The sequence below is a fragment of the Helianthus annuus genome, chromosome 7 (assembly GCF_002127325.2).
Source record: "Helianthus annuus cultivar XRQ/B chromosome 7, HanXRQr2.0-SUNRISE, whole genome shotgun sequence".
In the NCBI taxonomy this organism is placed as follows: domain Eukaryota; kingdom Viridiplantae; phylum Streptophyta; class Magnoliopsida; order Asterales; family Asteraceae; genus Helianthus; species Helianthus annuus.
The window spans coordinates 6892242-6963800 of NC_035439.2; the positions used below are offsets into that span (position 1 = coordinate 6892242).

Here is a 71559-nt window from a genome sequence, read left to right on the forward strand (position 1 = left end):
ATTACTTCAAAAATCACATAATAGTTTGCAACTATGAATTTTTAAATAACTTCAGTTGAATTAGAAGTCATTCTTACCAATTAATCTTTAAGAATAACTAAACTGAATTCATAACAACTTGATAGACTTTTAAACACAAGCCACACGGGAACAATTTCATGACTATTTGTTACTATTTTTATATTGTTTAAAGTCAAAATCCAACGATTATTATAGCCGTATTTCACAATTCACATTACCTACAAAATTCTATTGATTAGTTTAATGGGTCATTTTAAATCTATTTTACTAACACCAATTACAAACTTTCATTTGGTCTTAATCCTAATTAACTATTCTCTTTCTATGGCTAGCTTTGTCAAAATGTACATTAGAATTGACCACTATATTAACTTAACTAGACATCAAATATTTTTGTAACTTGTGTTCAATAGTTGAACCGAAAATCACATGTGTGTATATATTTTTAGAATGATCTTGAATGATTAAGCCGCAGGTGATTAAAGTTGACAAAGAATAGTTCATCAGCAGAAGACTTTGGTCTAGCAATATCTAGGTGTATTTAAGGTGTCACTCTTCTAATGGTCCAAGGTTTAATTAAGCTCCATGATGTTTTTCAAATCCTTTTTTATATTAGGGGTTGTTTGGTAGCCTCTTAATGACCATTCAGATGCTACATCTTAATGGTTTAAAACCTCTGAATGAATAAGAGGTAACCTTAAGTCTGAATGGTTAAGAGGTAACATCTGAATGGTAAATCATCACATGTCACATTCTTCTACCTTCTCATTGGTAAAATTCTTAATGGTTTCATTAAGAGGTAGCCTCTTAATGACCATTCAGAGGCTACCAAACAGCCCCTTAGACAAATAAGTTTAGGTTAAATATTCTTTTATTGTTTGTGTATTTTTTTTGAACGGCTAACTACTTTCTACGTGTAAACCCACCTTTCGGAGCTATGTCCAGACGCCGACTACTCAACCACCGCTAGAAAACGTAGCACACCCCTGATGCGCGGAAACCCTGTGGAATGTGTAAACCCTCGCCCCCGTTGGACTCGAACCGGGGATGAATCCCGAGCCGAGCCTTCACCCGAATGTCTCACCTTACAGCACCCAGGCATCGAACCGACGCCTCCAATGGAGACAACCAACCAACCCACCAGCTGAGCTAGAGATTATTGACAATTGTTTGTGTGCTTAATTAAAAGCTTTACTAGCCCTACACATATCCTGCATAAAACATGGAAAAAAGTTGTTTTAATGCATTTGTCGCCAATTTTGAGAATAAGGATATGATTATGTCTCGCTTTATAAACCCATCATGATCAATCCAAAATTTTATTTGATGGTTTTTTTTTTGGGTCATCGTATTTTTATTTTAGTAGATAAACTCCAAGCTTGATTCTGAAGATATATGAGATAATAATAACATTAGGCACTGTTTTAGAGCAACAGACGTTTGAAAACATCATCGATTATTACGTTTGTAAAAGGCAAATATCTTGACAAATAAAAAACATGTAGAATCTAAGTTATCAAAGAAAATTAAATATACATGTTAACAAAAGGAAAAACATGTTGATTTTCTTTTTTTTTTTTTTTTTTTTTTTTTTTTTTTTTTGCAACGCAAAATCTATTTGTAAGCACAATATTAAACGTAATACAAAAACATACACATATATATACACATATATAGAGAGAGGAATGATTAGGTACAAATAGAAGTTAGAATACAAAGTATACGAAGAACTGACGTACTTTTTTAACTACACAAATTAATACATATATTACAGAAAAAAAAAAAACTAGCCTAATAATAATTATAGTAGTTTTAAATTTATTATATAGCTTAATAAATATATTTAAAGTAATTATGAAAATATCACCATGTGCCTTCTCACTTCGTATTGTTTGAAACTTAATTTGTATTTAATAAATTCAAACAACATATATGCTTTGTATTTAATAAATTCAAACAACATATATGTATTAAAGCACTACCAAGACGCATGTAAAGCATGAATTAGGTAGCGATTAACTATTTAAACCTATACACCACATTATTGGTCGTTTATCAATTAAAATATTACGTGTTTTGATGATTAAATATTATAAAGTTAAAACTTTGAAATTGGCATAGATTTAACATACCACACATATTGTATTTAATGTGCGAATTACGAAACGATAATCAAACAGCATATAGATTTAACATACCACACATATTGTATTTAATGTGCGAATTACGAAACGATAATCAAACAGCATCAAAGTGTTGTATTGATGTCCCTTTTTAAGTAATAAGGGTGTTTAGTCAAGGGCCGTTTGGCAACCTCTGAATGGGTAAGTGCTGAACCAGTAAGAGGTTTGAATGGGTAAGAGACTCTGAACCAGGAAGTGCTGAACCAAAAAGTGCTGCTTGGTTGGACCTCTGAATGACTATGCACAATGACTACTTTACCCCTCTGAACTTTTTATGCTGAATGAAATGTATCTGTTTGGTCAGTGCTCTGAATGACGGTTCTGAAAGATTAATAATAATAAAATAAAAACAAATAACATTATAGAAAATCCAAATTTCATATAAATCCTTCAAAATTCTTAAAAACATACTAAAATTCAACCAGAAATTCAAAATTTGCGTAGAATTTTAATTTTAAACATTTCAAATTAGTTGACTAGCTATCTGGTTACGCAAAGTAGTCATATACTCGATGTCTTGTGAACCCCATTCTATGTCGTGAACGAACTGCCCAACATTTTCTCCACCTTGTATTTCAGAAAACACAGTGTTCTCGCCATACTCCATAAATAATTGATCACAAATATTGCATTTCCTTATAAAGTTATGGACCGCGAAACAGGCGATCACTATGTCCCTTTGGATTGGAAAAGAAAAGGGAGCCATTTGCTTTAGGATTGGGAATCTCGCCTTCAAAACACCATATGAGCGCTCAATAACATTTCTGAGTTGTGCATGGGCATGATTGAATTTTTCTTCCTTAGTTAACGCACGTTGTCGTCGAAAATCGGCTAACCAATATCTCGTATTACGGTAGGGAGTCATAAAGACACGAGTGTTGGTGTATGCGGCGTCACAAAGATAATATTTATCTGTAAACACCAGTATCAAAACTGTTACATAAACAATAGGTAATTTATAAATAATTAAAGTTAAAATGATTAGAAACCTGGTGGGGGGAAGGAAAACCTGGAAGTCGGGTTAAATGCTACTTCTTTTAAAACTCGTGAATCATGTGCAATCCCCTCCCATCCGGCCCATACAAACGTGAATATCATATCAAAATCACAAATTGCTAAGACATTCTGAAAGCATTCACCCTTTCCTTTTCCCCTATAACGAGTCTGTTGATCAACAGGCACGACTGCATGTACAAGAGTTCCATCTAGCGCACCTATTGCTCCAGGGAATATTTGTTTTAGCTTTCTATGTCGTTCTGAGGTATTTGCGATTGCATTAGAAGATGTTGGATTTATAACATCTCTTGCAAAACTCATCATTGCATTTAGGACCTCATGAAAACATCTATGAATTGTTTCTGTTGAGTGCTGAAACCTTCGTTTAACCATTCGAAAACGTTCATTATGGCCTATGACTGTTAAAAACATAGTCAACTTTTCTTCAAAGCTTATTGACCTACTACTTTTCAACCAATTTTTTTCTTTAAAATGATTGCACAATAGTACAAATGCATCATGTGAAAGACGCATCAACTCATGACACTGTGTAGAAGATCCATGCAACAATTCTTGTGTGTATGCATGACTGGTCAATGCCGAATTCAGGTCTCTTATCTTTTCATTTCTTTTTCTTTTTGAGTCTAACCGTTTCCAATACCAACAAAGGAGAATGAAAACTATAATCTGATCGTCAGGATCCATAGGCTACCTGTCATAAACATTAAACAAAATTCAAGATGAACAAAAGATCCATATCGTAACATCAAAAAATATCCATAGCAAAATATTAAAAACCATCGATACATAAGATCCACAAAATTCAATCTAAACAAAAAACATCCTTGACATAATATCCACAGAATCATCTAAAAAAACATCCATAACAATTATCCACAGAATCATCTAAAAAAACATCCATAACAATTTGTGCAAAAAACCCTATGCATAAAACATCCATAACATGACACCCACAAAACCCTATTCGATCAATCCATACTTTGCTCCAGTATTCTAGACCCATAGCTCACAACTTTGCGGCTGAAGTCGTAACCACACTTTCCTAATATCAGCACTTTCACCAAAAAGCAAAAGTGTTGTTTGATATTTCACATCTAACTCTCCCCATCCCATTGTCTCCAACTTCTCCATGCATGCATCAATATCATTAGAAAGATTGTGTTTCTCTATCAAGATCTTTGCCACCTTAGTAATGCAATCCCCAACTTTATCTATTGTTGCCTTATCTTTTCGTTTCTCCTTTTTTTAGACCGACCGGATGCCTCCTCAGTAGCACCTTGAGTTGGGGGTTCCATTTGACCGCACTCGATATCCTCAATACCATTTAAATTGTGGTCAAACACTTCCTCAGAAGGATGAGGAAGTGTAGAAGATGGTCCCCAACTGTCAAAGCCGTTCGAAGTAGATCCCTCAAACAGTTGAACACAAAGCTCGGGGAAAGAAAGTGGCGCGCTTCTCAAAGCTTCTACGTATTTGTTTGACTGTGTAGAAAAATAATATAAAATAGTATAAGATAATTGAAATATAATAATAACTATTATTTAGAAAAACTAAATACCTTTATCTCTGGTTGCCATTCTTCTTCTGACAAGTTAAAGGTGTTTGTTACAGGATTATAAACGTTGCCGGTTTTGTTCTTAAGCTTTGACCAAGCAGCAAATTTTGATTTTAGATAATCATAGCGGTTCTTCATTTGTTTTTGATCCGCTATGAAATTGTGTTCAGTTTTCAACTTTTCCGCCACATTCTTCCATGAGCTTTGTTTAAGGCTGCTTCCTTCACGGCCATGGAGTGTTACTTCTACAATACATGCTTCAAGAAATGTTTTGTCAACACTCTCTTGCTTCCAACTAATCCTTCCCTTTTTATGTGCCATTTCTTTGAACATATCAAAACAAAATAAAAGCAAGATTCAATAACGTCAAACATCAAGTACCATACAAGCACATCAATAATTAAGCATATGGTTTTTATGTTCAGTTAAGGTATATGATGATTGGATATCAGTTATGACACGACACTAGCTCTTCACTTATAAGCAGGATAGTATCAGTTTTGTCAAGAATCTGTAAAACACAGAGATTATGTTGATAAAGTATACGTTCCTAATAACACAAATCGACATAAGAGAAAGAAGCACCAGCCAAAGTATACGTTTCTAACAGAAAAATACCTAAACAGAAAAAAGCCTTTTGGCGAACAATCGATCCACTGCAAAATCAAGCATCATCAGCAGCAATAATCCAAGTAAAAAAAGAAAGAAGGAGAATTCTGCTTCAGCCAAGGTGAAACTTCATAATCAGCCTAGCCTAGCTTTACTTATTTCTTTCTTTCTTTCAGTTTAAAATGTTTGTTGTTTATGGGTGGGTGGGTGGTAGGTTACAAACAAGTAAAATCTCAGATACAAAAACACAGGGTTAAAGTTTAGTCAACAAAAACATATATGAACACATCATATCTACAGAATTTAACAGTTTAGTCAACAAAAATCGAATCAATCTCCACCACACAAACACGCAAAACTTTAGGATAATCTACCAGACGACCGCGAATCAAACAGCTAATCAAATTCATCATATGTAAATAAAAGGTGAAATCGAGGCGATTCACTGATCATATCCGGAACTTGAACAATTATTATTAAAAAACTATAGGTCATCAATAAAAAAACATATGGACACATGTAAGAACAAGTGCAGATGCAGGCGATATTACCAGATGTCGAGATTTGCTTGGAATTGGGTAATCGAAGCCTTGATTTGCTTGGATGGTGGTGGTTTGCGTGATCGCCAGAAGAAGAGAAAGATGAGAGGAACGTGACGTGCGTGGGTATTTAGGTCAAGTTTTCATTCAGAGATGTCTTCAATCTGAATCAGTCAGAGGCCCACTTAATCATTTAGATGTGTCCACTAAGCAAACCAAACACCCTTAACTCTGACCCATTAAGATGTAGCCTCTTAATGTAATCATTAAGAGGCTACCAAACAGCCCCTAAGTGTCATTAGAGGTAAGTGGTTTAGATTTTAGTGGTAGGTGTAGTAAATGTGAGTTTATCATTAAAGAAAATGTATTGTGTGAATTATATTGCCAAATATTATGTTAACGGGTATGATGCCTGTGTGCGTTGCTTTACAAGCATCATGGTAAATACTAATAATACACGTTAAGATGACAAACGGTAAAAACTTAAAGGCACTAAATATTCGATTGAATGTATAATAGCATAAAACAAAATTACAATCAATTACGATTAGATTTCCTACCTAAAAAACTAACAGTACATAGTAAAAGCTAATCTAGTTTTTCTGTTTCCCGGTTCGCTTCATAACGTGCATATAACGCGTCAATTGCATCTTGCAGCTTTACCTGGGTCTGACGAATATATGCCATCTTTAATGCAAGTTCGTCTCATTTTTCGGTAATACATTGATCATATGCTACGACCTCGTCAACCAAATGTTGCAAACGTGCCAAAAGTTGTCTATCATTGAAGCTTGTCATATCCCCCACTATAAATATACCTAAAAAAACTTTTAGAAAAAGATTACAAAAGATACATTAATTTTTTGTAAAACACATGCGGCTCAGATAACATCATCGCCTACACGAATTCAATTTCAGATGTTACCCATACGATTAATCGAATCTCTAGCCAACGTAAGTAAGGATTCATATCGTTTTGGTGCCATTACACTATCAAATTACCATTGCTTCATTAGGAATTAATAATATGGCTCATCACATTCGTTTTGTTAACACAGTCTTCAGTCTAAAAATATGTACCAATAGAACAATCATAACCATTCACATTATTTGTTGCACACGGAACCCCCAGAAAAACAGTTATGTATTTAGGCAAAGCAAAAACATAAGCCGTAAAAACAATTTATATAATATCAATTATCAACCTTCATACACTTAAAGATTTTGTACCCTCAATGAGAATACTCGATAATTGTAAATATCAATTATCAAGTAAGCACATAAGAAAGATCAGTGATGACATAAGATAAGATATGATGTGTTGTAAAATACACATATTTATCCTGTGTAGAGTGTATAATTTATGTATAGTTTTTATTTAGTTTTAGTATTAAATTATATTATTTTGTATTTTGGCAGGTCCTGGTGCAAATGGAGCAAAAACTAGTAATAAGGAAATAACCAGCCAGTTGAGTAGAGTAGACCGCCAGTGACCGAAGGAAATTCGCCGCTATTTTCTATGAGTAGGCAGAGGCCACTATCTCTATTTTTTAAGTTAGAGGGCTGCTACAAGAAATATATATTTGGATCGAGAAAAAGGGCTAGGCCCACATCAATATACATTTTTATAATTTGAGTCCATTTAATTTATTGGTGTTGGGCTGCATAAGACTAACAGGCTATATATATTATATTTGTTGGAGGTGCTGCCAATAATTATTATTATTATTATTATTAATATTGAAAGGAGGCGGCTAATAGAGATCATCACAATCAGACGAAAAAGAAATCAAAGAAAAAAATGGGATAAAGCCCAACGGAATTATAAGTAGAATCATGATTTTTGGGCTTTGTGAACAATTATGTATATATTGTTTAGATAATACCTAAACTCTAAGGAACCTTGGACGCCACTTTTTTAATTGAGGATATATACATATATTCAAAAAGTAGACATCATTATTAGTGATACATAATCAACTTTATACGATCATACACCAGAGGGGACGCAATATAGTAAAAAACGGCGGGACATCAGACGAGCAGAGCTTGGGGGGAACGATTTTTAGAGGATTATTGGCAAGGGACAAGGCTCAAGAATTATTGGGATTGAAGATCAAGAAGCTTGGAAAACAAGGAATTATCGGGTTTTACTATTCGGGTTCTTTTATTTTCTAGTTTCTTTTATTCTTTGTCAATGAATTCATTATTTGAACCAGGTTTGCTTGTTTTTAAAACTGTGTTTCTTGGCTAATTTTCTATACTGATTGGATGATTGGTTTTGCAAAGTTTTGATTTTTATGATGGATAATTAGTTATTTATGGATTGTTTGCCAAAGTAGTTGACTCGATTATTATTTAAATGTATATGCATGCTTAAAAGTGTTTGAATATTGTTTATTGCTTCATGTGAATCTTGGTGACTGTCTATATCACATAACAGGTTCATGCTGGATTATGATTTTTAATTGTGATCTTTATGGTTAATTTGCCAATATACCTTAGAAGTGATATTCAGCAATCAAATAATTTTAAGTGTTCTACTAGTCTTAATAGCTGAGAGGTGCGAGGTTATTGTTAGATCTAAGTCATTAAATTGTTAGGTAGGAGCTTCGAGATGAGTCTGAACTAGTTGCTTTAGTGAGCGTTCTCTATCAAGTCTAATCAAGAACCCGAGTCTATCCTAGGTTTATGTCCTGAGAGTGAGTAAATCAAATTAGGGAACTTTCGTAAACCACTTAGATGTCTTGAGAGAGAGTCTATCCAACCGGTGTTTATAACAACCTTTAGAGTACCATAAGTGTCTTCCTGAGAAGGGTCGGGGGTCTTGTTCGGTATTTCGACAGGTTTAGTATTAGAAGATCCCGGTTCCATAATAACTAATATCCTTATAATATCTTTACTGATGCAAACCAAGATTCCAATCTAGGTAGTTGTCTTCCACCATCTGAGTAAAACCCAAGTTATTTTGTGATTATTTAATTTAGTATTTTATTTAATTGCAAATTTAGGATTTTTAGAAAACCCACCCTCAAACATAAAAACAGTTAGACTCTGTGTCAGTCTAAGTCTAGATAAAAGTTAGTAAACGTAATTAGAGAGTCTCGTGGGTTCGATACTCGGAGTTACTTAGGCTATACTTGTAACACCCCAATCGCGTAATACAACAACATGTGGCGGAAAACATTGGGGAGTCACGTTACAAATTGTTTCATAACACATGGTTCATAAAGTTTTGTTTTATTGAGTTTAACAGTTTACATTGTTTATTGCACAACAATTATCTTGTATGTTTTAAAGTCACTAAGGCCCAAGTCCGCCCTATGTGAAGCATGCTCATAGTCAAACGTAAACACCTGAAACATATGTGAAAATAGGTACGTTAGCATAAAAATGCCTATGAGTAACATAGGCTTTGTTGTTAGGATTCATGGCCTTGATTTTGTTAAAAGAAATGTTTAACTCAAAAGTAGCCATGAATCTTTGTAAAAAAATGATGTCTTTTGTAAAAAGATATCATGTCTTTGTGTAAAATGTGTCATGTCCTTGTATAAAAAGTATCATGTTCTTGTTCAAAATATGTTATATGTAAAACAATGCCTTGTGAAAAATGTGTCATGTCTCTGTATAAAATGTATCATGTCTCTGTCTTTGTCGAAGTGGTTTAAATAACGCTACGTTATGTAATATCATAAAAACACTTATATATAGGAAGTACCAGCGGTGCATCCACCATGCTTTTATCATATTACACACGCCTCGTTATTTAAATCACTTACTAAATAACCACCAAAAATGTCTTGTTTAAACAAATGTAAAAATGTTATGTGTAAATAATGTTCAATGTCAAGTGTAAACCATGTCTTGTATAATCAAATGTCTTGTATGGCAAGTAAAAAGTATTCCCTCAAACCATATGTATAATGTCAATATAACCAAATGTCATGTATGGTGAATAAAGAGTATTTACTCAAACCATATGTATAGTGTACAAAACAATGTCTTTGAATAAACCTAAGTTTAAATCAAAAGTTATGTTTTGAAAATAAATGCTTTTATCGATATGAACATTTATATGGTTTGTTAACGAATACATTCAAGCCTTGTCGTTTGTCAGATAAACCCTTATAAAGGCAAAGGTTTATCAATGTTCATCGGGTTCTGTCATTCCCCGGATGGATACTTCCAAACAAACTAGGAAGCGGGAATGAGGTTATCAAACCTATGGTAAACCATACATACTACCGGTCGGTGAGATAACGTTAATGAATGTATCTAGTCTCGTTTAACATACCAAATGTTGTAATCAATGAGAGCATGTCATGTAAGATGTCTTTGTAAACCATGTACTAAGTATGCTAAGTAAACATACCAAGTAGGAATGTTCATGAATTCAAGGCGCTAGATATGCTAAGTCAACATATGAAGCAAAATGGATCCTTGAAATCAATGTGTTAGTATGTTAAGTCAACATATGTAGCAAAACATAATTGAAATCATGTACTATATGTGTACTAGTTGAACATAGCAAGCATATGTCATGAAAAGCATGAAAACATGAAAGTAACAAGTAGGCACATGTGTATCAACCCAAAATATTTGAAAACGGTAAAAGAGGGGACTATGTACTCACTTGGGGTTGCTTAATAGTTTTGGAATAAAGACCAATTAAAGCTCGAGGAATCACGGAATCAACACGGCACCTAGTTTAGGTAACTGTGTTAATAATCGGATCCTAAACCGGAGGATAGGATAGAATGAAGTTCTATAAATCAAATGAGTATTGGAACTCATATGGCATGATTTAATAGACCTAACATTTTGATTAGAAAGTTATCCTAAGTGCTTTTGACCCGTTTCGACCCGTTAAGGTAGTTTAAGCTACTTTAACGTGTCGTTTGCGTAAATATAAGGTCAGATGGTTATTTATGTCATATGTTAAGTCTTACATGCCCAAACATGTTTAAAAATGCTATTAAATCAGTTTAGATGTCAAAAGTTTGATTACATATGTTAAAAATGAATTTATGCTCAATAAGGGCATTTTGGTCATTTTTAATGGGCATATAAACGACTTAACGAATAACTAACCAAACAAGGTGACCATAAGGTATAACCTCAGTAGGTTATTCCCTATATAACTATGGTCACAAAATATGTTTGGTCGGATCCTAATGATCGACCAAACGGGTCGGGTTCGAAAGTCTAAGCGGTTGTTTAGACCGCTTGACTTACGACCCTAAACAAGCACTAAACTAGTAGTGACAAGTTAAACATGTTAAAACATGTTTAACTAAGTTAGAAAACTGATTTGGTATCAAAACAAAGTGTTTTGATACCTAAAAATAGTTCCACGTAAAATGCACGTGAGTGCGCATTTTGACCGAAACTTTGACTCGTCACTGCAACTAGTCAACGTGGTAATCAGTAGGTATAATCGCTAAGGATTATAACTATCGTGATTACGATCACGTTGTAAAGTTCAATTGAACTTTGATTTGACCAATTCACGGTCAAAACCGAAAGTTAAACTGTTAGTCAAATTGTTTGACTTTCAGCTTTTAATTGCTGAAAATAATAACTAGCCATGAAAGAACACTTACAAAATGTTCTAAGGCTGGAAAGATGCACTAGAAAACTTAGGTAGGTGGCCTCCAATTGATGGTAGCCTCCACTTAGAGTTTGAGAGAAGAGAAATGAGGAATGAGCAATGAGTGCAAGGGAAATCAAGGCTATTTATACTTGTTGGATTCTTGTAGGATCATTACATGTGTATTTTGTATTGCCCAAGCATTAATCTTGACCCTACAAGTGTTATGGCCAGCTTGTAATTCCTTGGAGAAGTGTTAACTTGGTCCCCAAACAAAGAATATCATCAACAAGCCAAGAAGAAACAAGCTGCAGCTGAAAAACAACTATTCTGTCGACAGAGGGCTGTTGCGTGGCGCGACAGATGGCCCCCTTGGCCATCGCACGGCGCGAGCGCATCAACAGTTTCAAAAATTACATATTTAGTCCCTTCACGCACATACATGCATATTTGACGTATTTATCCTCCGTTAAGCCATTTTCAAGGCTCTACAAGGACGTCAAAGTATAAGGGACTTGAAATATGCTTGGAAATATCACGGATGTCGGTTCGTTTGGTCGTACGGTCACGTTATTCGGTTAATTACGGCGAAACTCAAACGGACGCGAAAACGATCCAAATTAAGCGACGAATGGTATTTTTGCATTCCTATCACTAAAATAAATCATTTTAGTGACTACAAAAATTTTTGGATGTCCGGATGTGGTCATAACGTAAGATATGCGCGTATATGCAAACTTACGCAGTTTTTGACGCTTTTAGTCCCTGTGATCAAATAAGCGCGTTTTCGCATACCGAACCCCTCAAAGCTTATTTCTAAGCTATGTTAAGGTTATTTATGGTATGTTTAGCTTATGATCATGTTCTGGAATGTACGTTACCATACGAAACCGCAGACTTTTGCAGTTTGACGCAAATAGTCCCTGTGATCGAATAAACTTTTTTTGCCATACCAAACCCCTTAAAAACTTATTTCTAAGTTATGTAAAGGTTATTTAAGGTATGTTGAGCTTATGTTTCTGTTCTGGAGTGTTTGTCACGTTAAACTGATTACGTTTACGCATCAGTTTGCGTATAACTTTCCAGAAAGCGTTTAAGGGTTTGAATTTGAACAAGGATTGATATGTGCAAATATCATAGATAATTACACAATCCACTAAATAAAACACAAGGTTTTATTGCTTACGAAATTGTTTAGGATTGGTTGGTGATAACTGTAGTCACCGTTGTCACAATACTAAATTGACCGGTACACTTGCCGGTTGTGTGGTCTAGATTAGATAGTCTTAGTTTTATAAATTTAAAATTTAGGTGACTAATTTAGGGTTAATCTAGTTTCATAACCCAGTGCCCATATTTGACGTTGGGCATTAAACGGGGAAAAAGTGTAAGGAGCTCTGAGTGACACATGTCCCAAAGCAGGTTTCTTTTATTATAGAGTTAACTGCCATTTTCGTCCCTGTGGTTTGGTCACTTTGGCCATTTCAGTCCATTTTTAAAAAATGCGCCATTTTCCTCCCCGACGTTCTGGAAAGGTGCCATTTCAGTCCAAAAATCATAACCCAGTTAAGTCGGTTTGTAAATAAGGACTGATTGTGTAAATTTGTAACATAAAGGACCATTTAAGTAAAATGTATAAATATTAATATAATTATATAATATAATATATATATATATATATATATAATGTATACATATATATATACAGATCAGACGAGAGAGGGAGAGGGTGAACCGGAGCCAGAACCGGAGCTCCGGTGGTCACCACCGCCGCCGCCGGAACCATCACCATCAACGTCATCATCGTCATCATCTGTTATCATCATCATCGATCATCATCGACCTTCATCATCATCGTGATCTTCATCATCATTATCATCAGACCTGCATTCTCACATTACCTGCATACTCACCACCGCCGCCGCCGCCTGCAACTCACCGGACCTTCATCATCAGACCTTCATCATCGACCTTCATCATCATCATCGCGATCTTCATCATCATCATCAGACCTTCATTACCACTGTCGCCGCCTGCAACTCACCGGAAAAACGGCACCCCCACCGTTGCCGGTTCTCTCTCTCGCCTCCTTCACTCTCTCTCTCTATCGTCGTTATCTCTCTCTCTCTCTCTCTCCGACTTTCTCCCTCTCTCGTCTGATGACGATGATGACGTTGATGGTGGTGGTTTCGGCGGCGGCGGTGGTGACCACCGGAGCTCCGGTTCACCCTCTCCCTCTCTCGTCTGATCTGTATATATATATATATATGTATACATTATATATATATATATTATATATTTTATAGTTATATTAATATTTATACATTTTACTTAAATGGTCCTTTATGTTACAAATTTACACAATCAGTCCTTATTAACAAACCGACTTAACTGGGTTATGATTTTTGGACTGAAATGGCACCTTTCCAGAACGTCGGGGAGGAAAATGGCGCATTTTTGAAAAATGGACTGAAATGGCCAAAGTGACCAAACCACAGGGACGAAAATGGCAGTTAACTCTTTATTATATTAGATAGATAGATAAGTTGTCGTGAATGGTGTAAAAAGGATATAATACTTGAATATCTTTATAGTTTATAAAAATAAAATTTAATTTTTTTAAAAGGATCAACTCAAATGGCTTTTAAACCCATTTTTAAAATCCATCTCTCAATATCTAGCAAAATAACATTAAACCACATTTAGTGTCCACTTTATGTCGTTAAAGATGAAACAATATTAGATGACAAAAGAAGAACTCATTCATTATTCTGGTGGGTGTGGTTTAAAGCCTATAGGGGCTTTATCACGCCATGTAAGCGTCACGTAGATTTTGTCACACCCTGACTTTTGCGGAAGCGTGATTATGGTGTGACTTTCTTAATATCATTGCATTCAATCATAACATCAACTATATGATAAAACATTTAGATGTTCATCCATTGATAAAGTTTGAAAACAACATAACATAATTGTCTGAGACGCTGACACCGAATTCAAATTACAAACCATAACATGTTTAAATGAGTTCACGAAGACTCAACAGAAAGACCTTAAACCAACCCGAGCTTAGAACCATGTATCTCGTCCAGGAGTAAGATACATCTCCTAAACTCTAAAGACTTGGATGACATCCCTTATTTATACGCAACTTGAAAAACATGCACACCTTCCAGATCCACTTAATTCCCTGAAATACATGTAATCTGAAAAATATCAACAAAAGTTGAGCGAGTTCATGTGTATGTGTATGAATAAACCTTTAAAGTATGTCTGTATGTATGTATGTCCCTGGTAGGTAGCAATAAGGAAAAACAGATCACCAATGGTTTGCAAGGCCAATGGTATGCGTGAAATGGTGCAGGAAAACTCAAACCTAGCAAATTTGTCTCCGGGAAGAAGACATAGTCACCACATGGGCCACCCTGGTCCGCATGGGTGTGGGCTCGCTACACCCAAATAGATCTATCACTCATATCCCTCGGTCCTACAACGAGGATTAATGGCCTTAAGTGTCATACCCACCACTCACATAATCAAGCAGTAACCCTCCTTAAGCTAATCATACCATGTATAAAACGTTTGTAAACAATTGTAACATGTATTTCACCCCCGAAGTTATAAAACTGAAAACAGTTAAAAGAAAAGGGGGAACATGAACTCACTGTTTTGCGTCTTCACAATCGTAACCCAATTCTCTTCAGCAAACGCGACTACCTAAAATGTGCTATGGTCTATTAGACGAACGGGTCGTGCCTTGGCTTAGAGTTTAACGTTTTTGAGTTACGTTCCTTTTATGTTCCCAATATTATTCCAAGTTATAATTTCTTGTTAACATAATAATTATTTTAACTTTACAATTATATTTAATTTTGGAATGATTGCCTAAACAATATTTTTGTATTAATACTTCTCAAGTATTTATTTTCGTATTTCCTTCCCAAGGATGGGGGTATCCCATATATGCATTTTCGTATTCTTGTATTTGTAGTTCCGAAATAATATATTTCCAAAACAATATATTTTCAAGTTTCACTTAGAGAGTATATATAAACTTATTTTGTCCAAAATAATGTATTTCAAGAAAATATATATTTTTCCCAAACATCATATATCTTCTGAATATACTAAGAAAATATATTTTAACTTCCCCAAAAATAATATATTTTCTCCTTTTATTTTAACTTCCCCAAAAATAATATATTTTCTCCTTGTCGAAATATGATATACCTTGTAATAATAATAAAAATCGTATTTTCGTTTCTTTCGTATCCAAAATAATATTTACCAAAAATATATTTATAACGGTATCTTCCGGAATATTTTGTAAGTTACATCCTTGCGTTCGATTTCACCATATTAAGTGTGTGACTTATATATGTATTCCTTGTGATTTTTGGTATTATTTGGATTGTAAATTCTTGGTATTTGTTAAGTTATATTACCTTAAATCCTAAAATAATATAACTATTACACCAAGTGTACAAATAATCACACAGTGTGTCTTTAATGTAAATATATATTCTAAATACATATTTATCCATTTTTATTTATAAAAACCAACCTCCGATACTTGTATTTTTTGTAACAGAATCTATGGCAACGTTTATATTGAAAACCATGGTTAAAACTCACTTGTAAATACTTGTTTAGAAAATATTTTTCTAAGTGTTTATGTTTTTAGAAAATTTCGCCATAGTTTCCTCTAAAAATGGAGGTGCCCATGCTATTAAAGCATATCATTTTCTTTTCAAAAATCATCATAAACAATCAACAATCAACCTACACTTACCAAGAGCTAAAACAAAGCTATCTACATAATGATCTTGAACTTGAGTTTTCGTAAAAAACTTGTAGTAACTTGGTAATATGTTTAGTAGACTTAGTTACCTTTTAGAGTGTGTTTATTTCTTTAAAAATCTCATTCTTAAAAGTTTTAAGTGTTTACAACTTACTAGATGATTTTTCCAAAAATCATTCTTTTCAATTTTTCTTGTAAACAAAGTGTTCTTATACTTGTTTCAACACTAGAAACATGATTGGTTTTCTTTAAAACAATGTTTATACAAATCTTGTTATTTAACTTGGTTCCTTTGGAAAACTATTTTAGAAATCATCCACTCACAAGACTTTTATCTTATTTATATCATCATTTTATGAAAACAACTTTTATCATTCAAGTTCATGTAACATGAAGCATGATGATCTTGGTCTTTCACAAGATCACCACTCTAACTTATTAGATCATGTGTTTAATCACAATCTAGTAGGTTACTTATGATGTTTAGCATCACTAACACTAATAATCCATCAACAAGAAGCAAAAAATCATAAATCAACATGATTTCATATGTTTATGAGCTTATGTTAGAGATTTATGATTATGTCTTTTATTGTTCATCATGTTTAACAATGTTCATCACTAATTAACCAACTATATATGAAAGATCAAGAGATCATAAGAGCCTTACTACCAGCACAAGGCTAGGGGAGAACACTAGATGTTGATGATGATAAAAGTGATGCATAAAAGCGATTGATGAAGGTCCTTCAAGATCCACAAGCACCAAGCTTCATTAAACACCTTCTAACACCATGTAGTGATCTTGGAATGGATGGAAGCAAAATGGAAATGATGATGGTGGTGTTGGGTGCTCACGGCCGAGAAGAAGGAAGAGAGAAGGAGAGTTGTGGTGTTGAGAAGTGTGGGTGATGAATGAGAACTCTTGCTTCTCTTATAACCATCTAAACCTTTTAACCATTGTATTATGTGTTGGTAATAGTACATGCATAATCTCAAATCAAATCTTACAAGATTTAAGGAAATCAAGCAAGATTATATAAATCTTGATGGTGGGCCACATAGGTGACCGTCCATAGGGGGGTATTAGTTTGATTTCAATGGTAAGTTAAATGTTTAGTTAGGATTCCAAGTATAATGGTTAGTGTTCAAGTGTATGTTGTGTTATTTAGTGTGTTAGGGTGTTCGCGGATGATAACTAGTCTAGAAACATTAAAACAATGTTTCTAGTATAATTTTGGTGTTTCGGGTAATGTCCGGTTGTTCGGTTAGATACCGGTTCGTTAAAGTGTCAAACTATTACGTTTAGTGATTTTTAGGTACCCTTTTGTGACACTTTTAATTCCCGACACTTAGGAAAGCATTCAGGACCATTTTGCCATATTTTTGCATGTTACTAGTTTATTAAAATGCTGAATTTTGCTTAAATGTGCTGAATTCGGCACTTTAAGTGGGTTTTAGGCACTTTCCGACACTTAAACTATCACCTAGTGAAGCAGTTTTATGGTCCTTACTTCCCTATACACCCTACTAGTGTAGTACCTTGTCTCTGGCCCATACAGGGTCTCAAAACACTGTCTGTCTATGTACTGGACATCGTCAGCATTTTTCTGAGTTATCCGCTAACTGTGCTAGTTGTGCTTTGTGCATCGTTTATGCCACTAAAGTTTGTATGCAAGAATGAGGTGACAATATGAAATGTGATGCACATGTATGTATGATACAAAAATCAGAAAGAAGTTTAAGTCATCAGTTGTAATTAAGCACAGTCATTAATCACTAATCAATATTAATTAATTGTACGGATACCTGGATTTTTGACGGTTGTCACATTCTCCCCCTGTTAAGAAAATTTCGTCCCGAAATTTGTACTACCTTAACTCCTTAGGGTTTCATTATGCGTGTATATATATGAATAATACGAGGGTAGAGAAAAATCGAATCTAATCTTATTCGCATCAGGTGGATTCTATGGATATATTTTAACAATAAGAGCCCAATGGTTACAAGACACGTGTTCTAGCATTTGATGTTAAAGGACACGAGACGTATAGTCTAGTGTAACTCAGTTAACAGGGGTTCCACAAAAGAGTTTTGACCAGTGGATTCTCAAACAATTGATCACAGTATGCAAACGAGTTTTCACAAACCATAGCATCCGCTATATGAACTCAAAATCAGCAACTTGAATATGAAAATGATCTGTCAACTTTCGAATAAATAAATGGTAAGGATTAGTGTGTTGACATTCTTGAATTGCGAAAATACACCGAATGAAATACAAGCGAATCTGGTGTATCATTGTCTTGATTCGTAGTTGCATCAGGAATGTTTAAATAACAAGTCAAACAAAAGTATATGTAGTTTTGTGTGAAACGATTGACCATGATTAGCACAAGCTACAAGTTGGAAGGACACCACAAGGTGTCGAATTCAACAAACGATTTAGTGGAGTCGTAGACCAGGCAAGTCTACTACATTTGCAAAAATATTTGAATATGATGCTCCCAATACATCATATGACACTTTAAATTGAATATGTGAAATGGATAAGTTCAAGCAATTGAACTTGGTTTCGACGTAGCCTGACAATAAACTTATGTATCAACAAGGGAATTTCCGCATGGTTACGAAGACAAACCATGAATGCAACTGGAAATAAAAGAAGACCCAAGAAAATGTGTTGGCTTGACAACAAAGGAGCCAACAATTACAAGAACGTGGGTTATTCGAATCATTAACCAATAGTTAGCTTTAGCGAAATAACATTTGAACTTTTAATGAAGCGTCTATTCGAAACGAAACCACATGCGTAGCAAATGGTGCATGTGTGACATATAAGTTTCCAAGTAATGAAACAATGAGTATTTGCTAAAATGAAGAAATGGTCAAGTACCGAAGCAAATGAGTGTTCGCTCTCAGCGAAGAAAATTGACGCGATGCAACTACCATTAAGGGGAGTAGAGATGCGAACATCTACTCGCTAGAAGCGAAAGTGGAAATTTAAATAATAGAAGTTTGAGTACTTTATCCGTTTGGTCAACTGAAATAGCGTATACGTCAGAATAATAGGTTTTGCTTGGGTTAACAGATGTGGTTCCTAAGTGATAACCCTTAACAAGTTTCGACCTACGCTCCTGGTAGTTGATGCACGTACGAAAACTATCGTCCTTCTTCTTGACGAGCAAAACTGGAGTTTCCCAAAACGAGAAACTTGGTCTGTTAGCTTCCTTCTCTAGCAACTCCTAAAGCTGCGCTGACAATCCTTGCATTTCTGGAAGTGTAAGTTGATAAGGCATCTTAGCTACAGGCGTGGTGCCTGGAACCAAAGCGATGTGGAATTCGACTTGTCGCTGAGGGGGTAACTCCTGGCGAGTCTTTGTAGAAGACTTTGGGATATCCCCTTACCACAGGGACATCTTCGAGCTTCGGTTCGTCGGTTTCTTTGCCCGCGACATGGGCTATGAAGGCGACACATTCTTTACGCAAAACTTCCGTGGCTTCAAATAGCCAGTAACTCGTAGTAGCATACCCTGCTTTTTCTCCAAGAATCACGATCCTCTCTTCACTCGCCATCGGGATGCAGATAATCTTTTCATGGTGAACAATTTCTGTACGAATATTCGGCAACCATTCCATCCCAACAACAACGCCGAAGCTTCTCAACTCTGCTGGCAGAAGATCTATCGAGAACTCACGCTCTCTAAGTTCTATCACGCAGTCTTTTATTATTTTATTGGCATCCCACTAGCTTCTCATTAGCCAGTTCTATCAGATACGGGACATCTAATTTACTGCTACTAAACCAAGTATATTCTTAAACTCTAGAGATACGAAGCTATGGTTGGCATCGGTCTCAAACAACATAAGTACCAAATTTTGGTTAATAGAGAACGTACCAGTAACCATAACTGGATCCTGGCATGCTTCACGAGCTCCGATGTTGCTCGCCCTTCCACGGTTCTGGTCATCCTTTAGGCATTCCTTCCTAAAGTGCCCCACTTCCCCGCATTTGAAGCACCCTGGAGTTCTACCATCATCGTTTCCGTCTTGGTTGCTGGTATTATTTCCTTCTTGTTTGGGAGACCTCGTTCGGCAGGCGTACTTGTTGTGTCCTTCCCTTCCACACCTATCGCACCAAGGCTTCTGGCATCGACCTTCATGGTGGAACTTTCACTTATCACATCTCGGCTTTAGTCCCCAAGTAAACTCTCTGGAAATACCCTACGCTACCACAACCTTGACCCGGTTCTTGATTAAGACTGTTTCCTTCCTGGTAATCGTTGTTGCTATTTTCTTCACGATTTCCGCTGCCATCTTGACCTTCATTCCTATGTCCGGTACCGTACCAACATGTTTCCTTAGGGTGACCAACCTTTCCACAGGTTCCACATTTCCCATACCTGCATCGCCCGTTATGATAATGTAGACAGTTGTTGCACTTAGGTGGGATACCTATGTGCTTTTTCCCCTTTTTGGTCCTGATCTTGTTATCTGCTTGAGTGCCCTTCTTGAACTTTGTGAATTTCCTCTTGTTATCTCCCGATGGCTCCACATGAGTCTCCTTCTTCTTGTCAGGGGTTGCAAGTCTTTCAAGTCTAAGTGCTTCCTTAGCGAGCGCCAAATTCAAGATATTCGCATCAATAGTTGTTGGAGGCGTTGACGCTGTGATCAAGCTTAGAGTCTGTGGCGCCAATTCCCAGATGCATCGCTCGATTTTCTTAATCTCTGGTTCCACCAGGTGTGGAACAACTCGCGCTAAATCATGAAGCCTCTACACGTACTCCACCACTTTTGGACCTTCCATCTTTAGCTTCCAGAATTCGAATTCCAGCTTCTGGATCTCCATCTGAGAACAATACTCCCTACGCATCATTTCCTTCAGCTCACCCCATGTTAACGCATATGCTGCAGTCTCGCCCATTATTCGAACCCGAAGGTTCCACCATATCAGAGCCTCATCTTGAAGCAATCCGGAAACGAATGGGACTTGTTGGTCTAGCGTACAACCGCTCATTCGCACAACATCATCGACATTCTCAACCCATTTTACAAAAGCTATGGCACCTCCAGTGCCACCATAGTTTAGGGGTTTACAGTCTAAAAACTGTTTGTAGGTACAACCTGTACCCAAGCAATCATCGTCACAGTAAGTATTAGCAAAGCACACTGGGAATTTTCCAAACGTGTTGTAATGTGTCTTGGATGACTTAAACATTACCGTTAGGTGGGTTATTCCTTGAGGTACCTTCGCTGCGTTTGTAGCGAAGAACCTCGTGCCGAGCTATGACTCGTGAGGCGTGCGCTTGCCATTCTGCCTCGGTCAGTCGAATGATCGCTTGATGAGACATCTTCTAGGAAGAAGTTCAGGTTAGTTAGGTCTCGTTTGTTTAGGGAATGTAAATAGTTGTTTGGAGATCATATGTATTTGCACGTAATAAATCATCATATTAACACATCAAGCAACAGCATACTCATAGTATAAGCAAGTAAATGGAATCATGTTAAATGAGGATATAACAAACAAACATGTACATTACAATCATAGCACCTTCCTGCATATTAGTAACACGTTTAACGAGAATTTTATGATTAAGCTTTCATTAAGCAGGTAAGCACATAATATCTCGATCATAGCATAAACAAGTAATTCAACAATGTATATAATGAGAATGTTGCGATTGAGCTCTCGTATATCATCGACCACAAATACAGTTTTTCAAGTTCTACAATGTACCATACATGAAATGGGACTCTAGGGTCACATCACCCTTGTCCAAATCGTCTAACCAACTACAGCAGTCAAAAGTCAATAAGTCAAAAAGTGGTCTTCAAAAGGCTATGCAATTTGGGCTCAATAGCTACACTCTCACCAATAGTGTGCTACCTGCATAAAACCAAAAACTGCTACGCTGATGGTGGAGGAGGAGGAGGTGGAGGAACGAATAGCAAACTGCGCAAATGCGCTAACTCCTCCTCAAGAGCATAAACGGTACGCAACAGGTAACTAACCTACTGCTCCATAGCAAGAAAACGAATGTCAAAATCTGGGTATGGCAGAAGAGGAGCCGGTGGAGTCGCGAATGGTGACTGACAAGTGCAAGGTGGAGGACGCGGAATCCTCTCTAACTCCATGACTCTACGGCACAACAACTCCTGCTGGAGCTGTAACGACAAAAGCAGATCATTCCTGGTGTAACCAGTGTAATGTGAAAGATGATATGGGTCGGGCACAGGCATCATGCTGGGCGGAAACTAAATAAGTGGCTCGCCCGTGGGTGCAGAAGCAAAAGGAGCGCAGAAGCAAAAGGAGCAGTGTGTGTAAACTGGGGCATGAAAGGATCGGCTGCTGACACAAACGGTATATGACTGGGCTGCTGACTCGATGGACCTTCCCCTGGATGGGGTGGAGGGATATCCTGTAAGAACGTGACCGATAGATCAGTACGGTGAATGTCAGACACATGTGGGTGAAACAGGGCACTGTCAACTGGTGCATGTGCAGGTGCAGGTGGGGGAGTAACAGGTCTAACAAAAGGAGGTAAGTCATCATCGTCCTCTATCCACCCATTCTGGGTGAATGCATATCTGGGCAGCAAAAGGAGCATGGTCGATAGGTGCAGGGATCGGGTCAGGTAATGGCGGTGCAACAACTGGTATATCAACAGGTACAGGGTCGTGCTTCAGGCAAAGGATCGTGAGCAGGTATAGGCTCGGGTGCAATCATAGGCTCAGGGTCAGCTGGTGCAAGCTCAGGATCAGCGGGTATCATGTCAGGGTCGACAGGTGCCTCAAAAGGCTGGTCATCGAGGACAAACTCAATCTCATGCTCAGGATCAAAGTCGTGTGGAAAGACAGGATCAAACTCATCATCAAACTCGAAGTCCTGTGGAGGAACAGGTGCGGCAGACATAGCTGTGTCAGAATCAGAATCGATGGGATAATGCTGTAATCCCAGTCCGTGCAGTGTAGTAGATGACACAGACTCGAATGAATCACGACCAGAATGGTCAGATGAAATCTCGACGACAGGAACCTCGACAAGCGGAACAGCAATGACATCGGCGACTGGAGCTCCATCATCCTGGGCACCCTCAGGGGGATCCTCAATAAAAAGGTCGATGTCATCGTCAGACATAGCATCAAGAGGCAGATCCTCGAGAGGAAATGCAGCAAGAGGAAAAGGAGCAGGGATCTGAACAAGAAGTAGATCCTCGCCAGGAAGACCATCAGCTAGCGGTATGTCATCGCCAAAATCTGGTAAAGCAAACGGCTGGAAATCATCATCGTCGCTACTCTCAGTGTCAGATGTATAAACCTCAGGGTCTGGGACAACCTCGTCGTCCGAAATTAGGGCCATAGGGTCTACGGTATCAGATACTCCACTCTCAGAGGAGGACATGGTGTCTGTATCAACACAATCACATCATATGCACATATATCAACAATCATCAAATAAGCATGTATGCAATAACAATGTAAGCATGTATTCATCCTAGTCTTCCCAGACTATCCCATCCAGCCTCTCAGACTGAACTACCTAGTCTCTCAGACTAACCTCCCCAGTTTCCCAAACTGAACTACCCAGTCTCTCAGACTAAACTTCCCCAGTCTCTTAGACTCAATTTCCCCAGTCTCTTAGACTGAACCAGAAACATATCCTTGTAATGTGTTTTGTGCCTTTTGTTTGTAAAAATGTTTGTCTCCTGGATCTGGACGTTGGTGTATGCAATGAAAACATGTTTGAAAACATTTTCGTGAGAGTCCTAATGATCGTAGTCTAGACTCGAGAAAGAATCCAAGTTCGCTACGATCGAAGCTCTGATACCAAGCTGTCACACCCTGACTTTTGTGGAAGCGTGATTATGGTGTGACTTTCTTAATATCATTGCATTCAATCATAACATCAACTATATGATAAAACAATTAGATGTTCATCCATTGATTAAGTTTGAAAACAACATAACATAATTGTCTGAGACGATGACACCGAATTCAAATTACAAACCATAACATGTTTAAATGAGTTCACGAAGACTCAACAGAAAGACCTTAAACCAACCCGAGCTTAGAACCATGTATCTCGTCCAGGAGTAAGATACATCTCCTAAACTCTAAAGACTTGGATGACATCCCTTATTTATACGCAGCTTGAAAAACATGCACACCTGCCAGATCCACTTAATTCCCTGAAATACATGTAATCTGAAAAACGTCAACAAAAGTTGAGCGAGTTCATGTGTATGTGTATGAATAAACCTTTAAAGTATGTCTGTATGTATGTATGTCCCTGGTATGTAGCAATAAGGAAAAACAGATCACTAATGGTTTGCAAGGCCAATGGTATGCGTGAAATGGTGCAGGAAAACTCAAACCTAGCAAATTTGTCTCCGGGAAGAAGACATAGTCACTACATGGGCCACCCTGGTCTGCATGGGTGTGGGCTCGCTACACCCAAATAGATCTATCACTCATGTCCCTCAGTCCTACAATGAGGATTAATGGCCTTAAGTGTCATACCCACCACTCACATGATCAAGCAGTAACCCTCCTTAAGCTAATCATACCATGTATAAAACGTTTGTAAACAATTGTAACATGTATCTCACCCCCCGAAGTTATAAAACTGAAAACAGTTAAAAGAAAAGGGGGAACACGAACTCACTGTTTTGCGTCTTCACAATCGTAACCCAATTCTCTTCAGCAAACGCGACTACCTACAATGTGCTATGGCCTATTAGACGAACGGGTCGTGCCTTGGCTTAGAGTTTAACGTTTTTGAGTTACGTTCCTTTTATGTTCCCAATATTATTCCAAGTTCAAATTTCTTGTTAAAATAATAATTATTTTAACTTTACAATTATATTTAATTTTGGAATCATTGCCTAAACAATATTTTTGTATTAATACTTCTCAAGTATTTATTTTCGTATTTCCTTCCCAAGGATGGGGGTATCTCATACATGCATTTTCGTATTCTTGTATTTGTAGTTCCGAAATAATATATTTCCAGAACAATATATTTTCAAGTTTCACTTAGAGAGTATATATAAGCTTATTTTGTCGAAAATAATGTATTTCAAGAAAATATATATTTTTCCCAAACATCATATATCTTCTAAATATACTAAGAAAATATATTTTAACTTCCCCAAAAATAATATATTTTCTCCTTGTCGAAATATGATATACCTTGTAATAATAATAAAAATCGTATTTTCGTTTCTTTCGTATCCAAAATAATATTTACCAAAAATATATTTATAACGGTATCTTCCGGAATATTTTGTAAGTTACATCCTTGCGTTCGATTTCACCATATTAAGTGTGTGACTTATATATGTATTCCTTGTGATTTTTGGTATTATTTGGATTGTAAATTATTGGTATTTTGTTAAGTTATATTACCTTAAATCCTAAAATAATATAACTATTACACCAAGTGTACAAATAATCACATAATGTGTCTTTAATGTAAATACATATTCTAAATACATATTTATCCATTTTTATTTATAAAAACCAACCTCCGATACTTCTATTTTTTGTAACAGAATCTATGGCAACGTTTATATTGAAAACCATGGTTAAAAATCACTTGTAAATACTTGTTTAGAAAATATTTTTCTAAGTGTTTATGTTTTTAGAAAATTTCGCCATAGTTTACTCTAAAAATGGAGGTGCCTATGCTGTTAAAGCATATCATTTTCTTTTCAAAAATCATCATTAACAATCAACAATCAATCTACACTTAACAAGAGCTAAAACAAGCTATCTACATAATGATCATGAACTTGAGTTTTCGTAAAAACTTGTAGTAACTTGGTAATATGTTTAGTAGACTTAGTTACCCTTTAAAGTTTGTTTATTTCTTTAAAAATCTCATTCTTAAAAGTTTTAAGTGTTTACAACTTACTAGATGATTTTTCCAAAAAATCATTCTTTTGAATTTTTCTTGTAAACAAAGTGTTCTTATACTTGTTTCAACACTAGAAACATGATTGGTTTTCTTTAAAACAATGTTTATACAAATCTTGTTATTTAACTTGGTTCCTTTGGAAAACTATTTTAGAAATCATCCACTCACAAGACTTTTATCTTGTTTAAATCATCATTTTATGAAAACAACTTTTATCATTCAAGTTCATGTAACATGAAGCATGATGATGTTGGTCTTTCACAAGATCACCACTCTAACTTACTAGATCATGTGTTTAATCACATTCTAGTAGGTTACTTATGATGTCTAGCATCACTAACACTAATAATCCATCAACAAGAAGCAAACAATCATAAATCAACATGATTTCATATGTTTATAAGCTTATGTTAGAGATTTATGATTATCTCTTTTAATGTTCATCATGTTTAACAATGTTCATCACTTATTAACCAACTATATATGAAAGATCAAGAGATCATAAGAACCTTACTACTAGCACAAGGCTAGGGAAGAACACTTGATGTTGATGATGACAAAAGTGATGGATAAAAGCGATTGATGAAGGTCCTTCAAGATCCACAAGCACCAAGCTTCATTAAACACCTTCTAACACCATGTAGTGATCTTGGAATGGATGGAAGCAAAATGGAAATGATGATGGTGGTGTTGGGTGCTCACGGCCGAGAAGAAGGAAGAGAGAAGGCGAGTTGTGGTGTTGAGAAGTGTGGGTGATGAATGAGAACTCTTGCTTCTCTTATAACCATCTAAACCTTTTAACCATTGTATTATGTGTTGGTAATAGTACATGCATAATCTCAAATAAAATCTTACAAGATTTAAGGAAATCAAGCAAGATTATATAAATCTTGATGGTGGGCCACATAGGTGACCGTCCATAGGGGGGTATTAGTTTGATTTCAATGGTAAGTTAAATGTTTAGTTAGGATTCCAAGTGTAGTGGTTAGTGTTCAAGTGTATGTTGTGTGTTAGGGTGTTCGGAGATCATAACTAGTCCAGAAACATTAAAACAATGTTTCTAGTATAATTTTGGTGTTTCGGGTAATGTCCGGTTGTTTGGTTAGATACTGGTTCGTTAAAGTGTCAAACTATTCCGTTTAGTGATCTTTAGGTACCCTTTTGTGACACTTTTAATTCCCGACACTTAGGAAAGCATTCAGGTCCATTTTTCCATATTTTTGCATGTTACTAGTTTATTAAAATGCTGAATTTTGCTGAAATGTGCTGAATTCAGCACTTTAAGTGGGTTTAAGGCACTTTACGACACTTAAACTATCACCTAGCGAAGTAGTTTTATGGCCCTTACTTCTCTATACACCCTACTAGTGTAGTACCTTGTCTCTGGCCCATACAGGGTCTCAAAACACTGTCTGTCTATGTTCTGGACATCGTCAGCATTTTTCTGAGTTATCCACTAACTATGCTAGTTGTGCTTTGTGCATCGTTTATGCCACTAAAGTTTGTATGCAAGAATGAGGTGACAATATGAAATGTGATGCACATGTATATATGATACTGAAATCAGAAAGCAGTTTAAGTAATCAGTTGTAATTAAGCACAGTCATTAATCACTAATCAATATTAATTAATTGTACGGATACCTGGATTTTTGACGGTTGTCACATATTTTGAGATAAAAATGACGCCCCCCCCCCCTCCCTAAAAATGATGGTGTGGGATAAAGCCCCACTAATGCCCCCACCTAATTAAATATTAAAAAAGAAAAAAATAAATTAACAAAATATGATTGGTTAAGAGGCATGGGGCCCACCAGATGCACCCATTCTCGCCCATTAGTGGGTTGCTGGACAAGGGGTAGCGCCCCCACCTAATTAAATATTATAAAAGAAAAAAGATAAACAAAATATGATTGGTTAAGAGGCATGGGGCCCACCAGATGCACCCATTCACACCCATTAGTAGGTTGGCGGACAAGGGGTAGCGCCCCTTGTAACATGCATGGGGTGGGGGAGGGCGCCAAGGGGCACAAAAATTGTTGATGTGGCGGGGTGGCGCGAGGCCATACCCCTAGCCTTACAAATAAATTTGTTATTGTCATTTAAATATCTCTAGGATTGTTTATTTGTACTTTTCTTTAACGGCAAATTTCTTTTATTTCTGTCATTTGTGGGACTTGAACCTAAAATATCACCCTCTCAATGTGTTTAAAGGTTTTGTCTTTGTCAATGGACCACCACCCCATTGGTGTGTTTAATTGAAGACATTAGTGTCTTTCCATCCCCATAGCAATTAAGTGGTGAGACATTGTATATGTCATTGTAAATATTTGTCTTATGTTTATCTTATTTTGCTTAATGTATTTTGCTTTTGTTGTAATTTGATTTAGGACATTGTATATGTCATTGTAAATATTTATCTTATGTTTATCCTATTTTGTGTTAATGGTTGTTATCGTGAAGTATATCTTATGCATTAGATTGTATTAGTGTATCTTGATTGTTAAACTTGGTATCCTAACATAATCGGTGGCCTATTACAAACTCCGTATCTTAATAATTCAACCTCTAACGCAACTAATACGACGAAACTCGTGATATGTTTTTCATTAAAGTAAAATCGTTAAATAAACTCATATTTTATTAAAAACTTATATGTCTTTAATTAATAAACTTATATTTTTATAAAACTGTTGTTAAACTCGTATATGTTTTTCGCTAATAAACTCGTATCTTAACAAAAACTTGTTATACGATTTCGTTTTGCAAATTCACTAAACAATCATTATTACGTTCTAAGCAATTATTTAATTGGTCAACGAAATTGAAGCATATCTACCTCAGATTTTATCAATCTCTTATTTGTTGCATTTTGTTTACTATTCAACAGTTTTTACAAGATTTCTTCTATTTTTCTTAGTTTGAGTCAATTAAACCAGTCATGTTTGGATTGACCAGTTAACTAGCTCCCTTAGATAATTGGGTTACACTAGAGTCATGTTTTAGCTACACAATTTTAAATGTATCCATGTTAAATTAAAGTAGACTCAACTAAACATATAAGTTGCATTCAGGTTCATGAGTTGCAATTGGCAACATAACAACACAAAACACATTAAACGGGCATGATTGACAACCTTCGGCTACAATGTGTCGATGTATATGTATGTGTAACGTGTGTGTTTTTATTGAAAATGGAAATAAATTAAAAAAGAATATAAAACTTAATTGCGTTTGTTTTGTTAAACTTGTCCAATGAAACAAAATACTATTGATCAAGTTATGAATTTTAGTTAAACAAGTTATGTGTTTATTTTGTACAAATACCATTGATCATGTTCCAAATTAATTTTTTTAATCCATGTTGTGGGAACCCAAGACTTTTAAAGACTTTTACTTTGCGAATGGACCATCACTTCATTGGTTATTTTGTTTCTTTATAATAACAACAATAATATTGATAATAAATTATTATAATAAGATAATGGAAAAAAACCATGTTATTAAATAATAAAATGATAAACCATCAGACAAATAACAAATTATCTTGACAACGTAGTACGAATGAAAAAACAAAACAAGTAAAACTACGTTAAAGTTAAAATATAATGCTACATTATATTATTCTCTACTTTGATTATCTTTTAATGTTTTAAAAACAAAATAGACAACAAAACTAGCAACTCCTACGCTTTACCGGCCCAAATAATCGTCTTCACAAAATACCCGGATGGTTCAATAGTACGGTCTATTCGTTTCTCGAAGACTCCTATTTGTGTCTTATTGAAGATATAAGTATCTTCCAACCCCAGATCAATTAAAGTGAATGGTCCAAAGAAATTATTAATGTCATGATAGCAACCGCAAAAGAAAAAGACATGGGCAAGGGGTGCATTAAACTGACAAGGAATAGCAATGACAATTTAATCGGTGGCATTCTTAACTTTTATTTTCATTTCCAAGACGTTCTCACTCGTAGGATCATATTGGATTTACACTAAATTTCGCTAATGTATAACGAATGCGAGATCAAATTAAAATTATGTATAAAACTATGATAATTTTACGAGTGAGGTAACTTTTGACAGTGAAAATAAAAGTTAAAGTGTCACTAGTAAATGGAAATTGAATTTTAACAATCCCACCTAGATGTGGTTCGCCAATATTAGACCTACCTTTGAATATTGTCGCTGGCAGTCCCACATTTTAAATATTTTTTTCTCACTGCATCTCCGTTAAAAAAATTAACGGAATTAAGTGTTTTTTTCTTTAGAATTTCAAACTGACGTTTTAGGGCTTTTGATCAGAACGAGGATACAAGTCGTTCTATGTAAAACTTACCTTGAAACAGTGCTCAACACGGCTTGATTTTTGTTAATTAGAAGTTTATATACCTGAATTAAAGCACCGTTTTTGTCGTTTAGAGCACTGTTTCGTGGTAAATTTTACATCAATCGACTAGTATCCTCGTCTTGATCAAAAGCCCTAAAACATCAGTTTCAAATTCAGAAAAAAAAAACTTAACGAAGTTAAGTTTTTTAACGGAGGTGCAGTGATTTTTTTTAAAGGTAAGACTACTTGTGACAATATATAAATGTAGGTCTAATATTAGCTAACCAATTCTGGATAGGATTATTAAAATTCACTTAGTTAAATTGTTGATATGTGATATTATTTTTAAGAGGTAAAATATGTGCAGTCTGCGGACCACATTTGCAAACCTCTGCAGTTTGCAAGAAGAAGTCTCTCTGTTTTTTAACGTACGTAGACTTCTAAAATAAACCGGTGGTAGTGTACGGACGGTAATGCTAGATGGTGGTGGTGGACGGTGGGTGGTGGTGGATGGTGGTGGACGGTGGGTGGTGGTGGATGGTGGACGTAGACGGTGGGTGGTGGTGGACAGTGGTGGTGGGTGGTGAACGGTGGGGGTAGACGATGGTGGTGAGTGGTGGTCGGTGGTGGTGGTGGACGGTGGTTGTTGGTGGTGGTGTTTAACCCTCTGCAGACCTTGAAAGATCTTAGAAGTAGCTAGGTCAAGTTTGCACCAAGAAGAGTTCGCACAGACGTTTTTAATGAAGCGTCTTCGGAAAAATAAATAGTCTGCAGATGACAATATACGCGTGTGGTCTGCACGACACTGATAGAAGAGCCTACACAAATTTTTTTTAGAAAAACAAACACCTCCTAAGTGATACAAAATCCAATTTACCTTTAATTTAGACTTCCACTATTCTCACACCCCTAAATTTTATTTTCACAATTTCACATCTCGTTTTACTCTATATATATATATATATATATATATATATATATAGGGTTAGGATCATGTAAGAAGTAGTAAGCTAATTTAGAAACTTGAGAAGCATTCTCTACCACACATTTTTCCTAAGCTTTTCGTAATATACACATATGTATAGTTTAAAATTGACTGTATACATATGTATCAAGATTTGACTATATACATATATGTATATAGTCAATTTTAAACAATACATATGTGTATATTACAAAAAGCTTAGTAAAATGTGTGGTCCAGAATGCTTTTCAAGTTTCTTAAATAGGGTGTACTTCTCTTAGAATCCCTACCAACAATACATATGTGTATATTACAAAAAACTTAGTAAAATGTGTGGTCCAGAATGCTTTTTAAGTTTCTTAAATAGGGTGTACTTCTCTTAGAATCCCTACCCTATATATATATATATATATATATATATAGAGAGAGAGAGAGAGAGAGAGAGAGAAAGGTTAACATACAAAAAGCCTTATCATACATCACGTAGGAGACAATGGTAACCGTTGGATCAGGGGTATAATCACGCATGGGACCACATAATCACACATGGGACCACATAATCACGCATGGGACTATAATCACGCACGTTATATTTTTTGTCATGTATGTTAATGTAGGTTAAGCCCTGAAGTACATTATACTTTATATATATATATATATATATATATATATATATATATATATATATATATATATATATATATATATATATATATATATATATAGGGGACCGAGAGTGCTTTTCAAGTTTCTTAAATAAGGTGTACTTCTTTTAAAATCCCTACCCTATATATATATATATATATATATATATATACTACTTTAATAAGGATATGTGAAGGACAAGATGGTAATTGAACAAGGTGTTGAAAAAACACTTAATGCACAATGTACAACTGTTAAGGCACAAGAAAACACAAACCCTTTTACCCTTTACAAGGGTATACATCTGCCGTCCAAATGTTTTACTTTCTCACACGGATCAACATCGGGACCGTCCATTTGACTTCACACGGATCACCATATGCTTTCTCTCTCAATGCTCACACATCTCACAAAACAACATCAGATCTTCTTCTCTCTCTTCTCTCTCTCTTTTCTCTCTTCTCGGCGATCTAGGGTTTCATGAGATCTATCACCAGATCCGTTTGAATCTATCACCAGATCCGTTTGATGAGCAGATCAAGGGTTTCATGAGATGTTCTGGCAAGGGATCCACAGATTTGAACAAGGGATCCGTTTTATCTGGCAAGGGATCCACAGATTTGAACAAGGGATCCGTTTGATGTTCTGATAAGTTGCTTTATCTTTAATCTTGATGTAGATTTGTTAGTAGATATCTTACCATGTTCTTTTGTGATTCTTACTTTTCAGGTGAAGCGGTTGACGGATGTTCGAAGGACGAAATCTGAGGTTTACGAAGGATTTTCTCATGTGTTTTGTGATGAATCGACTCAGGTTAGGTTCTAAATGTTGATTTATCTTTAATCTTGATGTAGATTTGTTAGTAGATATCTTACCATGTTCTTTTGTGATTATTACTTTTCAGGTGAAGCGGTTGACGGATGTTCGAAGGACGAAATCTGAGGTTTACGAAGGAGTTTCACATGTGTTTTGTGATGAATCGACTCAGGTTAGGTTCTAAATGTTGATTTATCTTTAATCTTGATGTAGATTTGTTAGTAGATGCGGTTATTTCAAATTAGGTTGAAAGTCTTGTGATATTTGAATTTGTATTTTTGGTGATGATAGTTAGATTAATTTCAGATATGACATAGTGAAAGGATAAATTGTTTTTGTAGTTTTGATTTTACTTTGTTCTGTTATATTTTGATCTTTTCCTTCATTTTTGGGACTGATAAGTGTCATGGTTGTGTGATAATTATGATATTTAGGTCATTTAGATATGGAATTGTGAAAAGATAGATTGTTATGTATTTTTGATTTTGGTTTGTTCTGTGGGATGCTCGATGAGCAGATCTAGGGTTTCATGAGATGTATCACAAGCTTTATCTGGCAAGGGATCCACAGATTTGAACAAGGGATCCGTTTGATGTTCTGATAAGTTGCAATGAGTGTTATATATCTTACCATGTTCTTTTGTGATTCTTATCTTTAATCTTGATGTAGATTTGTTAGTAGATGCGGTTATTTCAAATTAGGTTGAAAGTCTTGTGATATTTGAATTTGTATTTTTGGTGATGATAGTTAGATTAATTTCAGATATGACATAGTGAAAGGATAAATTGTTTTTGTAGTTTTGATTTTACTTTGTTCTGTTATATTTTGATCTTTTCCTTCATTTTTGGGACTGATAAGTGTCATGGTTGTGTGATAATTATGATATTTAGGTCATTTAGATATGGAATTGTGAAAAGATAGATTGTTATGTATTTTTGATTTTGGTTTGTTCTGTGGGATGCTCGATGAGCAGATCTAGGGTTTCATGAGATGTATCACAAGCTTTATCTGGCAAGGGATCCACAGATTTGAACAAGGGATCCGTTTGATGTTCTGATAAGTTGCAATGAGTGTTATATATCTTACCATGTTCTTTTGTGATTCTTACTTTTCAGGTGAAGCGGTTGACGGATGTTCGAAGGACGAAATCTGAGGTTTACGAAGGATTTTCGCATGTGTTTTGTGATGAATCGACTCAGGTATGTCACTCGCAACTCGCAAGGAAACCTTTTTTTAGGATCTGAATTTAATTAGTTATACCTTTGGTTAACGACTGTCACGATCACTATTATTACAGAACAAGCTCACTCCGATCTTCTGGCTACCGGAGAAAGTGTATCTGCTTGGAGAGTCTCGGAATTGGCTTTGGCGACGCTGAACGCTGCTTCATTCGAATCGATGGGGGCTTCATATGCAGAATGTTCCCTCACTTAGTGGTCTCATGCTCACTCAAGCAGAGGTAAAGTAAAGTTTATCATCATTCATCAATTTTCTTTTATTTTTTGTTTATAATAAAGGTTTTTATATTTGCAACTTGACAAAATGTGATTTATATTAAATTTATTTTAAGTTAATAGTGTACTGGTTATAACTAATATCAAATCTTTACTAATACTTGATTTCTTTTTATGATGGTTGACTTTGCGAGAACTAACGGAGCATTAGTGTCAAGAATGGGCTGAGATTCGAATTCAGTCGGTTTTTCGCTCTTTTTTGGTAATTTCTAAGCCTTGAATATTAATTTTTAACATGCTATGCTACTGAGAGAATATAAACTTGACTATATTCTCTGTTTTTTGATCAGAGGTAAAGTAAAGTTTATCATCATTCATCAATTTTCTTTTCTTTTTTGTTTATAATAAAGGTTTTTATATTTGCAACTTGACAAAATGTGATTTATATTAAATTTATTTTAAGTTAATAGTGTACTGGTTATAACTAATATCAAATCTTTACTAATACTTGATTTCTTTTTATGATGGTTGACTTTGCGAGAACTAACGGAGCATTAGTGTCAAGAATGGGCTGAGATTCGAATTCAGTCGGTTTTTCGCTCTTTTTTGGTAATTTCTAAGCCTTGAATATTAATTTTTAACATGCTATGCTACTGAGAGAATATAAACTTGACTATATTCTCTGTTTTTTGATGTGTTTTGTTATTTTTATGCTTTTTGTTTTTTAACTGATCTTAACCCATTTGACTTATGCTACAGACAAAAAGGGATCAAGATCGGGACCGTCCATTTGACTTCACACGGATCACCATCTGCTTTCTCTCTCAATGCTCACACATCTGACAAAAAGGGATGCCAAAAGCAGGGAAGTACAATCTACAGGAAAAAGCAACACTTTACTTTTGTGTGAAAGACAGCTTGCTTGCTGCAGTCTCTATAATATATCAACACTCTTCCATACACTGTTTGAAAGACAGCACTGCTTCCTTCAGTCTCTATAAATAATCCAGAGATATCTACACTCTACTCACACTTTACAAACTCTCAACTACACTCAACTGAAATTGTAAGTTTATCTCAGTTGAATAATCCTACTTTCAAAACATCAACTTAACAACTTCTATTTACTTCGATTTCAGAATATATCAACTCTTTGCATTCGGATCTTGCGTTGTTTCTCGGCTCTCACATCAAGGTTTTAAAATTTTTGTCGGCTTTTCACATCTCCCTCTTGCATTGTTGTAAGTTCTTTCAAATATGACATAGTGAAAGGATAAATTGTTTTTGTAGTTTTGATTTTACTTTGTTCTGTTATATTTTGATCTTTTCCTTCATTTTTGGGACTGATATGTGTCATGGTTTTGTGATAATTATGATATTTAGGTCATTTTTGGGGATGATAAGTGTTGTAGTTCAATGAAAATTATGATAGTTAGGTCAATTTTAGATATGGAATAGTGAAAAGATAGATTGTTATGTACTTTTTATTTTAGTTTGTTCTGTGGGATGTTTTGATATATTTTTTCATTTTTCGGGATAGTGAAAGGATAAATTGTTTTTGTAGTTTTGATTTTACTTTGTTCTGTTATATTTTGATCTTTTCCTTCATTTTTGGGACTGATATGTGTCATGGTTTTGTGATAATTATGATATTTAGGTCATTTTTGGGGATGATAAGTGTTGTAGTTCAATGAAAATTATGATAGTTAGGTCAATTTTAGATATGGAATAGTGAAAAGATAAATTGTTATGTACTTTTTATTTTAGTTTGTTCTGTGGGATGTTTTGATATATTTTTTCATTTTTCGGGATAGTGAAAGGATAAATTGTTTTTGTAGTTTTGATTTTACTTTGTTCTGTTATATTTTGATCTTTTCCTTCATTTTTGGGACTGATATGTGTCATGGTTTTGTGATAATTATGATATTTAGGTTCATTTACTTTGTTCTGTTATATTTTGATCTTTTCCTTCATCATTACAGGAATTTTTTTTAAAACAGTACTGTATTCAAAACAAAATAAAACGCCGTATTCACAAAACAATACTGTATTCACAAAGCTGTATTCAAAACAATACTGTATTTAAAAAAATATTGTATTCACAAAGCTGATTGTTATAGTTATTATGTGTATGTGTAAATTATAGTAAATTGTTTTTGTAGTTTTGATTTTACTTTGTTCTGTTATATTTTGATCTTTTCCTTCATTTTTGGGACTGATATGTGTCATGGTTTTGTGATAATTATGATATTTAGGTTCATTTACTTTGTTCTGTTATATTTTGATCTTTTCCTTCATCATTACAGGAATTTTTTTTAAAACAGTACTGTATTCAAAACAAAATAAAACGCCGTATTCACAAAACAATACTGTATTCACAAAGCTGTATTCAAAACAATACTGTATTCAAAACAATACTGTATTCAAAACAATACTGTATTCAAAACAATACTGTATTCAAAACAATACTGTATTTAAAACAATATTGTATTCACAAAGCTGATTGTTATAGTTATTATGTGTATGTGTAAATTATAGTAAATTGTTTTTGTAGTTTTGATTTTACTTTGTTCTGTTATATTTTGATCTTTTCCTTCATTTTTGGGACTGATATGTGTCATGGTTTTGTGATAATTATGATCTTTTCATTCATTTACTTTGTTCTGTTATATTTTGATCTTTTCCTTCATCATTACAGGAATTTTTTTTAAAACAATACTGTATTCAAAACAAAATAAAACGCCGTATTCACAAAACAATACTGTATTCACAAAGCTGTATTCAAAACAATACTGTATTCAAAACAATACTGTGTTCAAAACAATACTGTGTTCAAAACAATACTGTATTCAAAACAATACTGTATTTAAAACAATACTGTATTCACAAAGCTGATTGTTATAGTAATTATGTGTATTTTTCAGTTTACAAATCACTCCAAACACATATGAATTGAGAGGTATGGGCGGTGGTTATCCAATTCCCGTTGAATCACTAGGATCAACAAACCATTTAAACCTTCCTGATTCAAACCCTCTAACTTCAAACCCACCTCCGGTGTCAACCCCACCTCCGGTTTTAACCCCACCTTCGGTTTCAACCCCACCTCCATTGGCAAACCCTGAATATGATGATCCATTTGGTTGGACGGATGAAGAGTTGAATTGGGCGTATGACTATACCTTCGCTCAACTACAATTTGGTGGACTACAAATTGAGGGGTGCCATCGTCCGGTGCCAAACACTCCTATACTTCCTATGCATCCTCCACCTTCAAACCCCCCTTATGTGGAAAACTACAGTCAAACACAAGAACTACCGACCTGGGCTGAAGGGTACGAAACTGACCCTGGGGCGGTTTACGAACCACCATTGGATGAAAAAATGGTTTGGGAACCTTAGAACAACTTTTATGATGACTGTAGTTTTTTTTTTCTCGAATTAGTTTGAATCTTAATTATGTAAATTTTAATTATGTATTAGTTTAAATTTAAATTTGTTGCTGTTTAATTTTAATCATGTTTTAGTTTAAATTTTATTTCTGGAGTTTTTATTTTTTTAGTTAACTAATATTGAACACTTAATAGGATATGTCTGATCATTTTTCCGTTGAAGAATTTTCATCATTGACAAATGATAGAGCATGGTATAATATAATCTTTGTTAAGGTGGAGTTTATTTGGCATGACGTCGATGGAAAGAGATTAGTGGTTATATTTCTTGATCAACACGTAAGAACATTATTTTAATTTACTTTGTGTTATATAAGCGTTTTTCCACCACTAAATTTCTTTTCATTTTAGAGACAAAAAATTGTTGCGTTCGTCCCACAAAATTTGATACACAAATATAATGACGCGTCATTGATGGGTGGTTTTTTTTCGTTGAATCATTTCCAAATTGAGAATCTCAACTATCTTGAGTGCCCAAAGTACCAGAATTACGTGTTAGTTTGGTCCGAGAAGAAAATTGTCATCAACGAATATACAAAGCTTTCTTCACTTACGCTTACGATTCCAAGGGGTGCTTCTTTATATCCATTGGTCCCTTCCATTATAGAATTGAAGCATGACAGGAGACCTCAAATGGATATTGTTGGTACATATTAATTCTCTATCTATAATTTTTATTAAATATATAAAACTTTATATATGGTCTATACGATTTAACTGATTTGGTTTTAGATGTGGTTGGGAGAATAATAGAAGGCAAACGTGATCGATGTTGTTTTGAACTTTCTCTTCAAGATAAGACGTACGTTATTATTTATTATTAACATATTACAAACATAATATTTACGTTATATGTAAGAAAATATTATTATTAGAAGAACTTTAACCCAAAATCGTAATATACAGTGGTCACACAATACAACTGTTTTTGTCTGCCCTGAAGCCTTCCGATGTTATACGTTCCATTCGAGCCGTGCAACAAAGGTCCATCATATATGTATCACGTCTCAAGTTGGTTCATCTACCAGATAGTATGTTATGCTTTACACATGAACATTCTAATAATTAGTTAGATCTAATGGCTCATGTAGTTTAATAAAAGTTATATTTTATTTGTTATTTCAGTTAATATTTTGAAGTCTACGGAGTTGAGTACGATTACGTACGAACCGGATATGGTCGAGGCACGGGATATGTAAATTATGGATCGTTATCCAATTTGTGTTTAAGTTAGAAACATTTGGTGTTGTTATTTGTTTAGTTGTTGAATATTAAAGTCTCTCTTGGTGTTTCGTGTTTTGCTTTTTGTTTCCCTCATATTGATGTAATTGGAGAAGTATTTATAATCTATCACCAAGGTATAATCTTCTTAGATTGGACAACTAAATAATCATTATCTGTATTAAACGAAGGTATAACCATGGCTGACCTTCCCACTCATACAATCGTGTTTGAGATATTAACGAGGCTGCCAGCAAAGGATGTAGGTCGTTCTAAGAGTGTATGTAAGCAATGGTATGCGTTATTGTCAACACAAGATTTCGTAAAGATACATTGTTCTCGCTCAGTAGTTTCATCTAACCAGAGAGTTCTACTAATTGACGACCTAACGTGTTCTGTTCGTCCAATCATCTCTAATAACAATGACTATGGTCCAAGCTCAACAGTTACATTTCCATTCCATCACCAAAATAATGATGTCTCAATACTTTCACATTTGAACGGATTGTTGTGTGTTTGCTTGAATCATACATACGAGCTGCTTCTTTGGAATCCAACAACTACTGCTTTCAAGCGTTTGTCAACCCCTGATTCTCATGGATTCTATATAAATAACCTTGATGCCATTGGTTTGTACGTTGACGCTGACGATGATTACAAGGTCTTGCATATAAAGCGTAGGAGTGGTGTACTTGGTGTCTATGTTTATTCTAGGGAAGTAGACTCTTGGAGAAATATTCCTTTCATAACAAGACAAGAGTACCTAAGCCCTCATTTCAATTGGTCAGCTGGCACATTTTGTGGTGGTACTCTATATTTCACTGTTTGCGAATGTTGGATTGGAGGTACGAATGTGGTGATTTGTTTTGATGTTAATTCGGAGCAGTTCAAGGAGATAAGCTTTCCACCCGTTCCTTCTAATGGAATGGTTCAAGGTGTTTTAGTTAATGTAAAAAATGTGCTTCACATGTTTGCTAGCACTGGCATGTTTGAGATGACAATTGACCTATGGACACTACAAGGGGATTACTGGATTAAGGTCTTATCATGTCCTCCGATCCCCCCGATATCATTGTCATTGTGGTGCGATATAACACATTATGTGACAAATGGTAATTGGTTTGTGATGACTAAATTAGGGAAGTTGTTTACAATTGAAATGGATATGAAGCCCTTCGAATGTTTTTATCCCGTTTCTTGGTTTCGAGGTTTTAAGGGTGCGGTGTTTGTGCAGACCATTGTTTCACCAAGTATTTAGATTGGCTTTCACTTAATGTTATCATTATGTATGTCAATGTTTTAAGGATTTGTGTTTTTTTTTTCTGTAAGTCATGATATTCCGTTTAAGTCATGTATTTTAATGTTATCATTATGTATTTCAATGTTATCCTTCGGTTTGTTTTTCTCTAAGTTATGTGTTGGAATGTTGTTATGATTTGAGAATTTCATCATCTATGATAACTCTCTTTTATTTAATTTGCAAGGTATTTGTCATTTTTTCAATTTACAATGACTAATGGACTCTCAAACCCTCGAAATCATGCTTCTAGCTCGAGTGCATCTACTAAAGCTGAAAAACGAAAAGAGTATCAAAAAAGATACTATGCTGCACGCAAAGAAAATAACAAAGTATCTAAATTTGGGAGTGGTGATGCCCCCCAAAGTGCTTCATCAATATCTTTAATGAATAATAGGTCAACAGAAAGGACACTGTTAAGAAGTTTACAAACTAATATTACTCAATTTCTACAAACAACAAATGAGAACGCCTCAAGTGTTTCTACTACAAAATGCAAGGAGTACAATGAAGGATGTTCTAATACACCAAACGATAATGGAATGCGTATTTCAAATGGCAGTCAAGTCAACCAAACCCCGATAGATGATGTAATTGACGTAGTCAGGCATAGAACATCACGAGGTTTCTATTTATTTAACAAAGATTTCTTTTTCGAACTTGACATCTTTTACAACCTTCATTACTTAATACACCAATTTTTTAGGTATTCAAATTCATCCGCGTACTTTATTACCCCAATTTGCTGAAGTAGTTGATCAACCTTCCCTCCAACATGGGAGCGTAGAAGATGATCCTTATAATTTTGTTTACAATGGTGTACCTGGAGAGCATCGTGTTTTAAAGGAACGAGGCGCATGTCCTAATTGTGGAGCAAAACGATTTCAATTTGAATTTGATACCTTTTGTTGTATGAGTGGGAAAACCGTGTTAGCAAACTTAGAAATTCCAGAGGAATTGTACCGACTTTTCACGTCTCAAGATGAAATTGGAGATTTGTTTAGGCAAAACATCCGTGCTTATAACACCAATTTTTCTTTTGCCTCAATGGGTGTGACATTGGATGATACATTGAACAATATGAGAGACGGCGTATATACTTTTCGTGCACATAAAGGAATATATCACAGAATCGACCAATTAGTTCCGAGGGATGGGACTCCTAGGTACTTGCAATTGTATTTTTACGATCCTGATACTGAGTTAGATCACAGACTCCGATGGCCAAATCTTGATCGGCGTATTACTCAGATTTTAACACGCGTTCTTTCTACAAACCCATATGTCGATACATTTAGAAGACTTGCGGAACTAGGACCTCTGGACAACTATAGAGTCACTTTGAATACTTCGGTTGAACTTGACCAAAGGGTGTACAACCGACCAACGACATCGGAGGTATATATAATATATTATATTAATTGCAATTATTTAATATAATTGCTTATTTTACTTACTTATAGTTCACAATTATATAGGTTGCTGGTATTTGGGTTGAAGGTAATGACAATATCACTTCGTATAAACGAAGTATTGTAGTGTACGGTAGGTCTGAATATAGACAAACTATTCAGCCGTACTTCAGTTGTTACGATCCATTGTCGTATCCTTTATTTTTTCCTAATGGTGAGTCGGGTTGGCATGCTAACATACCACGTCAAGGAGTATCAATCAATGAGGTTCGCAACAATGACAACATCGAAGGAGAAATGGAAGGTACCAACAATTTGTTATCCTTTTTAAGTGAAGATCATAAAAATAGCGTAATGCGTTTTATTTTTATTAACTGTTTGTTTTTAATACATCTTCATCGTTCAGAGGCTAACACACGAAGTGGTAGAACAACCGTGGCTATGCGAGAGTACTACTGTTACAAGTTCCAGATTCGATCTACCGATAATGTGCTTTTGTTCGGTGGTAGGCTGCTACAGCAGTTTGTGGTTGATGTTTACATCAAAATTGAGACGTCACGCTTAGAATTTTGTGAGAGAAACCAGGAAAAAATTCGAGTCGAATTGTACCAAGGTATTGTGGATTGCGTCAATACTGGCGAGGTTCATGCAAACAGAGTCGGGAAAAGAATTGTGTTGCCTGCATCTTTCATCGGGGGGCCTCGCGACATGCGACGTCGGTTTCTAGATGCGATGACGTCAGTTCAAGACGACGGCAAGCCTGATGTATTCCTTACAATGACATGTAATCCTAAGTGGCCTGAGATATGTGATAACTTACATGTTGGTCAAACTGCTACAGATCGTCCAGACCTTGTTTCAAGAGTGTTCCGGGCTAAATTAGAAGATCTTAAGGATCAACTCTTCAAGAAACATGTCCTCGGGGAAGTTAAGTCATACGTCTATGTCATTGAATTTCAAAAGCGGGGTTTGCCGCACGCACATTTTCTCCTAATCATGTACCCGCAACACAAGATCAATAACGCGGACCATTATGATAAGGTTGTGTGTGCTGAAATTCCTAACAAACTAACACATCCCAGATTGCATGAGATGGTTGTCAAGCACATGATTCACGGTCCTTGCGGCAATTTACGATCAAGCAGTCCTTGTATGCAGGGTGATCCTAAAATTTGTCGTTTTCACTATCCTAGACAATTTAACGAACAGACGACACAAGGAGAAGATTCGTATCCGTTGTATCGAAGGAGAGACACCGGGATAGAAGTGGACCTACGAGGACAAACACTTGATAATAGATGGGTGGTCCCATATAACCCAAGGCTTTTGATGATGTTTAACTGCCACATGAATGTTGAAGTTTGCTCAAGTATAAAATCTGTGAAATATCTTTTCAAATATGTTTATAAAGGACATGACAAACAGGTTATTCAAGTCGATCAAAGTGAGCCAGGGGTTGTTATTAATGAGATAAAAAGATTTCAAGATGCACGCTACATATCGCCCCCAGAGGCTATGTGGCGAATTTTTTCCTTCTCTCTTTCTCAAATCTTTCCTGCTGTTCTAGCCTTACAACTTCATCTCCCAAATAATCAGATGGTTAGATTTAGAGATGATGACTTGATGCCTAATATTGTTGATAGGGAAAGGGATAAGAGAACCATGCTAACAGCATTTTTTGATCAGAATAGAAACGATGAAACAGCAAGGGTACATTTGTATAAAGATTTTCCAAAACACTATACTTGGAATGGAAGCACACGCCGTTGGAGTCGTCGTTTCGGTAAAAAACAAAGAGGTCGTATCGTTTCAGCTAATCCAGCCGAAGGAGAAAGGTACTACTTACGCCTACTTTTGTCAAATGTCAGAGGGCCTACTTCTTTCGAACATCTTTGCACAGTTAATGGTCAACGGTGTGCGACATTTCGGAAAGCAGCTCTTGAGTTAGGCTTAATAGAAGACGATGAATATCTATCACAATGTCTCGAAGAAGCCTCTACGTTTCAGTTTCCCAATGCTCTTAGAAGGTTATTTGCGACCATAATGATTTTTTGCCAACCTGGAGATATTCGAAAGTTATGGAATGACCACTTTGATTCACTATCTGAAGATCATCGGTTACACTGTCAAAGTATAGAACGAGTTCAAAATATGGTTCTTACCGAAATAAGTGTCTTGGTACAATCCATGGGTAAAAATTTCAATGAATTCGACCTTCCTAAGATAACTGACGATGTTAACTTACAAGATGCAGGTTATCGTGAGTTACAAGAAGAGTATGGGATTGTTTTGGAACCTGAACACTTGAGTGCCAAACATTCACTTAATCCGGACCAAAAAAATGTGTTTGATGAGATCATGATGCATGTTGATAATGATCTTCCAGGCGTGTTCTTTATTGATGGTCCAGGTGGAACTGGAAAAACATTTTTGTACATTGCCTTGCTTGCTGAAATTCGGTCACGTGGTCTTATTGCTCTCGCAACAGCTTCATCAGGTGCAGCGGCTAATAATATGCCAGGAGGTAGAACGGCTCGCTCGAGATTCAAGATTCCTCTTAATCTTGAAAATAATTCAATGTGCAATATTAAAAAACAGAGTGGGGCCGCTAAACTGATTCGCTCTGCCAAAATAATCATATGGGATGAAGCGTCGATGGCTAAACGACAAGCGATAAAGGCAGTCGATCGTACATTCCAAGACATTATAGGTGTTAGTCTCCCATTTGGTGGAAAGATAATGGTTATGGGAGGTGACTTCAGACAGGTGTTGCCGGTTATCAAACGTGGCACTCGAGCACAGATTGTAGACTCCAGCGTACGAATGTCACCTCTTTGGTCTTTGACTAAGAAGATGCGGTTGACCATAAATATGAGAGCGCTGAAAGATCCATGGTTTTCTAAATTTCTTTTAAGAGTCGGCGATGGAACTGAAGAACCAATCGAAGGAAACTATATCCGCATACCCGATGACATGACAATTCAGTGCAACAACAGAGAAAACGCTATAAAAGAATTGATCCATGCCATCTTTCCATCAATTGAAGATAATGTATATTCTTCAGATTATATAATCTCTAGAGCAATATTGTCCACTAAAAATGATAGTGTTGACGAGATTAATAATCAAATGATTGAAATTTTTCAAGGGGAGGAAAAAGTTTATTACAGTTTTGATGAAGCTGAAGACGATCAGCGCAACTTCTATCCGGTCGAGTTCTTAAATTCGCTAAATGTTAGTGGTTTGCCGCCTCATAAGCTTCATTTAAAAATTGGATGCCCAATAATATTGTTACGTAATATCGATCCATCACATGGCCTGTGTAATGGCACGCGGTTGATATGTAAGGGTTTCATGCGAAATGTTATTGATGCGGAAATTGCAGTCGGTCAACATGCCGGAAAAAGAGTTTTTTTGCCAAGAATCCCTCTAACCCTTTCTGAAGATGACATGTTCCCATTTAAGCTGAAAAGAAAACAATTTCCAATTCGACTTAGCTTTTCCATGACGATTAATAAAGCTCAAGGTCAAACAATTCCGAACGTTGGTATTTATTTACCGGATTCTGTATTTTCACATGGACAACTTTATGTCGCGTTATCAAGAGGGATTTCAAGACAAAGTACGAAGGTGTTGGTACATCTCGCCAAAGAATTCAAACAACGCGGAGTTTACACATCAAATGTTGTCTACCAGGAAGTGTTGCGTGATTAATTAATCGCATCCGTATCAAAACGAAGGTAAGTTAGTAGATTATGTGCCTTATTTGCTTCCTGAAATTACTTTTTAATTACTATTTTAAAGCACCTGTAAGCGTGTAACATTTTGTTATGTGTCGAAATCTGGTACAGGAGAGGAGAAGATACAAGAAAGTCATAAGCGAACGGATGTATTGGTAAAACAGGAAGAGATACAAGAGACTCCCCGCATTTTGTTTTTATTGTTTTGTCTAGCTACTTGACTGTTTTGAACTCTTCTTGTTTTTAATTACATCTACTTCCTTGTTTTGTACTATTCTTGTAGAAGATCACGAATAAGAAAACTAACTTAAGTACTATACGATATATCACGAGACGACGGATAAACTAACGGTAAACGAGTATCCTATTGTAAATCGCCACTCCCGCCGCATCGCGCGGGTAAGTGACTAGTATATATATATATATATATATATATATATATATATATATATATATATATATATATATATATATATATATGGCCAATTGGATTTAAATAATCCCAACTTGCTCAATTTGGCCGATAATAATCCCAGCTCAGTTATTGGACGATAATAATCCGAACTGGTCCACTTTTGGCCGATAATAGTCCGCTGTTAAAAATAGCTTAACGGAGTTAAGCTTTTTTCCGAATTACAAACCGATGTTTTATGGATTTTGATCAGAACGAGGATACGATTCAATTTATGTAAAATTTAACTCGAAACGGTGCTTCAAACGACTTGATTTTTGTTAATTGGAAGTTTAAACACCCGAATTGAAGCACCGTTTTCGTCGTTTGGGGCAGTATTTCGAGGTAAATTTTATATCAATCAACTCGTATCCTCGTTCTGATCAAAATCCATAAAACATCGGTTTATAATTCGGAAAAAAGCTTAACTCCGTTAAGCTATTTTTAACGGCGGGCTATTATCGGCCAAAAGTGGACCAGTTCGGATTATTATCGGCCAATAACTGAGTTGGGATTATTATCGGCCAAATTGAGTAAGTTGGGATTATTTAAATCCAATTTGCCTATATATATATATATATAGGGGACCGCTAAAATGAAAACCACCTCCAGTTGTAAGAACCGTGGAAACCACTTTCTGGCCATTAGATCAAGTAGATGGATGAATGAGATTGAAAGTATTAAAAAATAATATTAAGTATTTTTTGTCTTATTATGTTTTTAATATTTTATTCTTAAAGGGTATATAAGTAAAATTGTCTTTTTTGTCTTTTTGTATATATTAATTTTAAATTACCTTTTTTGTCATATTCATTAATTACATTTTTTACTTAATTGTTTTTTATTTTATAAACTGATTTTTTTTTTTTGTTAAACAAATTTTTTGAAATCAAATTTTCAGTATATTTTTTTTAAAGATTTGTTTAAAAAAAACGTTTTGAAGATCCGTTTTTTTACGCCTCGGTTTTTTTCGTTAACGTTTTTTTTTACATTTTACGCACCAATTTTTACGTTAACGTTATTTTACGTTTTAGACGACGGTTTTTTACATTTTACGCCCCGATTTTTACGTTTTACGCGTCGTTTTTTTACGTTTTACGCGTCGGTTTTTTACGTCTTACGCCCCGGTTTTTTACGTTAACGTTTTTTTTTACATTTTACGCGCCAATTTTTACGTTAATGTTATTTTACGTTTTACACGTCGGTTTTTTACGTTTTATGCCCCGGTTTTTTACGTTTTACGCCCCAGTTTTTTACGTTTTACACGTCGGTTTTTTACGTTTTACACCCCAGTTTTTTACGTTTTACGCGTCGGTTTTTTACGTTTTACACCCCGGTTTTCTTCGTTAACGTTTTTTTTCGTTTTGCGTTTTACGTAAAACATTTTACGTTTTACGTTAAACTTTTAATGTTTTTAAATTTTACGTTTTATGTAAAACTTTCTACGTTTTAAGTTTTACGTTAAACTTTTTACGTTTTACGTAAAAGTTTACGGTTGAACTTTTTTTCCACAAAAACTTTTTTACACGAAAACTTGTTTACGCAAGACGAACGCACCCATAAATCGTAAAGCCGGTAGGTGTCTTGGATAGATTTTTATCGTCATCGACGGGGGAAAAGAATATAAAAAAACAACAACAAAACAAAAGTGTATCTCGAAAAAAAACGAAGTTTTGGCTCAGATTTTCCGATAAATCAGAGGCTGCAAAGTGGGGTTGCGGGTTCAAAAAACCTACCCTCCGCCATCCTTGCCGCGCCATCGTCAGTTTTTTTTCATCATCACAGCCGATTCAAATAAGGCACCATATTCAAACGATTTGAACGTTCAAAACGAAACAAGAACAACATTCAAACATATTTCAAACCCAGATTCACCATGAAACCCAGATTCAACATCAAACCCATATTCAAACATCAAACCCATATTCAATAAGGCAACAGAATCAAAGAGGTCCCCAAAAACATCATTCAAACCCAGATTCAACATGTTCATCATTCAAACCCAGATTCCATATCAAGAACACATATCAAACACCCACCAGAGAATCAAAAGCACCAACAAAATAGAATCAACATATCAACAGTTGATTCCATATCAATATCAAACCCACATATCCAAAATAAAACAGATCAAACCCACATCGAAACAGATCAAACCCACATATCCAAAATTTCCACAAAACAAAACAAACCCACATATAAGATCAAACCCACATATCAAAAATCAAAGTTCATCAAAAAATCAATAGATGAAACCCACATATCAATAATCAACAGATCAAACCCAATTTATTTGAGATACCCATGAAGAAAATCAACAGATCAAACCCGGTATGCTTAAACATGCTAAAGAAGGTTCTTGTGTCACAAGACCTACCGGAGGAACACCACCGTCCAAATCCCCCAACCGCCGCCGATGTGAGCGGCGGCGCCGCCGCTAAAACGACGCCGGTCTGTCGGCCCACTCCCTTGTGTTCCTCTCTCTCCTTCTGTCTCTCTCTCTCTTCGTTCCCACTCCGGTCCGCCGGTCCGCCGTTCCCACTCTCGACGCTCACTGTCGTTCCCACTCCCGTCGCTCACCACCACCACCCAGACGATGGTGGTGGTGGTCCGTTCATCCATTGAAAGAGGGGGGTGACCGGAATACCAGCTCCGACAGTCGGCCGGTGTGGCTGTCAGACAGAGGACGAGAGAGATGAGACCATGAATTGAGAAATGAAGAGTTTGATGTTTCTGTGTGTGTTTATTTTGGAGAAGATGAGATATGAACTTGGAGAGATTGAGATATTAAAGAAGATGATATATAGATCTGAGAGTTATAGAGGAGAGAAGAGAGAGGTTTACAAAATGTCAGTGAATTTAAATGAAGAGAGAGGAACGATTTGATATTTAGGGTAAAAGACCAAAATACCCCTTTTGTTGGCTGAATATGATTGGTGGAGAGTGGTTCCCGCGGTTCTTACAACTGGGGGTGGTTCTTATTTTAGCGGCTCCCTATATATATATATATATATATATATATATATATATATATATATATATATATATATATATATATATATATATATATAGGGGACCGCTAAAATGAAAACCACCTCCAGTTGTAAGAACCGAGAGAACCACTTTCTATCCATTAGATCTTCAAGATCAATGGATGAGATTAAAAGTAACTAAATATAATATTAAATGCTTTTTGTCTTATTATGTCTTTAATATTATAATCCAAAATAGTAATTTAATAAAATGACTCTATTTTGTCTTTTTGTATTTATTGTTTTTTATTAGTTTTTTGTATTATTATATTACTTTTTATTTTTTAAACATAATTTTTTATTAAAAACATTTTTAAATTCAGATTTTTTTAAAAGATTTTTTATACTTTTTACAATTTAAGTTTTACGTTAAACTTTTTACGTTTTTTTGACGCGCCGTTTTTACGCCGGGTTTTTTCAAGAGTCGTTTTTTTAACACGCCATTTTTTTAACGCGCCGTTTTTTACGCGCCGTTTTTTTAACGCCGTTTTTTAACGCGCCGTTTTTTACGCGCCGTTTTTTTAACACCGCTTTTTACGCGCCGTTTTTTAACACGCCATTTTTACACGCCGTTTGTTTACAATTTAAGCATTTTCAAATTTAGATTTATTTACAGATTTTTACGTTTTACGTTTTTACGCCCGGCATTTTTCACGCCTCGTTTTTTGACGCGCCGTTTTTATGCCCGGCTTTTTCACGCGTCATCTTTCAACGCGCCGTTTCTACGTTAACGTTATTTACGTTTTACGCGCCGGTTTTTTACGTTAACGTTTTTTACGTTTTACGCGCCGGTTTTTTAAGTTAACATTTTTTACGTTTACGCGCCGGTTTTTCGAGTTTTACGTAAAACTTTTTACGTTTTACTAAAAAAAATTTTACGATTTACGGTTTACGAAAAACTTTTTACGTTTTACGAAAAACGTTTTACGTTTTACGTAAAACTTTTTACGTTTTACGTTTTACGTTAAAAAGTTTACGGTTTAACTTATTTTTTACAAAAACGTTTTACGCAAAACCCAACGCACCCAGAAAATCGCACACTCGGGGGGTGTCTCAGATAGTTTGCTATCGTCATCGACGCCTCAAAAAAAACCCAACAAACAAAAATCAAAAGAACGAGTGGATTCTTGAAAAAAACGAAGTTTTGGCTCAGATTTTCCGATAATCAGAGGCTGCAAAGTGGGGTTGCAGGTTCAAAAACCTACCCTCCACCGTCCTTGCCGCGCAATCGTCATCAAAATCTACGATTTTTTTTCTCATCATCGCCGCCCAATCCAACGGATCAAAACCCACACAATCAAGAATACAAATCAAAAACAGAAATCAAAGAACCCAATTCAAACCCCCAAAACATATCAAAAAATACCCATCAGAATCAAGAAGACAACTCAACCCCCAATTCGGGCACCATCGGCGCCACGGGGCACCATTGGCACCACCGAGCACCACCGAGCACCATGTGGACCACTTTCAATCGGTCACCTGTAAAAACAAACAAACCCACAGAATCAAGCAAACCACCCCACCTGCGGAACAACAACAACACCACCGACATCCACTTCTCACCAACACACCTACCACTCACCACTCCCTTTCTCCTCTGATTTCACCAACCAACATACCTACCACTCACCACTTTATACAATCTCTATGATATGATGATACCTGCAACCCCACCACTCACCACTCCCTTTCACCATCAACACCCCCTATTAACACCGTCGTCGGCCATCAAAACACCACCGTCACCATCAACACCCCTCCCCCCAACTGTCAACCACCACCTCCTGCAACCACAAGTCTGTTCAGATAATTAACTCATTCAAACGGATCTGAAAAGAAGAAGGAGAAGAAAAGAAACAAAATAAAATGGACTCACCCGAATTGGATGCTGCTGAAACCACCGGAGCCGCACCTTCGGAGCTCGTCGCTGGAAAATAAGTTACCGGAAACACAGAGAACATCATCGCTGGAAAATCAGTTACTGGAAAAGAGGGAGGAGGTGGTTGTAGGGTGAGGTTGTCGGTAAACGGGGAGAAGGAGGATGGTGGTGTGTGACGGAGAAGTCGCCGGTGAACGGAAAGGAGGGAGCTCGGTGGGTTTTTGGGGGGTTTGTTGGAGGTGCTGGGCGCCGGAGTACCGGCTGACATCCGGCTCCGGTCGCCGGTGAGATCAAAATATGAGAGAGAGATGGTGGTAAAGATTCTTTTACACAGGATGAAAAGGATGGAGTTTTATAAGGAGAGATAATAATGTTTTGAAGAGAGAGAATGTGGAGAGATTTTAAATCTCTGGTGTCATTAATGGAAGAGAGAGAGGGGGATTTGATGTTTTAGGTAAATGACCAATATACCCTTTCTGTTGGCATATTCTGATTGGTTGAGAGTGGTTCTCGCGGTTCTTACAACTGGGGGTGGTTCCTATTTTAGCGGCTCCATATATATATATATATATATATATATATATATATATATATATATATATATATATATATATATATATATATATATATATATATATATATATATATATATATATAGGGGACCGCTAGAATGAGAACCACCTCCAGTTGTAAGAACCATGAGAACTAATATTATCCAATAACAAGCTGACATGTCATTTACCCACATGGCTTTTCTGAAGGTTAATATGGTAATTTAACCCCCCTTCTCTTTTCAATCAGCCACCGCCCCCCTGTCATTTCCGTTTTCCATTTTTCGATTTGTCAGAAATAATACGAATAGCACTGTAGATTTTATTGATCCCAATGTTTTCCTTCATTCTTTATATAACGAAGCTCTACTTCTTGAATCACCCCACACATTCACCTTCTGGCCTTTTCTTTTCTATCTACCAATTCCTAAAAACCTCCATCAATCACCCCCCTTCACTGGAGAATCCCAAACCAAAATTCAGAAACACCCAGCAAAATGTATAAACCTCCGAGCGGCGACTTGGAAGGAGAAGTCGCCGATGCAGATAATCTTATCATTTGCACCCCACAACGGGGATCAGGAGCGGGGATTGATGTCGAAGGCACTCTGTTTCTGGAGCAGTTTGCTCTCTCTGGGACGCCGGTTACTGTGGGTGTTGAGCGAGGATCAAGTTCTGGTGGTTCCCGGACTCCATTGATGACCCCAAACCAGGCAACAGACATTGGTAACCCATATCCCGGTCAAAACCTTAATTTGACTTTTCTTAATTTTTTTTGGGGACTGACTTTGCATAGGTATCAAAGAAAAATAAAAAGCGGGGGTTGAATGATGGGGGTTAACTTTATACTTGCTCACCCTCTTATGTTAATTGTGAAAATTAGTTTTTGCATTTTTTGATGTCAGTTCACCCACAATTCTTTTATGTTGTGTTTGTTATTCCTTTTTTTTTTGTATACAAACATATGTTTTTTGAGAGTGGGGGGTTGATTTTTTACGTTCAGTGTAAAAAAGTAGTTAATTGTTGGTCATCATAGATTTTTTGTTTTTGAAAAAATATAAACACATGGTTTTGTGTGTATTCTTTTTTTTGCTGCTGCACCCCCCACCCAATATTAGTTTTTTTATTGTAGTCGGCTTTTTATGACTGAGGTGTATAAAATTTTTTGGTGTGATTTGTTTCGCAGACCATGCCCCAGAGTCAGAGGACGAGTGCTTTTCCTGGTTCACTCCAAATGGGACACGCTACTGGTGCCCAGCTGCTCCGGAAAACATAAAACCAAGAATCGAGGCCGTGTTTCAGCAATGGGAAGACGTCCTGGAGATGTATGACCTCTACGCAGGTCACTGTGGGTTTTCAACTAGGCTTGGGACAATTAAGCGAAAGAAAGGAGTTATCACGCACCGGTACATTATTTGTTCCAACCACGGGAAGCCGCATAGCCAGAATAGGGACTTCAATAGCCTTGACGAGACATCGCTGAAGATAAGGCAGGCCACTTTCCGTGTGTGTGACTGTAAAGCTTGCATACGTGTGAGGTTTGATGAGTCATCTGGTGTTTGGGTGTTGTATCACTTTGAAGAGAACCATAACCATCCTATGGTCCCATGGTAACAGAGATCTAACGAAAAAACGCCGGAAGCTTGATTTTTTTACTAAAGAATTCATCCATCGAGCAAGTCTTAGCAAGGTCGGACCGTCGATGGCACATAGGCTACAAGTTAACCTTAGGGGGGGGGGCACCACAACGTCAAAGGGACGGCTGATGACTTTCGGAACTTTGCATCAAGGGTTCGCATGTTCATTGGTGACAGGGACGCACATTTGGTGATCGAGAAGATGAAAGATCGGGTCAACCACATGCCGAACTACACCTTTAAGTACAGCGTGGAAAACGGCGAAATTCGACACATGTTCTGGGCGGATGAAATTTCCAAGGTCAACTATCAGGCTTTCGGCGACGTCCTCGCATTCGACGCTACTTATTAAACCAACAAGTAAATTTTCACAGCCTTCAAGTTTGGGTTTATATATATATATATTTTTTTCATTATATATCTTTTTTCGAAAGCTTCAACTGGGTTAATCACGTTATAACTGATTGACGTCGTACACACAGGTACAATCTGATCTTCGTTCCGTTTACCGGGGTTGACAACAACAAGCGATGCGTCACTTTTGGAGCGGGGCTATTGTTTTGTGAGACAATTGAGGCCTACACGTGGCTGTTAAGGGCTTTCCTCGACACGCACAACAAGCAGCCCACCCTGGTGCTAACTGACCAAGACCCGGCCATGCGGCAAGCAGTGGCTGCTGTGTTTGATCGTTCACTCCATCGCCTGTGCATGTGGCACATCATGAAGAAACTACCTGCGAAGGTGGAACTGTCGCCCCTTCATGTCTTTTTCATTTTTATTTCTATACGAGATTCTTTTTGTTGGCTGAACTAATTTATCTCATTTTTTTGGCATTTTTTTCTTTCCAGATTACAGGAGAGGTCGCGCATAACACTGAATTCAGGGCTGCCGTTCACAAACTGGTGTGGAACATTTATATTAAACCGGGGACATTCGAGAGGAGATGGGGGAAGCTTCTAGAGAAGTATGGGCTTGAAGGTCAGGCTGAGAGACATGTACAACATAAAGGAGATGTGGGTCCCGGCATACTTTAGAGAAATCCCATAGTCATGTTTGATGAAGACTACGTCCCGGTGCGAGAGTTCGAACTCTACGTTTAAGGTGAGCTCGTCCTGGGCGAACACCCTTGTCCAGTTTTTTTTGTGTTATGACTCCACGATGGAGTCCCAACGCTATAGGCAGAGGGTTGGGGACTTCAAGGCGGATGATCGCGCACACGAGTTCAGATCTGGTTTGGCGATAGAGAAGCACTGCGCATTATTGTATTCCCCGGCCATATTCATCGAGGTCCGCAAAGAGATCCTGAAGGGCCTTTTACACTGCTATACTACCGGGGTCGAAGAAGTCGACGGGAGAAAGGTTTATACTGTTACGCATTTGGACAAGCGTTCCGATGTCGTCAATGAATTCACGGTAATGGCCCCTCCCCGTTTTTTTTCTTTTCAGTACCCGCTTTTTTTATAACGTGGGTGTGTTTTCCGACATGGTGCAGGTTAAAGTGGACCCAGTCGAGGACACTACAACATGCTCATGTAACCTTTGGCGCCGTATTGGATACCTTTGCAGGCATATATTTTGCGTATACCGGCAAACAAAGGTGGACGAAATCCCGGCTAAGTATGTGGTTAGTCGCTGGGGACGTCACGTGTTGCCGAAGTCGGTTTTCCGTGTAGAATTCAGGTATGGGGTAGACTTGTCTCCGGTTTCGTTGACCAGGAACACCCTAGTGGACTGCTTTTCTGAAGCGTTTGAGGCTGTGATGGGCGACCGGGCAGCGATGGAGGATTTCGTTGAGAAAATCAAAGGCTGGACAAAAGAATTCAATGATGATCGACGTGGTAAAAGAGTCGCCGAGGCAACAGAGTCACAGGTTATGGCTGATATGCTAGGCGTGGTGGTGGAAGATGAGGAGAGCACCCCCGTTTCCTGCTCCAATACTCAAGGCGTACGCAATAAGGGATGCGGGACAAACAAACGCATGATTGGGCCGGGTGAGAGGGCAGTCCAGAACCGCCAAAAGCCCCAGCGATTATGCAGAACATGCAACCGATTTGTAACCGGGCATGACTCCCGCAACTGCCCAGAGAAACGCAAGACTGCAGAACCTTAGACCTGGGGCTGAAGGGGGCGGCGTGACGGGGGGGTTCCTTTTTTTGCATCGGGGGTTCACCTTATGACTTATGGGGTGCACGGTTGGGTTGACGTGTCTTTTTTGTTGACCAGTATGGCTGTGTTTGGACTAGGTAATAAGTTTTTGGTATATTATATCTGTAAGTTTGGTATGACAATTAATGTATAAAGCAACCCCCCCCCCCTTTGTGGTATGGTTAATAGTACTTAGTTTATCTTTTTTGTGTGTTCTCGTAAAAAGGTTAACGTAAAAATTTTGCCTAAACCGTTAAAAAAATATAACGCTAACTTTTTTTTACGTAAAAAGGTTTCCGTGAAAAGGTAAACTAAAAAAAGGTTTCCGTAAATTTTTTACGTAAAAAAGGTTTCCCGTGAAATTTTGTTACCTGTAAAGTTCTTGCATAAAAAGGTTTCCGTAAAATTTTACGCTAAGCAGAACCCACTTAAAAATGGGTTTCCCATAATATGTAAAAAGCAAAAAGGGTTTCCGTAAAAAAGAAAACTTTGTAATTCGCATAACAATACAAAAAGTTTTACGTAAACGGTAAAACGAAAAACCTTAATATGTTTTGCGTATTCCTTAAAAAGTTTTAAGTAAAAATTTGCGTATTCCTTAAAATGTAGTTTTGCGTAAAAGCAAAAAAAGCTTTTCCGTAAAAAGTAGATCGTACCCCATAAAAGGTTAAAGTTAAAAAAATGCCTAAAAACGTATAAAAAACTTTTTACGCTTACCGTATATCTGTAAAAGTTTGGGCGTAAAAAAGTGTTACGAAACCTTAAATTTAGCACATGCACCGCGTTCCATTTTTATTGATAAAAAAAAAACAGTACAGCACATACACCGCGTTCCATTTTTTACGGTCCAGGCAATTTTTATCATTGCTAAAAAAAATAACATTACAGCACATACACCGCGTTCCATTTTTATTAGTTGAACGAAACAATTTACAGACACATACGTTGCATTTTAATGCATAAAACAAGACACTACGAAACAGACATCGGTTACAAACGAAGTTTTAAAAAAACACAACACTGCAATGGAACACATGACACACAAAACACCCTAGCGACCAAACCCCACATGCACTACACATCCAGCGAAACGCTTGAAAACCATTTTCACCAATGGCTAATCCAAATCAGAGTCGCAGTCCGCGCCCCACGAAAAGAATCCCGTATCCGAACCAGCCGCTGCATCCTTGGAACCATGATAGGGATCAGGATCCTCCCCTTGGGTCGCCTTAGGAACCCAAACCTGAGTCATTGGCTGCTTGCCCTTTGACCTCTCGCTTCCACCCACAGATGGTGGCGTCCTGAAAGCAGCTCCTTGGGGAGTACGAAAAGCAACTCCAACAAGAGGGGGCGAAGCAAAACGGGCTGGCGGGGAACCAAAGTTCCCACGAACCGGCGTAACGGGCCCCGGCGTGCTCAAGGGGGCAGAAGGTGAACCTCGCCGGGGAGCCGGCGAACCAAAGGCTGTTTGCGGGGGGCGGCGGGGGGTCGGGGGAGACCCCGTGGCTTGCCTGGGATACCAAGCCAAATCTGGTTCCGAATTCATACCCAGTCGACGACGATCCCATACTTGCACCCCTGAGACACCGTCTTCGCGCTGTATAGGGAGCCAAATAGTGTCTGGGTTAGACACCAATCCCGTCTTGCTCCACACTTGCACTGTTTTGGCTTTCGCATTTTGATTGGGAGGTCTTGGTGACGAGCCTGGACAGAAGGTAAACAAAAACGTTTTTTTAAAAATAAAAAAAAAATTAAATAAGCGACGCGCTTAGACAATGTAACACATGTATGTTTTGTTAGTTCACCTCCGGGGGGGACAGGTTTGCGTGGGCGCCAAACTTTCCGGCCATCTGCCATCTGCTTTTCCTTTTTGGTTGTTGAAGTCGGTTAGTGGATTTAGAGAATGTCTTTTTGTTCTATGGTTTGGGATGAAAAACAACCTAATTCGGTATACTATATATAGAGATACAAACATAGAGATACAAACAAAGGAAGGTGACAAGAGGAGGTGTGCTTTTTTCTCCAACTGCACTTATAGATATTCCTGACCTTTTTGGTGCATGACACTTGACCCTTGTGCAGTTATCACTTCAACTCCAAAGGAAAAAATGTGTGGTTCCAAGCCCATTACTATTTTTGACTAAATGACAAACTAAGAAAAGATGTTTTGTCCAATTCCAAAACACCTCTCCTTACAGACATACCTACCACTTCCTTTTTTGTGTGTTTACAAGTTGAGTGTGATTATTGATTTTTATTATCCTTTTTTGTCCCACAGAATGTATTAAGTTTTAAAGAAAAAAATTCACGTTTAATCGATCCTATAGAATATGAAGGTTTTATGTTTGCATTTAATGATTTTCGTGTATGTCTTACCGTAAAAAAAAGCTTTTTGCGTTTCACATAAATAAACGAAAAGGTTTTTACACTCTACGTTAAAATTCCTGGAACATTTCTCGGTTTTTATGTTGCCACATTGAAAAAGGTATACGTCCTACATTATGTTGGTTCCTGCTGATTTTATACGTCTTCTATAAACTTTATAGGGAATACGCAAAACATATTAAGGTTTACGTTTTACCGTTTACGTAAAACTTTTTGTAATGTTGCGCAAATTACAAAGTTTACCTTTTTACGGTAACCTTTTTTTACGTTTTACATACTGCACACATTTTTAAAACGGTTTATGCTTGGCGTAAAAAATTTACAGAAACCTTTGTACGCAAAAACTTTACAGGTAAAAAGTTTACAGAAACCTCTTTACGTAAAAATTTTACGGAGACCTTTTTTTAGTTTGCCTTTTCACGGAAACTTTTTACGCAAAAACTTTTACAGGTGTAATTTTTAACGGTTTCCGCAAATTTTTTACGGTTTACGCAAAAACCTCTTTACGCGATGTTCGTCCTTTTTTTTTTCGCAAAAACTTTTTTACGGGTTATGTAACTTTTCATTTTTAATTTTTTACATAAAAGCTTTCGCGAAAAAAGTTTACGGGAAGTAACTTTTTTACGGGTTGCGTAACTGTTTATGTAACAGTTATGTTAGTGTAAAAATTTTACAGAAACCGTTTTTATGCAAAAAACTTTACAGGTAAAAAGTTTACCGAAACCTTTTTACGTAAAAATTTTACGGAGACCTTTTTTGTGTGTACCTTTTCACGGAAACTTTTTGTAAATGTTGCGCAAATTACAAAGTTTACCTTTTTACGGTAACCTTTTTTACGTTTTACATACTGCACACATTTTTTAAAACGGTTTATGCTTGGCGTAAAAAATTTACAGAAACCTTTGTACGCAAAAACTTTACAGGTAAAAAGTTTACAGAAACCTCTTTACGTAAAAATTTTACGGAGACCTTTTTTTAGTTTACACGGAAACTTTTTACGCAAAAACTTTTACAGGTGTTATTTTTAACGGTTTCCGCAAATTTTTAAAGGTTTACGCAAAAACCTCTTTACGCGATGTTCGTCCTTTTTTTTTCGCAAAAACTTTTTTACGGGTTATGTACCTTTTCATTTTTAATTTTTTACATAAAAGCTTTCGCGAAAAAAGTTTACGGGAAGTAACTTTTTTACGGGTTACGTAACTGTTTATGTAACAGTTATGCTAGTGTAAAAATTTTACAGAAACCGTTTTTATGCAAAAAACTTTACAGGTAAAAAGTTTACCGAAACCTTTTTACGTAAAAATTTTACGGAGACCTTTTTTGTGTGTACCTTTTCACGGAAACTTTTTACGCAAAAACTTTTACAGGTGTACGCTTAGCGTAAAATTTTTTAACGTTTTACGCAAATTTTTTACGGTTACCTTTTATGGTTTACGTTTTTACCTTTTACGCAAAAAGCTTTTTACAGGCATTTTTGGGCGATGTTCGTCCTTTTTTTTTTACGCAAAAACTTTTTACGGGTTATGTAACTTTGCATTTTTTAAATTTTTACATAAAAATTTTCGCGAAAAAAGTTTTACGGGAATTAACTGTTTTTACGGGGTACGCAACTGTTTATGTAACAGGCTTTACATGAACCTTTTAAAACTATTGTACGGTTTACGTAACTGTTCATGTAAAAAAATATACGATTGGCCCTTTTGTACGTATAACTGTTTACGTTATTCCCCGAATTTACATGCTCGTTTTAACGTTTTACGCATACCTTTTGGAGTTTACGTTTTTTACCTTCTAAGCAAGAAAATTATTTCGGGTTACGTAAAGTTTCGATTAACCAAGAAAGAAACAAAAAAGGAAAGGGAATTTTTTTTTAAAACCACCCCCTACTGGGTGTTTTTAGTCAACCAACATGCGGTTGTCCTAGTGACCCACAGAAACACATCTGTCAATCGTCCCAAAACAAAAAAGTCATTGTCTAAGCTTGCTAAAAACCACCCCAAAAGACGCCCAACCCATAATACCCCCATTCAAAAAAAAAGTGACTGGCTAACATGTCAGAACAATGACTACACAAACTGCAACCGATGTCGAATGACGTCGCCATATTTGTTCACGGGGGACAACATTATCTCCGCAGCATACCTTTTGCGTAAGTAATTGCACTGGACTTTTTTCCGCGCCCCGTGGACACTAAACCCACAGAAGAAACTTCGCCTGGAACCCACAAACTGTTCCATATGGCGCATTGCGAATATGCCGGACTCAACAAACGGCGCTACAATTCTGCGGGTTGTAGACCATGGAAGGTCCTCGCGCATAATGAGACTCGCTTGCATTGCTGTCGTTTTGGGATGATTCACCAACTTCAAGTAATCGACGAAAATATCTTTCTGCGGGCAAGGGGAAAAAAAGTCAGACGTAACACGACCTGAGCTTTAATTATACCAGAAAGGACAAAAATACAATATCAGTACTAGGAAAAAAAACATGCAACACATACCACTTTAAACGGTGTTGACTTCATGATATAGCTGTCGTCATCCCTTAACAATGCCCCAGACCCCCTGTCGCCCAAGTGGTCAACGAGGTGTATGCACTCGGCCTCCAAATCAAAAACTACAAGGTAGTAGTGGTCTCCCTCTAGCATTGTCACAAAGACCATGTCGAACGCTCGCAGGTCCAGCAGGTGATGTCGCCCGGCCAGGCTACTCTTGAGCCCACATTCAAACGCAGACACGCGACCCCCATCAGGGTCTGTCTCCAAGCTTAACATCCAGTCAACCTGCATAATTTTTTATTTATTTTTTTTTACGGCATAATTTTTTTTTACGTTTTATTATTTTTTTTACGGCATAAGGAATACGCAAAACATATTAAGTTTTTCGTTTTACCGTTTACGTAAAACTTTTTGTATTGTTGCGCAAATTACAAAGTTTTCCTTTTTTTACGGAAAACCCTTTTACTTTTTACATATTACGCACATTTTAAGCGGTTTTATGCTTAGCGTTAAATTTTACGGAAACCTTTTTTACGCAACAACTTTACAGGTAAAAAAAGTTCGCAGAAACCTTTTTACATAAAAAATTTACGGAGACCTTTTTTTAGATTACCTTTTAACGGAAACCGTTTTACGTATAAGGTTAGCGTAATATTTTTTTGACGGTTTAGGCAAATTTTTACGTTAACCGTTTTATGGGTTACGTTTTACTTTTTACAGAAAAAACCTTTTTAGTTTTTCGCGAAACTACGGTTTAATGAAAACGTAATTTTTACGGGGAACTTTTTGCGGTTCAGGCACAAGTTTTTACGGTTCAGGCATAATTTTATGCCACCATGCTTCGGCCCCTAGCTGTATGCGGGCTGTTTTACTTTTGTACTTTTTTTTATTTTTTATTCTTTTTTGCTAATTGCGTACGTTTACTTTTTACAGTTGTTGTTTTACCTTTAAGAAAACTTTTTTGCGGTTTTACACTAAATTTATGTTTCACCCGTTTAACTTGTTTATGCCAAACTTTATACGGAAAACATTTTTTAAGGTTTACGTTTTACCGCTTACGTAAAAGTTTTTTGTTATGTTCGCAAATTACAATCTTTACTTTTTTACGGTCCCCTTTTTTAGTTTTTACAAGTTATGCACATAAAAAGTTTTTTTTTTTTACAATCTATACCTTTTTACGGAACCCTTTTTTACTTTTTACAAGTTATGCACATAAAAAAGTTACTTTTTACAACTTATGCACATAATTTTTTTTACGGGCATAATTTTTTTTTACGGCATAATTTTTTTTTCCTCTTACGGTTTACGTAAAAAAGGTCTACTTGTGTTCTGCGAAAATTTGTAAAAAGGTCATCTCAACAAGGATTGTACGTTTTATGTGGGAAAAAAGGTGTACGCTTAACATCTTACCACGGCTGTGTGGACGCAAAACAAGCGTCTAGGCATCCCGGGGATTGAAAATTTTGGGTCACCGTTGAGGACGTGCGCCCATGCATCGACTACTGACCGGGCTACATTGCTTCCAATCTCCAGGGATTGAAGGGCTATAGTTTCCACCCGTGCCCCAAACATGTCTTCAAACATCACATATCTACGGGGCATGAACAAGAAGGAAAAAAAAAAGTTTACAAATTTAAAACGGGGAATTTCCAGAAGTTTTCATATCAGGTATGTTTCCTAACAAATATCCGACCGATAGGGTTCTTCATAAATTTATTTTCGATTGGGTAACTTACGGAAAGTTATCGCATGCATCGTCCGGGTTGGCCTGTATGGATGGATCACTGCGAAAAAAAAACACATAAAAAAACCCGCTTATCCGAAAACATAAAAATCATTTTTAGACTTGGTGTAAAAATGGCGACACGAGCGCGGCATAATAAATCGTGGTTGTTTATCTTTTTTACCTCTCGGTCATTTCAAATAGTGCTTGCTTCAACAGCCCATTCTTTGTCCGCTTACGGAAAAGCCACCGCCATGCCGAAAGTTCCAGCGTCGTGCTTTGTTTTGGGTCTATCTCGACATCATTAGGGTTGGAACGCAAGCGCGGCTTCTCGTGAAACGCTCTGATTGGTCTTGCTTGATAGGCTCCGTTTGCTTCGGGTGCCCCCCAGTCCCCGTGCGCTTACTGCCCTCTGCCATGTCGAACGGGCCCCGGGTTGCAATAGGGACCCAGCCGCAGATATCAGCTCCTAAACGTCTTCTTGCACCGTCGGTGCCGCCCGCACCACCACTACGTACGGAACCCGATCCGGCCTCATTACCTGCTGGGTGGTGGGGATTACACAGGAAGAAAACAGAACGAGAGACAAAAAATTAAGATACATAAAAAACAAACCATTCCCTACGTAGCGCAAGGAAAATGAAAAAAAATAAATAAAAAATATTAAACAAAGGTGATAAGAAAGTGATTTGTTTTTTATACAGTCACGGCGCACGTACTCGAGTTTTTCCCGTTTGGCTGCCGCTCACAAGGCACACTCTGCGATATCCCCAGACTGAAACTAGGTTGGCTACCCGACGCAACATCAACCTTCGTAGGGGCCTCACCTTCGCGCACCCATGACTTGAAGCTTAGAGGGCTTCTGACAGGGCTAGATATGGTGGCCGACACGTCCAGATCATCCGAAGGCCCGGGTCCGAAGTCAGTCTGGACACCTGCTACTGGTGGGTGGTTTGGCACAGGTTAAAAAAAAATTAAAAAGAAAGGACCAAAACGAAAATAAGAAACATAATAGCACCCCACGGAACGTACCAGGTGATTTTTCGCCTGCTCCCGCGCCACACGCTACTTCCTGCGAGATCCCCAAGCTAAAACTCGGCTGGCTACTGCCCCCCACCCGGCTTCTGCCACCGTCAACACCTACGGGAGCGATAATAAATAGTTAACACATGAAGGCCCACATTTTTACCGTGTTTAGACATTAAACCCAAATAAGAAACGTGAATTGGTATTTTTTTATATACACTCCACTGTGCGTACCCACGGGCTGTTCCCCCTCGCAAGATACCCCGGGCACGTAGTCTGCTGCACGCAAGCCCGAGGAACAGCCTGCGCTGACAGACGGGGGCCCGATAAGAAGCCTCGCGGCAATTGATGACTTGGTCCAGCCTCGCCCCCGCCCAACAGACCCAATCCCCAGTTCCATCGTCGAACTGCGATTAACAACCGTCTCACCTCCGCCAGTCTTAACGCTCACTTGCACCCCTTCCGTTGTCACGCCATCAGTCCGTTCAGCGGCCACCCCTTGGTTAGAAGCACAAAAAACTCATGCATCAGAGCATTTTTTACTAGCTTGAAAAAAGAATAAAAATTAAAAAAGTACAAAAATGTTATAAACAAGTTGAATCCCATTTATTTTTTCTGGTCACATACCTGTTCCAGGTTCTGAAACATTTTCAATTTCGGCTGCGAGCCTGGGTGATCCAACCAACGGAGCAAACAGCCCGCATACAGCCAGGGGCCGAAGCAATGAGGCAGCCTGCTGCTGCAAAACGTCGGCGGCAGGTGGGCTCCCATCAACATCCGCCTGTGCATTTTCAACACCGTCGTCGACGGTTGCGCCCGTTTCTTTGTTCCCATCATCGGGCGTGGCTTCAGGACCGCCCGTAACGTCACCCGAGTCTGAAAAAAAAAGTAAACAAAGGAAGTAGTTACCCAACAGGTCCATTTCTTCCATTCATGGGGCCTTTTTTCGTTACCTGACTTGCCAACATTCGCCGGGCTCTCAACATCCGAGCGCCCCACTCTCGTTTCGACCGGCACGCTAGCATCGACTTGACTGTTATCCCCCAAGCTCACTGTACCCTGGCTGTCAACCGCCAACTGGTCTTCCCCGTGATTCACCCCCTCCAAACTTTCAGCCTGCTTGTACCCAGCACCGCCACTACATGCGGTAACAGCCCCAACATTGCCCATATCTGGTTCATCGGCGCCATCGTCGGCATCGTCTCCACCCGCAGCGCCACGCGTCCCTAATATGAAAATACATAAACACTTTTTTTTTCACAAAGACAACAATTCCAATGGAAAAAAATTCGAGGGGGCGTTTTGTTTACTCATTTCCTTCTTTTATTACCTGGAAAGGTGTCACAGACTATGCTTACATCTCTCAGGCTCGCGCCGTCCCCCTCTACTGCGGTTTTGGCGATACCTGCTATCAACACATTTAAATTACACTCTTCGTATTCGTCGGCAGAATCAGAAGCAACATTTGTGTCGTCTTGCGCCGCTTGCTCAACCCCCTCTGCATAAAAAACAACATGGTAAAAAAAATGCACCTAGCGTAGCCAAAAAAAAAATAAAAAAACAATTCAATTACCTGCTAGGGCGGACGGAGGGCTGGAAGAACGCCCGGCTGTTCTATTCAGCATGTCGCCTTCCTCGAAGGTCTCTAATCCCTCATCCGGCAGACATGGCAACACGTCTAACACTTCGAGGTATTTCCGCTTCAACCTCCTATGATCCTCGTTGTCCGGATCCAGGTTCAACCGATCGCTTAAGGTCTTCTCTATTTTGGACCTTAAAGCAGCTAACTCTTGTAACCATTCATCCACAATGCTCGCCTGCCCGCCCATACCGTCATCGTTAGGGTTTTTACAATTCACGTAGAACTTCCATTTTTTACGAAAAAAGTGTTTTGTGGTTCCTACAGTTTTATCGTTGAAAACGCTATGCTTTTAACGGTCTACGTAAATTTGTTTTAAGGCTGGACCAACAATAAACCAATTATAAGGAAATACGGGAAAAAGGGGATACCAAAAATTTAAATATGGTCATACCTGTTCAGCTCCACCGTTTTCAGCTGGGGCCTCACTTAGAGGTTTCACCCGTCCACGCCCGAACCCTCCGTTCGCTATCTCGTAGTCCTGACGACGCGTCAAAAGATCTTTTGTCCAGTAATGAAGTGCGCGGACCCCAACGCCGGTGTTGCACGCTGGCTGCTGCGTGCAGTCTACATACAACAACTGTAGGAAAAGATAAAAACACAATAACATATAAACGTAAACTTTTAATAAAAAGAAATCAAATTAAAACATAACGACCAAACACATGCTCACCGTCAGGACCGTCAACGGCCCAACCCAGCAACACTTGGGGTCCGATGGCCTCCATTTTTTCTTACACTTCCTCAAACACTCGATAATGAATTCACACAATTGTAATCTTCGTATCTTGTTTCCGCTGTCAAACGCTTCAAAATCTTGTCTTTGACATAACCGTTCTGCTGTGAACTGCCCATCGCAGTGAGGAAAAGCAAGGCAAAATCGGTACGAAAAAACGCCATGTCCGAATACGTGTCCTTCTGTATTTCGGCCGAAATCAGTGAAGGGGCTATGTAAGTTGTTGGTGGGAAGCGTGCCCGCCACGCCTTCAACGATGGAGGAAGCGTCTTGGCTACCTCGACATCAGCAAACCTCAAACCTGTGTTTCGTATCCCTAACAATTTGCTAATCAACCCCGCGTCAACCACCAGGCTGGCGTTACCTATGTTTAACGTCATCGACTTCGCATCAAAACTATCCACCACATGGAAGGCTAACTTCTCAGGAATCCCATTGACACTCAGACCTAACAAGCCCCCGAAACCCATTGCCTTAATAGACTCTTTCTGACGATCACTTAAAACCATCATGGCACTGAATAATTGCTTCGGGGAAAATCGTGTATTCAACGCTGGAATCTGCTGTTGTGCTGGTTGTCTGTGTTTCTTCCTCTTTTTCGTCGGGGAGCCACAATAGTCCGTTTGCTTCCGCTTCGTTATCTGCCGTTTGATGTTCGCCCGTGGGGGCGTGACATCTTCTTCGGTCGAGTCAAAGAGCACACAAGCGACATGACTATTGCGCTGACGCCGGGACCTCGTGCCTACATGTACGCGGGAGGAAAAACATTTTATGTACATTTAGGTTTTCATTTTACACGTGGTGTAAAAAATCCAGCTGTTAATTACGTAACGAAAGAAAACTATCTTTTCTCACCGGAACTAACGCATATAACATCTGGTTCTAAATTTGTCTTCCCCTTCCCCCGGCTCAAGCTTCTGGTATGTGTAACCATTTTTTCCTTGTAAACACCTACGATATATAATAAAATACTGAATCATCGCCAAAATATACAAAACCCCCCCGGAGGATCAAACCCCAAACCCCATTCAATAAAGGACCCCAACACCGACCCCCCGCCACCCAAACATCCGCTACATAACTTGAAACAACCCACATTCGTTCCCAATAAAAATATCCAAAAGAATCATTCAAAAAACCCTATTACAGAATTCTCACTATTAAAAGGAAAAGGAGAGACACCAACCTGTTAACGTTTTTTCTCCTGGATTTGAACCTAGGAGTCCTCGCCGTTTCAAATGTGGACGCCGAAATCGGAATCGCCGAACGAATTTTTGGGTGTTTCTTCGTCGCCTAAGAGAGGAGAGCAAATAGTTTCTCTAGGGTTTGATGTTTTTCTGATTGCTTATGACGAAGATTGGAAGAAGGCAAGAAGTAAACATAGAGAATTGAAAGTTTTTAATATTTGATTAGACATGCATGCTGAAATGTGCAGGATATGACTACTGGCATTAAAATTAGTTTCCATAAATACCCTTTTGTGAATAAAAAAATCAAAATCATAAATGACAAAAAGAGTTGGAAAATATTTTTATATTCATTTAATCTCATCCATCCATCATGTTGATCTAAGGGCTAAAAACTGGTTCCTATGGTTCTTACAACTAGAGGTGGTTCTCATTTTAGCGGTCCCCTATATATATATATATATATATATATATATATATATATATATATAGTGGAGAGTTCAAATGAGAAGAAATTTTTTGTAAGAATAAAAAAGATGAAATTTCAACCAATAAGAATGCTTCATTTTATTTCATTTAATTTTTGCATTTAATATTAGTGTAAGGGTATATTGGTAAACTTAGATGGATTATTAATTGGTAGTTTTCCTTTTTAATAGCTAACTACATTAAATTTGTAACTTATTTAAAAAAAACATATTTTTCAAAAAAATAAAAAATAAATAACTTAAAGTGTAGCATAAATTACGAGGTGTGTAGGATGAATTACGAGGTGTGTAGGGTAAATTTCAATACGTGTAGGATAAATTTCAAAACGTATATGAATAATTTTGATGTGTGTAAGCAAAATTTAAGTGTGGAGGATGATGGTGTTTATGACTAATTAATTAGTCAAATATAATAATAAATGAATTAAGAAAAAAACTATTTAATCTTTTACATTTGTACCCTTTATTCTTTTTCTTCTTAATTATCGATGAATTGAAGTTACATTCTCCCTTCACGCTTAACAATGTATTTATTTAGATTTCAACGTCAAAGTTCCTATTTGAAAAGAAGAAATAAGAACAACGAAAGTGACATACAAAGACAAGATATTTGTCACAATAAATATATGATTTAGTTTAGTTATATAATAAACTGGTTTTGGATACAAAATATTATACAGTCTTATCTTTATTTAATTTAAGACAAAAAAATAAATAAATTATCTTATTTGTTTTGAAACATATTAAGCCTTTTGTACATGTATGTTTTGTCTTGAAGCATTCTTAAGATACCCTTCTGGTCCTCTATATTAGGTATTGAAAATTATGATGATAATTTAGTTATAATTTTTTAAATATAACTTCAGCATTTAAAAATTTTAAAATAGATATTAATTACACAAATATTCTATATGGTTTGGTATTTTAAAATAGATATTAATTACACAAATATTCTATATGGTTTGGTCATATTGATGTTTGGGTCTATAACTTTCAGAAATTACGGCATTGCATGTTTAGACCATTTGTTTGCAAAATGTGAAATGTTTGAGCCTTGAAGTGGATTAGTTAGGTTATTTATTAATATTAATAATTTTTTTAAATACCCTTATATTTAAAAAAATATTATTGTGGTCAGACCCAATCATTTATAATATATTATAATATATTTGGAAAGTAAATTTTAAAATACCAAAAGTTAAGAATTTTTCTGAATCTTATGCATAAGGTATAACCCTAAAATGAGAGTAAACTAGTCTTTTAAACACTAATTACATTTTAATTTTCATCTTCAACTAAATTCTAATTAATTAATTAGTAATTAAACTTAATCTTCCTTTTAAAAAACTAACTACTTCACGATTTTTAAACAACCGTAACTTTTTCGTACATCAATATTTAAAAAAAATTACACCATACAAACAGTCATGTTATTCACTTTAATTTGAGTATAATATTGTTATAGTTTCTAGTTAAACAAATGATATGTTACATGATTAATAATGTTTATAGGTGAGCAATAACTAAATTGGTAACCGACACCAAATCGAAATCAGACAAAATCGAATCAAAATCAACCAAAAACTGAATTAACCGAAAACCAAATTAACCAAAAACTGGTTATCAATTTTTTTATACCATCGTTTAACCAAATTTAACTGAATCGAATCATTCATATTTTATATATTTCTAACTTTTATACCTTAAGTTCATGTATTTCATATTTTATACCTCCATTTCATGTATTTATATTTCAATTTCATGTATTTATACCTCCATTTTATGCATTTACGTCTCAATTTCATGTATTTTTAAGCAAAAAATTTAGCTGGTTTTGTCTATTAACCGTAATTAAACGAACCAAAGCAAAAACTGTCAATCTAACAGAGTACACTGAACCGATTAACCAAACACCATTTGGTTAATGAAATAGACTAACCAGTGACTTTGATTTCAGCTTCGGTTGAGGGTAAAAACCAAACCGACCAAACTACGCACATCCTGGTAGTGTCTGTGTTCCCCACCACATCGCGCGTACACCCTAATACAAAACCAAAATCAAAATAGGCTCTTTTAAAAACCGGTTTTATCAATCTTTTAGAAACCAGTTCAAACAGGCCGATATTACCGGTTGAACCGGCTACCAAAAACATTAACGGTACGATTAGGCTCGATATAACTAGGGTACCAATTTAGTTTTCAAACCATTCAAAAATCTAGTATTACCAGTGCATACTAATGAATCGGTTTATACCCATGTTCAATTTTGAGTTTGTAACCTTCCATTTTAAACTCCAAATTTGGAGTTCTAAACTCCCCCTTATAACCTAGTGTACTAAAACTTCTTATTGTATATTGTAGGAAACGAAAATAATTATGTTCTTATTGAAGAGGATAACAGTGATAGTGAATTTCGTCTTTTAAGGGACTATGAACTTGGTGCATTCAATACTCTAATGCTATAAACAAAAACATATTGTAGACTTTTATTTAAAATAAAACTTTGTTGGAAAATTGATTTTGATCATGGGTTTATGTTGTTTTAGATTATTTTTTGAGCTGAAGTTTTATATTTAAGAAATTATACGGTTGGCGAGTCACCCGATTGAACCTTTCAATCAGTGGCGGCTATGATGTTGTGCGGGGAGGACCTCCGCACAGTGCCCATGATTTCGAGGGATATGCGATTTTTAAAAAATTATGATATATATATATATATATATATATATATATATATATATATATATATATATATATATACGGTGTTTATATGGTGTTATATAGTATTACATATAGTGTTATAATACACTTCTCACACTTTTTACAGGATCCTCTACCTATATATATATAGGGTAGGGATATGGTAAAAAGTGTCTAAAATGTGAGAAGTGTAAGAAGTGTTTTAAACCATTGGATATTTGATCTAACGGTTGAGATCAATAAGGTATAAAATGTAAATTGTGTTTTAATTAGAAGGACCTTATGTAAAATTAAAGGGCAATAGTGACTTTTCCAACGTTTCAAATATGGTAACCGTTTCAGAACCCCCATCAATCTCCTATAAATCAGCGAATTTATGGTAACTGTTTCAAAACCCCCACCTATCTCCTAAAAAATCAGCGAATTTCTCGTACTGAAATAAATTCTTCGATTTCCTTCACAACAACTTTTTATAACACTATAAAGAACAGTATATTACATGATAAAACACTATAGGAAGATATAACACTATCTGTTTACTGTAAGACACTATACATAAATAAAACACTGTTGATGGAGGATAAAACACTATGAAAAGGAACAGTATATTACATGATAAAACACTATAGGAAGATATAACACTATCTGTTTACTGTAAGACACTATACAGAATAAAACACTATTGATGAGAATAAAACACTATGAAAAGGAACAGTATATTACATGATAAAATACTATAGAAAGATATAACACTATATGTTTACTGTAAGACACTATACAGAATAAAACACTATTGCTGGGGATAAAACACTATGAAAAGGAGATTAAAGATACCTGTACATAATATAACACTATTGACCGGGGAATATAACACTACAACAAGAACTTACCGTAGACAATTAAATGTATAGAACAAATTGAATTCGAATCACATCCCTAATATATCGCATGATATTTTTGGCAGTTATCTTTGGAAATCAATTAATTGATAAGAATGAACAATTACTAATATACCCTTTTGAATTAATTAAGATAAGGGACACTTGTCATTCCCAAATTATTTCTCACACTTCTCACAAAAGTTGGACTTTTTACAGGATCCTCTACCTATATATATATATATATATATATATATATATATATATATATATGTTATTTTTTAAATAGTAAACACAATATAGGCTCATTTACAAATCATTTTTTATAGTTTAGAATTTAGCCCATTTGGCATTAGGTTTATTTAGTCCAATACTAATTTGGATTTTTTAAATAATAATAAAACATTACAAAAGACACATTTTTTTCAAGCTCGAATAGAGTATTGAATTCTCAGAGACCCCTCTCCTCTCAATATAGCTCGATCCAACTAAGGGGCTGTTTGTTTACCCCTTAATGAGGCTCTTAATGGTTCAGACCTCTTACTGGTTCAGCACTTAATTGTTCAGACTGTTTGTTTCACGAGCAGATGTCTGAACCGTTCAGACATCTGCTTCTGAATGGTTAAGATTTATACAGAGTCTGAATGGTTAAGACCTCTAATCTGAATTGGTCAGACATTTGCCTCTGAACGGTTAAGCATTATACATGCTCTTAATGATTCAGACCTCTTACTGATTCAGCATTTAATGGTTTAAAGCTCTTACTGATTCAGCACTTAACCATTCAGATTTGCCAAAGAGTCCCTAATTAAACTCTTTTTCTAAACCCAAACCCGATACGATATAAATACCGTTTTTTAAAACATTGGCTAAGATCCAAACAACCCACAGTTTATTTAAAAGTTTTTACCAGAAACAAAAGAAGCTTCATCAACCTCCCATCAATCAACAACATTCCCGCTTCAAAAACCCCTCTTTCTGCATATACACTTTGCTTCAGAAAACAAGAATCTTGAACCCTTCAGCAGTTTCACTT

The 71559-nt window shown here is 36.6% G+C and overlaps 8 protein-coding genes and 2 long non-coding RNA genes across 10 annotated transcripts; 5 read left to right on the forward strand and 5 right to left on the reverse strand.

Moving 5' to 3' along the window:
* Positions 1–2667: 2667 nt before the first annotated feature.
* Positions 2668–3521, reverse strand: LOC110866425. The gene is made up of 2 exons (XM_022115574.1): positions 3194–3521; positions 2668–3116 (listed from the first exon to the last, which is right to left on the reverse strand). Exons 1-2 carry the CDS (start codon positions 3519–3521, stop codon positions 2668–2670), a joined length of 777 nt encoding a protein of 258 aa, XP_021971266.1.
* A 542-nt stretch (positions 3522–4063) lies between these two features.
* On the reverse strand, positions 4064–4989 carry LOC110866426. The gene is made up of 2 exons (XM_022115575.2): positions 4780–4989; positions 4064–4702 (listed from the first exon to the last, which is right to left on the reverse strand). The coding sequence occupies exons 1-2, from the start codon at positions 4912–4914 to the stop codon at positions 4433–4435; spliced, it is 405 nt and encodes a 134-aa protein (XP_021971267.2). The 5' UTR covers positions 4915–4989; the 3' UTR covers positions 4064–4432.
* A 29895-nt stretch (positions 4990–34884) lies between these two features.
* Positions 34885–35778, forward strand: LOC110867748. The gene is made up of 3 exons (XR_002551836.2): positions 34885–35053; positions 35204–35510; positions 35584–35778. It is a non-coding gene; the product is annotated as an uncharacterized LOC110867748 (long non-coding RNA).
* Positions 35779–38028: 2250 nt separating this feature from the next.
* Positions 38029–38745, forward strand: LOC110866428. The gene is made up of 3 exons (XM_022115576.2): positions 38029–38175; positions 38248–38542; positions 38629–38745. The coding sequence occupies exons 1-3, from the start codon at positions 38035–38037 to the stop codon at positions 38718–38720; spliced, it is 528 nt and encodes a 175-aa protein (XP_021971268.1). The 5' UTR covers positions 38029–38034; the 3' UTR covers positions 38721–38745.
* A 571-nt stretch (positions 38746–39316) lies between these two features.
* On the forward strand, positions 39317–40375 carry LOC110866429 (F-box/kelch-repeat protein At3g17530). The gene has a single exon (XM_022115577.1). The coding sequence runs from the start codon at positions 39317–39319 to the stop codon at positions 40373–40375; it is 1059 nt and encodes a 352-aa protein (XP_021971269.1).
* A 251-nt stretch (positions 40376–40626) lies between these two features.
* Positions 40627–45259, forward strand: LOC110866431. Its single transcript, XM_022115578.1, has 5 exons — positions 40627–41038; positions 41121–41812; positions 41893–42130; positions 42233–45060; positions 45212–45259. The coding sequence occupies exons 1-5, from the start codon at positions 40627–40629 to the stop codon at positions 45257–45259; spliced, it is 4218 nt and encodes a 1405-aa protein (XP_021971270.1).
* A 9018-nt stretch (positions 45260–54277) lies between these two features.
* On the forward strand, positions 54278–55229 carry LOC110866432. The gene is made up of 2 exons (XM_022115579.1): positions 54278–54532; positions 54612–55229. The coding sequence occupies exons 1-2, from the start codon at positions 54278–54280 to the stop codon at positions 55227–55229; spliced, it is 873 nt and encodes a 290-aa protein (XP_021971271.1).
* A 4832-nt stretch (positions 55230–60061) lies between these two features.
* On the reverse strand, positions 60062–61737 carry LOC110866433. Its single transcript, XM_022115580.2, has 2 exons — positions 61557–61737; positions 60062–60431 (listed from the first exon to the last, which is right to left on the reverse strand). The coding sequence occupies exons 1-2, from the start codon at positions 61728–61730 to the stop codon at positions 60123–60125; spliced, it is 483 nt and encodes a 160-aa protein (XP_021971272.2). The 5' UTR covers positions 61731–61737; the 3' UTR covers positions 60062–60122.
* A 422-nt stretch (positions 61738–62159) lies between these two features.
* LOC110866434 lies at positions 62160–65262 on the reverse strand. Its single transcript, XM_035974855.1, has 10 exons — positions 65208–65262; positions 64929–65101; positions 64469–64760; positions 64226–64393; positions 63849–64121; positions 63523–63771; positions 63130–63393; positions 62902–63009; positions 62589–62810; positions 62160–62410 (listed from the first exon to the last, which is right to left on the reverse strand). The coding sequence occupies exons 1-10, from the start codon at positions 65260–65262 to the stop codon at positions 62160–62162; spliced, it is 2055 nt and encodes a 684-aa protein (XP_035830748.1).
* Positions 65263–65854: 592 nt separating this feature from the next.
* LOC110866184 lies at positions 65855–66197 on the reverse strand. The gene is made up of 2 exons (XR_002551208.1): positions 66126–66197; positions 65855–66012 (listed from the first exon to the last, which is right to left on the reverse strand). It is a non-coding gene; the product is annotated as an uncharacterized LOC110866184 (long non-coding RNA).
* Between the last annotated feature and the right edge of the window lie 5362 nt (positions 66198–71559).

Coding starts and splice junctions, on each gene's coding strand:
- LOC110866425 (XM_022115574.1), bottom strand. CDS start 3,521: ATGAGTTTTGCAAGAGATGTTATAAATCCAACATCTTCTAATGCAATC. Junction 3,117..3,193: donor GTTTTCCTTCCCCCCACCAG/GTTTCTAATCAT, acceptor TGGTGTTTACAG/ATAAATATTATCTTTGTGAC.
- LOC110866426 (XM_022115575.2), bottom strand. CDS start 4,914: ATGAAGAACCGCTATGATTATCTAAAATCAAAATTTGCTGCTTGGTCA. Junction 4,703..4,779: donor AATGGCAACCAGAGATAAAG/GTATTTAGTTTT, acceptor TTTTCTACACAG/TCAAACAAATACGTAGAAGC.
- LOC110866428 (XM_022115576.2), top strand. CDS start 38,035: ATGTCTGATCATTTTTCCGTTGAAGAATTTTCATCATTGACAAATGAT. Junction 38,176..38,247: donor TTATATTTCTTGATCAACAC/GTAAGAACATTA, acceptor TTTTCATTTTAG/AGACAAAAAATTGTTGCGTT. Junction 38,543..38,628: donor ACCTCAAATGGATATTGTTG/GTACATATTAAT, acceptor ATTTGGTTTTAG/ATGTGGTTGGGAGAATAATA.
- LOC110866429 (XM_022115577.1), top strand. CDS start 39,317: ATGGCTGACCTTCCCACTCATACAATCGTGTTTGAGATATTAACGAGG.
- LOC110866431 (XM_022115578.1), top strand. CDS start 40,627: ATGACTAATGGACTCTCAAACCCTCGAAATCATGCTTCTAGCTCGAGT. Junction 41,039..41,120: donor CAGGCATAGAACATCACGAG/GTTTCTATTTAT, acceptor CCAATTTTTTAG/GTATTCAAATTCATCCGCGT. Junction 42,131..42,232: donor CATCGAAGGAGAAATGGAAG/GTACCAACAATT, acceptor TTCATCGTTCAG/AGGCTAACACACGAAGTGGT.
- LOC110866432 (XM_022115579.1), top strand. CDS start 54,278: ATGGAGTCCCAACGCTATAGGCAGAGGGTTGGGGACTTCAAGGCGGAT. Junction 54,533..54,611: donor ATGTCGTCAATGAATTCACG/GTAATGGCCCCT, acceptor GACATGGTGCAG/GTTAAAGTGGACCCAGTCGA.
- LOC110866433 (XM_022115580.2), bottom strand. CDS start 61,730: ATGTTTGAAGACATGTTTGGGGCACGGGTGGAAACTATAGCCCTTCAA. Junction 60,432..61,556: donor TTTGCGTCCACACAGCCGTG/GTAAGATGTTAA, acceptor AAAATTATGCAG/GTTGACTGGATGTTAAGCTT.
- LOC110866434 (XM_035974855.1), bottom strand. CDS start 65,262: ATGGAGGCCATCGGACCCCAAGTGTTGCTGGGTTGGGCCGTTGACGGT. Junction 64,394..64,468: donor CCCTCCGTCCGCCCTAGCAG/GTAATTGAATTG, acceptor TTTTTTATGCAG/AGGGGGTTGAGCAAGCGGCG. Junction 63,772..63,848: donor GGCGAATGTTGGCAAGTCAG/GTAACGAAAAAA, acceptor TTTTTTTTTCAG/ACTCGGGTGACGTTACGGGC.